This window comes from Larus michahellis, chromosome 4, assembly GCF_964199755.1.
Source record: "Larus michahellis chromosome 4, bLarMic1.1, whole genome shotgun sequence".
Taxonomy (NCBI): Eukaryota; Metazoa; Chordata; class Aves; order Charadriiformes; family Laridae; genus Larus; species Larus michahellis.
The window spans coordinates 23,922,093-23,992,000 of record NC_133899.1 but is presented as its reverse complement, the minus strand read 5'-3'; the positions used below and the strand labels follow the sequence as shown (position 1 = coordinate 23,992,000).

At 43.2% G+C, this 69,908-nt stretch overlaps 4 protein-coding genes across 10 annotated transcripts; 2 read left to right on the top strand and 2 right to left on the bottom strand.

The window, feature by feature from the left end:
* The first annotated feature begins 6,756 nt into the window (after nt 1-6,756).
* Nucleotides 6,757-15,566, top strand: CDKN3 (cyclin dependent kinase inhibitor 3). 4 transcript variants are annotated; one of them, XM_074586909.1, is made up of 8 exons: nt 6,757-6,781; nt 6,949-7,031; nt 7,564-7,619; nt 9,648-9,692; nt 10,770-10,905; nt 11,804-11,835; nt 12,697-12,800; nt 14,088-15,566. In XM_074586909.1, exons 1-8 carry the CDS (start codon nt 6,770-6,772, stop codon nt 14,172-14,174), a joined length of 555 nt encoding a protein of 184 aa, XP_074443010.1. In that variant the 5' UTR covers nt 6,757-6,769; the 3' UTR covers nt 14,175-15,566. The 4 variants fall into 4 exon arrangements, with proteins under 4 accessions (XP_074443010.1, XP_074443009.1, XP_074443008.1 ...); XM_074586908.1 differs by having other exon boundaries at nt 10,683-10,905; nt 14,091-15,566; XM_074586907.1 differs by having other exon boundaries at nt 10,683-10,905.
* Nucleotides 15,567-18,411: 2,845 nt separating this feature from the next.
* CNIH1 (cornichon family member 1) lies at nt 18,412-26,634 on the bottom strand. 2 transcript variants are annotated; one of them, XM_074583521.1, is made up of 6 exons: nt 26,471-26,634; nt 24,464-24,532; nt 24,126-24,173; nt 21,123-21,235; nt 20,108-20,251; nt 18,412-19,320 (listed from the first exon to the last, which is right to left on the bottom strand). In XM_074583521.1, the coding sequence occupies exons 1-6, from the start codon at nt 26,549-26,551 to the stop codon at nt 19,293-19,295; spliced, it is 483 nt and encodes a 160-aa protein (XP_074439622.1). In that variant the 5' UTR covers nt 26,552-26,634; the 3' UTR covers nt 18,412-19,292. The 2 variants fall into 2 exon arrangements, with proteins under 2 accessions (XP_074439622.1, XP_074439623.1); XM_074583522.1 differs by lacking the exon at nt 24,126-24,173 and having other exon boundaries at nt 26,471-26,631.
* Nucleotides 26,635-28,827: 2,193 nt separating this feature from the next.
* On the bottom strand, nt 28,828-47,345 carry GMFB (glia maturation factor beta). 3 transcript variants are annotated; one of them, XM_074583518.1, is made up of 7 exons: nt 47,223-47,345; nt 44,963-45,059; nt 44,358-44,407; nt 43,342-43,391; nt 42,196-42,278; nt 39,966-40,039; nt 28,828-29,152 (listed from the first exon to the last, which is right to left on the bottom strand). In XM_074583518.1, the coding sequence occupies exons 1-7, from the start codon at nt 47,223-47,225 to the stop codon at nt 29,120-29,122; spliced, it is 390 nt and encodes a 129-aa protein (XP_074439619.1). In that variant the 5' UTR covers nt 47,226-47,345; the 3' UTR covers nt 28,828-29,119. The 3 variants fall into 3 exon arrangements, with proteins under 3 accessions (XP_074439619.1, XP_074439621.1, XP_074439618.1); XM_074583520.1 differs by lacking the exon at nt 28,828-29,152 and adding an exon at nt 32,038-32,125; XM_074583517.1 differs by lacking the exon at nt 28,828-29,152 and adding an exon at nt 33,508-37,414.
* A 1,849-nt stretch (nt 47,346-49,194) lies between these two features.
* CGRRF1 (cell growth regulator with ring finger domain 1) lies at nt 49,195-67,206 on the top strand. Its single transcript, XM_074583516.1, has 8 exons — nt 49,195-49,716; nt 54,527-54,666; nt 55,945-56,122; nt 56,315-56,462; nt 59,197-59,304; nt 60,661-62,325; nt 62,637-62,838; nt 66,298-67,206. Exons 1-6 carry the CDS (start codon nt 49,481-49,483, stop codon nt 61,009-61,011), a joined length of 1,161 nt encoding a protein of 386 aa, XP_074439617.1. The 5' UTR covers nt 49,195-49,480; the 3' UTR covers nt 61,012-62,325; nt 62,637-62,838; nt 66,298-67,206.
* The last annotated feature ends 2,702 nt before the right edge of the window (nt 67,207-69,908 follow it).

Below are 69,908 nucleotides of genomic sequence, written 5' to 3'. Positions count from 1 at the left end.
TTCCTTTACCTTCATTACAGTTTATGAAATTATTTCACAGGCACTCACTCAAAACTTCACCTCCTGCTGTTTTCACAATGACTGAAATAATAATTCAGCTGTCTGTTTGGGACTTTATATCATCTCTACTGCAAAAACTTGTGCTGTCATAGACCAAATATTTAACATAATTGAAAAGACAATGTTGGGAAGAGCAAGCCAGAAACACACAAAAGCCCTAGCCTCACTGTAGCCTTCTTATGAGCAACTTGGTAAGTGCAATTTCATCTTTGTTATCATAAAGGAGGTATACATTTTAAAAGTCCAATTTTATATCAGCTGGACCAATATTAAATAGGAACAAGTTATCTACAAAGTTGATAAAAGAAAACAGAAATAATACTTCCTAGGGAAACACGATCTCCAGTTAGTGTAAACCAGGAGAGCCACCAAATGCAGTGACCTTATCAGTTGAAGACTTAGCCTTCAAAGCTCTTTTTGCCCTTTCACACTTCCCTTCTTTCCTGCTGTCACTGCCATGTCCTGTTTTGATCATTGCTTTGAAACTTCACGTTCATCAAAAAACCACAAATACAGAAAAGAAAATTGATAAGAATCCAAATCACTTTGTTTGCAAACAGCATCCCCACCCTCCAAAAGCTTTACAATAATTATTGTTAGGTATTAAGGGATATTGCAGAGATGATAAAAAACAAGTAGGACCCACGATGAAAAGAACAAGATCCACAAGGCCCCATATAACTTGGAATAAAAAAATACTCGTATCATATGTCAAGCCAATGACCAACATTTGACGCTCAGCTCCACAGGCAAAATCGTATTTGCTGCAAATAGGACTTTATACCTTGCATGTGCAGTTACTTGATTTACAAGTATAAGACACAATTATCTCATCTGCTGTATTGTTGCCATTAACTGTGATTATTATTCCTATTCTGGTAGGGCTCAAGTTATAATCAAACCACACTGTGCTAAAAAATAAGTTAAAAATATTTTTAGTTTTTACACCATTTAACAGGCAATTTCAGTCTGAAATACGAAAGAAATCGTACAGTAGGGAAAAATTTTGCTTTTAAATAATCATTTCCAATAAAATAGATTCTTTGAGGTCATGAACATACCACTGTAGAAAGAATAAGTCATTGAAATAAAATAAAACGTACCATTCTAGAGGCTTTCTTTACCGTATTACGTACAACTTCTGTGTATTTAACATAAAAAGGAAAAAAAAATAAAAATATATAAATAAATGACAGAACTGTGACAAAAGAAGGGCAGACAAGATGCATGCACCATCTCATGTCAGCTGCACAGGATGGCACAATTCTCAACTCCAAATAGCACTAGACTTTCTTTGTAGCTAAAAAAGGCTTCACATTTTAATCCAGAATAAACAGGGATTTGTGGAAGACTGCAAGTCAAAATATCCTGATCCCAGTGACACTTATGTCATTAGGCTCAATAAAAGCAGGGCTGCACCCTCCCTAGAAATGTAGAAGTTCCCCTCCACTACCAATTGCCAGTAACCATTACAAAACTGCATGGAATACTATTTTATCTACCTGTGTCCTCAGCAGTTACTCTACAACGCTGTTTTTCATCACCACTTTTAAGGCCAAATCTCAGTTCTGGTTTTAATTCAATAGACAAGGAGGATTTATAGAGCTAGACAGAGCTTAAGCCCCTCTGTCTGTCTTTCAACTCTTAACTCCATGGTACTGTCCTGGAAAAACAATCCATAAATCCAGTTCTACAGCGGCAGCAGCAGCAGCATATAACACCATACTCACAGGTTAAGTCACCCCGCGAGCCAACAGCTGATCTCAGCAGGCAGGGTGGATTTGTTCCGAGCTACAGAGAAATTACAGTTTTGAAGCTTTATTGACACAAAAGACAGCCAATCCACGAGCCTTATGTTTCCAGCCAGCTGTCTGCCACAAATGTATTTGGGTTGTGATGGAAAGCAATCAAACACATGAAGAAAACCAAAATTCCCTCAAAAAATTTGGAGTAGGAGGGCAGTTGCTTGTTATTCCGAAACAACATATCTTGCAAATAAAGTGCCTTCAGCAAACACTTTGGCTTGAAGCAGACAACCACCATTCACAAATACTTCTGTCTGTGTTTTATTGGTACAGTTTTAGAATAAAACCCTAACAAAACATACTCAAGCATAGATGAAGAAATAAGTAATGATGTGGAAAACATACAGAATCTCCCCAAATTGTGCCTGCAATTCTAGAATTTTTCTTTTGTGTCTCAAGTTAGAACCATTTCTCCAAATATTACACCATTTTATCTCATGTAACAAGATTTTTTCCATTCATATCTTCATATCAATTGTGAAGTGCAATGTAAAAATTATAACATAGTTGTTCAAGTAAGGCGGGGGGGAGGCTCAGGGAGAGAAGATGCTTGAAAATTTTGAAACTCTGTTCTCTGTTCCACCTATTATTTTTCCCTCCAAAACCAACCATCTGAAAAACTGAAATGATGCCCCGTGGGATCTTCTGGTGATATCACCAGTGAAGTGCTCCCAAAGACGCTACAGTGCATCTCTTGGAACAGTACGTTTATTATTTAGTCTTACTAAAACACAACTTCCAGAAACTAAGATATGAAGTTAGAGGTGACTAGCATGTCTTTGGCATTACATATGGTTGTTTGGAATAATTGGTTATCAATGATCTTAATTATTTTGAAGGTTTGGACATTTGAGATCTCATTTTGGCTCCGTGCAGGAAAAAAACATAGCTTGTTTGTTAAAGGTTTATCTTTGAAGATGATACGTACTAAGACTACATACCATCAAGTTTGTTCACTCCTTGTCTCACACTAGTCCCTGGCTGTCTCCGCTGCACACACACTAGTTCACTCCCAGGCTTTGACCTGAAGTAAATCAATTATTTATTCTGTCTGGGAAACCTGAGAGCAGAATAGCAGATAGAAGATATTACATATATGAGCACCCACCATCCCCAGGGATGAGGGCTCTTCCCCTGACCCAAGGACAGTAAAACCAGGTTAGGCCTAACTGTATTTGTCTGGCATTCGGGATTTTAACACTTCACCGGTATGACAGCCTATGAACTCAGGATATAAAGATCTTCACTTTGCCTTCGGTTTGGTGCACACAGACATGAGAGCCAGGTTATAATCAGAGTAACACTTGAAAGCCAGCTGGCTCCCAGCAGTTTGACTGCATGCTGAGAAGAGACAAATAAAAAAATACCTGAAATCCAGATAGGTTTGAATAAGATTGTTTTCACAGAAGTCACAATTAGGTCCATGAGAAAATTCTTAGCTAACCCATCAGACCTGTCTAGATTTTCATACACCATTTTCTTACATTACACATTTTGTATACAGATTTTGCTGCCAGACCACAAACGCATTCTACGTACATGTATTTAAAGTCTGGGACGTAGGGCTCCTTGGAAAAATCTTGCTGTTTGAGCCACTTCACTGTAAATTATTTTTAATACCTCTAGGAGGGTATTTATTATTGCATTAGAGGCATAAGTGTCTTATGTCATGTAACATAAGTGGGATTATCTCTCTCTCAAAAAAAAAAAAAAGCCAACCAAAAATCTATAACCCCAAATAGCCACCATGTAAGCACAAACTTATCACTCGAATTCTTATTAATTCTTACACTCACAGTAAGCAATTATTTTCTTACACGGAGTAGGGATTTCTCATATTCTGACTTTTGTCCACTGTCTCTTCTCTTTCTGCTACACACCTCTAAGAAGAGTCTGGATCCATCTTTTTTAGACCCTCCCGTTAGGTATTTGTAGACAACAGTTCCTGGCCCAACCATTTATCTAAAAGCCCAATTAAAATTCTGGTTAAATCATACCTTCCTTATCACCTTCTCTCACCAGTGAGATAAATCTTCCAAACTGTATTTCAGCCCATGCCCATTACTATTTTTCTTCACTTTGCACAGGTCTCCAATCTATAAACTGACAAAAATTTCTGGAATTGAAAGCCTTGTTGATGTGTTTCTTTTTATATGCCAAAAGGACACTTTCTTGCAGCCCAGCTCCTGTTATTCTTTTCTATAAAATACACCACAAACAAGCTCATCTAGATACTTTAGCACATTACAATTTGGTGTGTTGTGCAACAGCTCAATTTAAGAAATAAACAGACAACCCAAATAGGAAGTCAGCTAATAAACACAATATTTGTCATTTAATGCTGCAAGATGCCTAGGGTAATAAAGAATCTTGCAGGACCTCCTCAGGTTTGTGAGTTGTTGTTTTGGGGTTTGGTTTTTTTTCCAACCTTTTTCCTACATTTATTTCAGATTTCTCACTTGCATACTACACCTATTTGTTTCTGCCACAACAGATCCCAAGCCCTATCCTCACATTTTGCAGATTCTTTGGCATTACCAGCTGTTATTACCATTTTAGATTCCATGCAATAATACCATACTGATTTCTACCATATGAAGGCACCCAAACTCCAGAGAATTCCTTTAATCTTCTCAAAGAACAAGCAGGAGCATTATCATCGTTGCTATTTTTTAATATTTATCAGTCTCGTGTCGCTGCTTTCATAACGGTATAATCCTCAGAGTTAAAGCCTGCAATAAATACCTTTCACATGAATAGGCAAAATAAATCAGGGGAAAAAAAACAATGGCAAATTTCACATCTATATCAAACAGTATGAGCATTGCAGATAATCTCTAAGGGAACACGAACTAAAAAGACACTGAACACAAGCAAACAACATACCTGTTCCTTCATGCAGTGGCTGCAGAAGTTATTAAAAAGATGTTTGCAGCTACAGTGGCTGGCTGTCCATCCACATGTTGCCTCAACTCTCAGGACGTGCTTCTTCCCATTTCTCATCTTAGTCAGCAACATCCGTATTGTTTTCATTCTCCATTATGCTCAGTAATGTAATTTTTGTACATCTGCTATCATATTCTGGGTTTTAATAAACTGGTCTTCTCCTTAATCCTCTTATCATCTGTTTCTTCATTCCCTGAACATACCCTAAATCCTGCAATACCAAGCAATCTGCTTCTACAATCCTTCTCAGGCAGGTTTCACTAAAACCTCCAGCTGTGGAACTAATGCTACAAATGTAGAACTACAATCCAAAATCTCCACACCTGGAGGTCTTGCACTGGCCCTACTGGGAATCCGACCAAACTCAAACCACTTACGGAATTTGTACACAGCCATTCTTTTGACTTCAAACAGCATCTTTGAAAGTCTCCATGGCCATACATCATCCTCTAGATCGATGGCGAAAAAATCACTGTTCATGCCAGGCTCCTTCACAACATAGTTGTACACATGTCTAGGTACGGAGTGTAGAAGTGCCTTACTACAGTTTTTAAAAACAAAATTTCACAGTATCCATTTATATATTTCTTCCTATTAATTAATGGCCAGAGTTACGGGCACAATAAACCAGAAATGCTGCAAAAAGAGGTCTACTAAAATGCATGAGCAGCAGCCTAGCTCTTAAAAATCAGGCAGCCAGAATACGTTTTATTTTCCCCTGGAGCCATCTTTCTTGTTATTTTGGCTAAGATAAAGCCTCCATGCAATAACCCTGAAACCTATTTGCACAGAACATTAGAAAACAGGGCCATGACAAGAGCAGGAAGCGGACACATCTAATTGCTGTAAGTCTGAATTTTCCATGAGACCTCCAATAGCTTTACACTGCAGTCACCTTCAGCTTTCCTTGTGCATGGAGTTGTGAGTCAGTTACTTAAGCAGCAATGCTAAGGGCACATCTGTGAGGTCTGGACAGTCCCAAGAGCTCGATGTCCTGCTGCTGCCAGGATACTTGACATTAAGTTCGTGGTTTAAAAGAGCAAGCATCACTCATTTGCTGCTTTTAAGAAGTCCTATTTTCTCCGCACCCAGAATGGACCACCCAGCACCTCTGCAAGGCACCTAGGAGACCCTTGAGAACTCCCCTGCCTCCGTGAAAGCCACAGCCACACATAAAAACCCCACTAGTGCCAAAAAGGGCCACCACACTGCACTCCAACCCAGTAAACTCAAGCACACGCCTGCTCTCACATGCGCTGTGAGTGAAGGCTCATGCCTGCCACCACATCTGCCTCACAGCCTGCATGGATGTGGACTCTGGACCCCACAGATCCACTTTTCAGGAAGGGTCCATCCCTTCAACTTTTCCCTTCCACCCCATCTGCACTGCACACACCACAACAGATATAAGACCACCAGAAACAAATGGAAATAAAAGGCCAGAGCCAAAGGACCCTGGGGAGCACCCCATGCTTGCTGGGTGCTTTCCAACACCACATTTATCCCAGGAATAGCATCCCAGATGAAAAGGGCTGGGATAACTCAAATGCAATTCACGGTAGAGTCCATGAAAGCCAACTTCCAGCCCTCTTTGCAGTCAGAAAGGCGAAGCGGCGCCAAAAAGCCACCAAAGCGAGTGGGAGCCGCGCAGGGGCCGGGCCGGGCCCCTCACAGAGCCCCTCCCATAACGTCCACCTGCGGCTCGAGACACTGCCCCTTCCCGCCACACCGCCTCAACCAATCAGCGCAAAAATCACCGCCACCGCTTGCGGTGGTACTTTTTTAAAGCCCGCCTCTCCTTCGCTTCCCACCAATCAGAATGCTCCACTCCGGAAAGCCGTCGGAGGCTTTCCACTCGCGGCAGCTTCCCATTGGACGCAGGGAGGGAAGGGCTCGTCCAATGAGGTGGCCCGGTGGGTGGGGATAGTTCAAACCGGCGGCGGCCGGGGAGCAGCGCCATGGCGAGGCTGGTGTGGGCCGGGATCGGGATCGGGATCGGGATCGGGATCGGGATCGGGATCGGGATTGGGATTGGGATCGGGATCGGGATCCCCGGGGTCGCCTCAGCGCCGGCTCAAGCCAGGGGGAGGGCGGCCCCCGGCCCCCGGGTGAGTTCCGCGCTCTCCTCCCGCCGCAGCCCTGCGCCGTGCCAGTGGGCGGCTTCGACTCCTCTGACGAAGAGGCCCCTGAGGAGGACCCGAGGCCGCTCCCCATCTCCTGGTGAGACGCGCCCCGCGGTCTTTTCCCTCAGAAACCACGTTAAATCCCTCTCCTGTGAAACGGGAACCTTTTCCTGAAGGAAGCCCTGGCCGGGCTGCCGTGAGGTGCCAGAGCAACGGCTGGGGTTGTGCCTGGCCTGACAGTGCCCCCAAAAAGGGGTTAAGTTGGTGCTTGTCAGGGCATGTGGGGCCGGGTCCACTTTTGGAAGCGTTCACTAGTCACTGTCGATCATGCAAGCCCAAATGTCTCAGTGCTAAGGCAGGGATTTGTCAAAAATCCTCTCCTCCTCTTGGACAGGGGTATGTGATGAAGTACAGTACCAAATGTGTGAGTCCCTTCTCTGATGTTTTGGAAATAACACCAGAATACTTCCATTTTATTCTTAAAGTTTAATTAGAGCTATGTAGCTCTTCTCTTTGTCCCAGAGGAAATGAATGTCTGGTAGTGAGTTCTCTCTTGATAACTCCAGTTATCTCTAGTCAAACAATTGAAAAGTTCTGGTTTTATTTATGTATTTTTTATTTCCCAAAAGGCTGTCTTTGTCTCCTGTCTACTCTTCTAAATTCCTGGGACTGTGTTCCCTTCCAGGTAAGAAGCAGTCACTGAAATTTGCAGGCGGGTTTGAAGCTGAAGAGCAGTAAAACCTTGTACCCCAACATTCTGTGTTGCATTTACTTGGTGGGGTGACTTCGTTTGTAATCTACCACTGGAATAATTGTTTTGGAAATACCAAATCTAGAGTTATAATATAGAGTTAGTCTAGAGAATATCTTAATGCAAGATTATACAGTAAGAGAATAGTGGCCGTCTTCTATTGTCAGTTATAATATTTGGCTTTTTAGCCTGGCTTACTATTTATAACATAGAATCATAGAATCATAGAATTGTTGAGGTTGGAAGGGACCTTTAAGATCATCGAGTCCAACCTTTAGCCTACCCTGACAAGAGCCACTTCTAAACCATGTCCCTCAGTGCCCCATCTACCCTTTTTTTAAACACCTCCAGAGATGGTGAATCCACCACCTCCCTGGGCAGCCTATTCCAATGTTTAATAACCCTTTCAGTGAAAAAATGTCTCCTAATATCTAATCTAAACCTCCCCTGACGTAACTTGAACCCGTTTCCCCTCGTCCTATCACTTGTCACCAGGGAGAAGAGGTCAGCCCCCATCTCTCCACAACCTCCTTTCAGGTAGTTGTAGAGGGTGATAAGGTCTCCCCTCAGCCTCCTCTTCTCCAGGCTAAACAACCCCAGCTCCCTCAGTCGTTCCTCATAAGGTTTGTCCTCCAGGCCCCTCACCAGCTTTGTAGCCCTTCTCTGGACACGCTCCAACACCTCAATGTCCCTCTTGTAGCGAGGGGCCCAAAACTGAACGCAGTACTCGAGGTGGGGCCTCACCAGTGCCGAGTACAGGGGGATGATCACTTCCCTAGTCCGGCTCACCACACTATTCCTGATACAGGCCAGGATGCTGTTGGCCTTCTTGGCCACCTGGGCACACTGCTGGCTCATATTCAGCCGGCTGTCAACCAACACTCCCAAGTCCTTTTCTGTCGAGCTGCTTTCAAGCCATTCTGCCCCAATCCTGTAGCACTGCATGGGGTTGTTGTGACCCAAGTGCAGGACCCGGCACTTGGCCTTGTTGAACCTCATACCATTGGTCACAGCCCATCGGTCCAGCCTGTCCAGATCCCTCTGCAGAGCCAACCTACCCTCAAGCAGATCAACACGCCCGCCCAGCTTAGTGTCATCTGCGAACTTACTGAGGGTGCATTCAATCCCCTCATCACATGCAACAACAGTCAAACAAGAACCTGAGCCGTTCGTGTAATAGCTGTTTAATCCCAATATGCCAACCTCCAGTTGTAGCCCTGCTGATACAGCTCTTGCTCTTCAGGATTCTGCTGTCATGCAAGATATGAACAATTCTGACTGTTGTCAGGGTAGGCATAAAGATTGTGTGCCTATGGGGCTGTAAGTGAAGGAGGGGAGACAGAGGGAGGACACAGTGCAAATATTTTGAGCCGTTACATCTCACAAACCAAACAATAACTGTGAATGTCACAGTGAGATATTCTATATGCCTTGCAAAAATGCCTTGGTAGCATGATCTGAGGAAAAAAATGGAAGTGGCAATACGCTGAAGATTTAATAGTAAGGAGGATTTTTAATGTGATTTGTGCTGAGTATTACAGAACAGGGAACTTACTTTCCTACCAGTCAACCAGACAACTCTTAAGTGATCTGTCCAGCCCTTTTATTTCTTGGCGTCTTTTGGTTTGTGTTTTGTGGGGGTTTGTGTTTTTTTTTTTTTAAGCTGTACCCTGATTTATAATATCCAAAACTTTTCATCTGGAAAATGCATAGCAGCTCAAAACCTTGGGCAGGTTTTTTTTTAATCCTATTACATTACAGCATTAAGCGGATAATGGCATTTAAAATGTCTTCTGAGCTAGTGATCTATTTGCAAAACTAAGAACTGTGTTTTATTTGGGATTTGGCTTTGTCACTTGCTTTGGTTTTGGGAGGAGTTTGTCTGTGCTCTATTCCTCAGCCGTAGCAGCCATTTCACAAATGTCACCTGGAGTGGTAATTGTTGTTCATAATTTGTTTTAGGTTGCAGGTTTAAGGATGTTAGAAGAAATCTTCAGAAAGATATAGGTGAGTCTTCTGGCCAGTGTATAAGTGCCTCTCATTTCCATGTAATGGGCAAGAACAACATGCAGGTAAACTGAAAGTGTAAGTTACTGAGAAGCTAGAGATTTGCTTTGTCTTAGTCTGGAGACTGCTGGAGTTGTTTATCTAATCTGGTCATAAGGATCCAGACACCACGTATCTAAAACATGGTTTGACTTTGAGAAGTGGTGGTGTTTTATTCGTGCTCGTATAACATGCCATGATGTTAGAATGCAGGGCAGGCATTTCTTCACAGAGTCTTCTGGGGGTACATCTGACAGCAATGTCTATCTGAGTTTTGGTAACACTGTGCTTGGAGATGCAGCAAACATCTTACTGCAGTCACCGTTACGATATCACTTCCAAGTGTGCAGTGCCACTTTGTCTGTGGCTTCTCAACCAAATATTGGATAAGTAGTCAGGGTATTTCCAGGCTGGAGCTATAGAGGCATCTGTGTATCTTTCACGGTAACCATGAGGTCTAAGTCATGTGCAGGTGGGGGCATCTTCAAAAAAGCTATGACCACAATGAATTACAAACTTGTAATCTCCTCTTCCCAGAGAAAACTGAGATGGGGATAGAAGAGATGAAATCGTGTAACGATTTGTACAAGTAGTTATCTGTAAACACTGGAAGAGCAGAGACTAATAGCAAAAACCCACAGTGTTTGGATGTAGTCACAGCTGGAGATGGGACAGAATCATGCTTAAGCTGGTGCTTAACGTGCTGACGTGATTTCTAGTGAGGCTTGTCTCAAGGCTCACTCTGAGCTGAGAAAACTCCTCTCATGGGTTACCTGAAAGCAAATGTGGGAGAGGCTCATTAGAAGTAAACGCTGCTCAAAGCAAAATTGCTAACTCCTATTGTCTTAACCTCAAGGATTAAACAAAAGAATCAGTACCAAGTAGCTTATCTGTTTATCCTTAAGCTTTATAGGCTTTTGTTTACTTGCAAATGTCTTGATCTGTTGGCAGAAGAACTAAAGAACTATGGGACCCAGGATATATTTGTGCTTTGTACCAGAGGGGAGCTCTTAAAATACCGAGTACCAAACCTTATAGATACCTACCAACAGCACGGGATCTGTGTGCACCACTATCCTATTCCTGACGGGGATGCTCCTGACATTGCCAAGTGCTGCAAAATTCTGGAAGAGCTCAGAAGCTGCCTGGAAAGTAACCGGAAAACAATTGTACAGTAGGTTCTGGTCGCCTCCCTTTCACCCCACATTCCTGTAAAAGATACCAGCTTCTCTCTAGGTGCATGACCAGCTGAAACAGAATCCTGTTAAACGACAATTGCATTCTTTAGGGTTAGTTCAAGCTGTGAAAAGCTGCTTGTTTCTCCTCATGCACACTTTTGGAGCTAACTTGTCCTTTGCAAGATTTGAATCTCACATTTCCCCTTGCTCAGTCCAGCAAGCGCTTCAAAGTGTATATTGAATGGCACCATATGGCTTCTTGCTGCTAGCCTAGTTGGATATCAGGTATACAATATAAGCTGTAAGCTAAAGCAGCTGTTGTCAGAGGGTAACACACCCCTGGGCTGTTTATCAGGGACTCAGCGGGTTCCAGCAGTGCAAAATTCACTCTTAAATTGCATGAAATGGGTTTAAAGTAATTTCTTTAGACACTTGTAAGTGAGCTCAGGGTGGAGGGGGAAGAGCTTTCCAAGTTCTGTGTTCCCTGAATGATCCTGCTGACAGCTCCCTGCGCAGACATCCACCGAGTCCTTGGGCTCCCTGCTGATGCAGAGCCCTGCTGCTATCGTTATCTCACAACTATCATCAAAGCCTTAATGTGGAGTAGGATTTAAAGAAAATTGAGATTGTCCATCTTCATGCCATTTGCTGTCCTCCTATGCCTCTGGGACTATTACCACAAATGAAAAGTGCAGTTTCTCTAAAAAGGCACTGCTTAAGGAAGGTCTGAAGAATAAATGGGAGATAGCCTTGTAGGTATATTCTGTCTTGTATCACTGCTCCTCTTGATTATATTAAGGCAAGAACTGTATCTCTATATTTACATATTGAGGGGGCTCTGGGTGTTGCAGCATCCTACAGCTTGTTAAAACCACAGGTTTTCTTCTCTTTCAGCTGTTATGGTGGCCTCGGACGCTCGTGTCTTGGTAAGCAGTTGTCTTCCCCCTCCCGGTGCCTGACTTGTTCTCCTGAGACAGTACTGTCTAAAGGAGCCAAACTCTGCTTGAAGCTTAACTATGGTTGCAATGCAAACTGCCGCTACGGGTAGCAGGCGAGTTCATATGTTTGGGCTCACTTCTTGGGAAAGGTGTTGCCAAATGGTAGGAACAGCAGCTGCCTGTGTAGAAACTGTGATGACTGACGTAAGTATGTCATGGTATAAACCTGAGCATACAGCTGAGAGGATGGAGAGTCAGGCGGGGTCAGTCTTTCAGTGAGGCTGATAGACAGTTTCCTCTTACTTTCTGACTCTTTCTCCATTTCCACTGCAAATTTTAGTCTCATCTGACTGATGGGATTGCGCTTTCCTCTCTTCCCTGAACATCTCAAGAAAGGGAGATGAAGCTATTCCTCTGCATCTTTCTTCAGCCCAATGTTCCCCTTAAGCTTTCAGGGCATTAGTTATTGTGCGTGCCCCAGAAGGAAGGGGTGCTGATATTGCCAAAAAAGCAAATGTGGTCAGAAGACACAAAGGGAAATTAACTGGGTGTGCTGGCACTTGTTCTTGAAAAGCCTAGAATTTGCCTCCCAAATGCTGCTGGAAAGGCAGTGGGGAAACAGTAGGAGAGTCTTCACCTGTTCCCAAAGCCTGCAAGCTTGGGCAGGAGCAGGAGGCAGATGGGGCCAGCGCCAAGAAATAATATTCAGCAAAAGATCCAATAGATCTGTGACCCCGCTATGACGAGGCTGAGTTTTGCTAGAGTGGTTTTTGTGGAACAAAGTCATGCTGCGTACAGCAAGAGGTGCTCAGTAGCACATATACACACATATATACCTTTCCCTTACAGTAGCTGCGTGTCTCCTGCTTCAGCTTTCGGACATGCTGGCACCTCAGCAAGCGATAGACAGCCTCAGGAATTTGAGAGGATCTGGGGCGATACAGACCATCAAGGTAATGAGGCTACAGCAGGTAACACATGCGTGGAAACAAGAGCGGAGAGCTCGCACCGTCCTCTCCTCCACCACACAAAGGAATCTCTCTGGCTCTGAGGTGCTCCACAGCTGGTGCTGCTGCTGCTCCCTTGGGTTTGAGCTGCTTCTCGCTTTCTGCTTTCATGCTGCTTCTTGTCCTTCTACTGATTTCAACAGCTGTTCTCCCTCTCTGCTCCTCACCACCATAAATAACGTTGCTTTCTCCTCCTTATCCCTGCCCATCACTCACTGAACTATTGTCCCTTTGACTGTTGCTCACACTCTCCTCACAACTTGGCCATCTGCTTGATTTTTCTGCCTTGCTTTTGTTCCATCTTCCTAACCCAGCTGGCCGTGGTCATCTCCTGTAGCTATCCATCAATACCCTGGCAGGTGGCTTTTAAGAAGCATCCCTGGCACTAGTGTTAAAACTAACTTGGTGAACATAACAGCTTTTTCTTGTTTTGGTGGGATTTTTAGCTACTCCGTGTACGTATTTCTGTTGACACAAGTCCTAGATGTTGTGCTCTTAAAACAGTTCTGTGTAGAGGAAAGAGGAGCTGACAGTTGTTGAAGAGTTGCCTAAATATTGTCTTTTTGCTAGCTCTAAGCCTCTGGAAGGCAAATTTTGTTTACACGACTTGTTGAAAATTAGTTTTCTCCAAAGCAAGAGGGCAGGTGAGGAGCAGCTTGCATCCCTGGTTGAAGAGACGGGGAAGGACATGAACAAACGTTCTAATTAGAGGCCCTCATGGCCACTTGGGGTGGGTGATCTGTTCTTTAGCCTCTGCTGACCGACATTGTTATCTCATTTTGAACACGGGCGTATTAATACTCCACAAGATGTATGAGTTGACCTAAGAACTCTTACTATAAACTGTCATACGTCATCATAGATCATCATACTGGCTAAAGGCTGTGTTCTGTATCGTGGATGCATTATGGAGAGAGTAAGGCCCTTGGTGACCCCAATAAAGCAGCTTTGAATTCCACCACAAAGTGCCCACCTACTGAGGACCATGGTTTGCGCTACCTTGAGCTCAGGTGTGCCCTTTAGGAGGAACCACCAGAGCCAAGCCAGGATCCACTTCATCTGTGTCTGATGGTGGAGAAATTCCAGAGGATTGGGAGTAAGCACAAAAAAGAACAAATAAACAGACTAGAGGGTGCAGTTTTCATCCTGGGGTATCAAACAGCTTTTTAAGATGGGAAGTGCCTTTTCCAAAAGTATAAAGCCCTCATTACAAATCTGGTTGTGCTTTTTCAGCAGTACAATTACCTCCATGACTTTCGAGAGAACCTAGCTGCACACCTGGCAACAAAGGAGATGGTACTAAGATCAGTATCGCGCTAACTCATACTGGCGCGGTGTAGCTTTGTGTCCCCGTGGCTGCGGCAGACAGCGGGACAAGACGCCTCACTCCTGACCTCCACAGTGTCTCGTGCCTGCTGCCTCCGTGACACAGCTGCCTGCTTTCACACTCTGCCTTTAATACTGCCTTAAAAATATATGGAAGTGTATTCGTGTTCGTTACTCTTCTGCTAGTGGCCTGCATGCCTAACGAGCTTGTTTTTAATACAATAATGACCTACCTCACATAGAACATCACTTGGTACCGAGAGCATATGCGTCCGCTGACATAAGCGGCGTGCTGACATCCTGCGCCCTGCTTCAGTGAAGGTACCCAGGGGAAGGGAGACCCCGCTGTCAAAAGCAGCGACTGAATTTCATTTTGACTTCACCTCTGCTCTACGTAGCGTGAGAGCTGGGCCAAGCAACTGCACGTGAAGGCAGGACATGGGAGGAAAGAGAATAGTCCATAACTCCTCACAGCTGCACGCAGACTTCCACTACCCATAGCTGGCTTCTGCCCCAGTGCGTAGAGGAAGACACGAAAGTTAATTCCTTCTCTGCTACCTTTGTAAGAGAGTCATGCTGGGATAACATAGTGAGGTAAAAAATTACAAAACTTGAGCACTTTCAAAAAAACCCTCAGCTTTAGCTTTAAACCAAAGGAAAGTGAAGCATGTGAACCTTCCTGCTGGAGTGCCTACCCCTTATGAACTAGTAAGAACTCAGTCTAAAACGTCACAGTTCCGCATAGTGCGGTCAGTGATATTAAGGAACAAGACCCCTCATCCTGATAGAAGGAGGTTTTGCGCTGAAGGGCTGTGACAAACCAAGCAGGTGGGTTTTTAGATGAATGCGGTAGGAAGAGACGCTGCTGTAGCTGCGTGGGTGAGTTTCTGGCACAGCGCTCCTGCGTGCTAACGCTAGAGAAAGTAAATAAACAGTCAGCTGCAGGCTGGAGAGAATCTCACAGCAACACATTGGTAACAGTGCACGTCCTTCCTGTTTATCTACTCGTAAAGACCAGAGAAGATTAACAGACTCCTCAAGAAAACATTTAAACTAGTTCTGTCCTGTTCTGAGGAAGTGATGATGATCCGCCCCAGTGCCCAGGTCTCCTCTGACGCCCTGTGAGATAAGTTTTGGCTCTGGGAAGAGGGCCCGTCTCACCCAGGCCGGGCCTTGCCCTCTTAGACAAACAGCTCTGGGCTGCAGTCACTGAGTGTCCGCATCCTGACTGTCCTCCTGCCCTGTCACCATCTCCTCTTCCCTTGTAGGTAAATCTCTTAAGTGCTTTTTTCCTCCCCAAGTGTCCAGTACCAGCACCACCAAGAGCTGCCATCCTGCTCCCAGGGTCACCCTCCTGCACTCCCCACAGCTGCAGCCTACACTTCCCTATCACCTGCAGCGACACTGATGTTTATGGTGCACTTCAATAAAGTTTCTGTAACTTTTCAAGTCACTTGTGCCATGAGACTCTACCACAGCAACAGTGGGTTCGAGTTGAAGCAGAACTCACTGCTTTGCTCACTTTAAATTTATAACCTTTTCTTAACATCTTGTTTGAACCCAGACACTGTAACAGCGCACATTTAAAGGTTATTTCTACTGATTAGCTTTTAACACCATTCCTGTCTCCACCCCTAAGGCAGACAACAGGAACTCTCCCAGTTTTCACAGCACGGAATCAGAGAATACTTAGTTCAAAATGTGTGTTGTCCCTTCCCTGACACTGCTCCCCAGCACTCAGAAAACCAAAAAGGTCCGTCCCTTCTACCATGCTGAATCCTCACAACTGATGGTTTTCAGACACAAAGTATGTATGAGATGGCTTTTTAAAATGGTTTAGCAGGAAACTTACTGACAGGGAGAGACAAATGCTTTATTTTCTCCATAATCTTTTGCCTTCTGGAACCCAAAAATCAATTAATACCAAGTTTGAACATGAAATGACCGGTTCTGTAGCTAAGTGTCACACGTGCAACTCCACACTCGGGTAAAGCTGGGAGGTGAGGCTCACACCGCTGGTACACCCAGCAACGGTCACACCACCCAGCAGCTGGGTGGGTGCTGGGAGACACTAACCTGCTGTAAAAGTAAGTGCTGAAAACAGTTTCTGAATAGCATCCTCTGAGGGATGCTGCTGGGTGGCCATCACACGTCCACACAGTGGGTTCTCGTAGGACATTGTAACTTCTAACTTGCACTTCTGACCCCGCTCTGCAGTGTTTTGACATTATTTAAAGACCTTTGAAATGAGAATACTTAAATTCTTTGGTTCTCATGTATTTAACCACAGCAGGCAGGACAGACTCCAAAGAAGCATTTTGCTCCTGGGGTTAGTGGTAAGTTCAGGTTCACCGGCAGAACTGGGCTGGTTTCACCTCTGAATTCCTCTGTCCAGGAACATTCACCTGGATTTTTACGTGAAGCATGTAAAGCCTGTGATGGACAGGATACTGCAAATGTTGCAAACATTCTGCTCTTCTTGCTTAATGCCATTCCACAGCGGGAGGGGGTTTCAGAAGCAGGTATCAGTTGGACTCGGTCAGTCCTGCACGGGTTATTCTGGTGTGTAATGGCTTAAATGAGCCCAAGCACCGAGGGAATGAGAGGTTCGTTTAGAAGGCTGAGGAGAGATCAGGCCAGTAAGTCTCATTTCCATATGGATTAATAAATATACAAACATAAGAAAGGGTTAATTAGTTTTGCTTACGCAGGCTGAGGTCATATCTTCCAGCAGGAAAATAAAAGTGATCCAACAGGAACGATATTCCTGAGTTTCCAAAAAGCCTTTCAAAATTTCTCCTGTTAAAAGCTCAAAATTATGATTTGCGTAAGGAAGAGAATCCTCTTGTCAACTACCAACTGCTGGGAAGGGATTACAGAATCGGAGTAAGGAGTTTTGGGGTGAGGAGGGGGCTCCTCGCCAAGCTCCAGAGGGGTCGGGATGGAACCCACGCCTCCACACAGAAAATGAGATAAGGCCTGAAACTGCTACAAATATTTCAGGACAGTCAGGAAAATAAAAATCGTGTGGTGCTGAACACTTGAGCGATAATGGCAGAGGAAACTGTCAACAAATGCAAAGAAAACACATGTTGGGAAAAAAAAAATTTATGTACCTAGGAAGAAGGTGTTGAGGATCTCTTATTACTTAGGAAGGAGAATTTGAAGTTCTCACAGCCTGAATTCTCATCCCCCCACCACATTATCAAAAGAGGGGAGGAATTCAGAAGCAGAACGCAAGCAACCGCCGCTCTAAAGTCCCCGGGGCACCCAAATCTCATGTGATGACAACAGTTCTGGTCTCCTCCGGCTTTGAAAAGGAACGTTTGGGGAGGAGAAGGGATAATCACAAAGCTACGGAAGGACTTTCAATCAAGAAGAGATTAAATGGACTTCTCCGCTTTGACAGATAGCATGATGAAGGTCTATTCAATCATGCCCAGCATAAATAAGGTGGAAAAGGGGAAATTTTCAATACATCTTAAAAAACAAGAGCTTAGAGGCACCAAATGCCTTTTTTTTTTTTTTTTTTTTTTTTTACTTTACTTTACATACTGAGTAATTCCACTCACTGTCTCACTGTATCTTCCAGCCCAGGCTACAAAAGTGCTCAAAAAGCAACTGAATTAATGGAAGAAAAGCTATTCAAGGGCTGTTGAAGAGGCCAAACCTCTTGTTCAGGCCATCTGTAACAGGCAGATTTCCAAATCCGTGCTTCCGCTCTTCAGGCAGAGATATTCCATACCTGCCCTGTTCATATTCTGTTCCCTCAATTGCAGCCGCCGCCCAGCACACCAGCACTGGAGGAGCTGGATTCCTGGTACCACCCGGCGCAGCCATGCGTACCGTTTTTATTGCATCTAATGCCCGAGACACCCAGAGTGAACAAATAAACAGTTTATACAAAAACATTTTACTAGAACTAAGAAACTATTCATTATTCTCCAGCACAGGTAAATGAAAAAAAGATTCCTAATTATTACTCCTAAATTAAGCAGCAGTAACAATTTACAATGCGGTATTATCTGTTCAGCTAAAACACCTTCCCCTGCCCCATCTACTATTTATCTGCAGACCCATGAGAAAAAGCAGGAAATCAGAGCTTCCCTTTTCCAGACAGAACGCGATTCAGTGTTCTATTTTTAAAAGGCAATGCAATTATCCATCACAAACAGATGAATACAGCAAGTATCTCTTCAATTGAAAAACAAAACAAGGCACCAGGTAAAAATAAGTGTTTCTGAATCTGAGATTTTTTTTTTTTATTATGTATTGCACTAAGGAACAGCAGGGCAGTTTCACAATCTCACTTTCTGCTTTGCAAAGGTCTGTGTTATTACTCTTAAACTCAAGAGTGTTTCCATCATTGGACTTGACAAACGTTGTAAGGTTTGACCGTTTCTTAATAACACAGCACAGACATTAAAAAAAAAAATAACCACCATTTAAATTAATTCCTTCGTGGACAATTCGACTTCTCCTATCACAATAACATCTGCTTGAGATTAAAGCAAGGCTAATGTTTGGTGAAAATACAAAGTCTGAATCATGCATATACAGGGAAAGATGAACCAGATAGATAGAAAATAAATACAGTAAACCGAAATAGAACTCCTATTTTTGCAACTGCGTCCATGAGTTCATCTCTTAAGACCAACGTCACCTACAGGTAAAACACACAGCACCGCCAGTCCTCCCCGAGCACTCGGCAGCTACAGGTGATTAACAGAGTGGGAAACGCAAGTCCAAATGAGCCACTACGAAGCCCAGCCTAAAGAAAATACCTACGGCTAGTCAGTAACCGATACCTACTTGAAGATTATGGCTGTTCCTTATGGAGTGCAAAGTCAAAACGTTTCGAAACCTGGTAATCTTTGTATTAATTTACATGTAATTCTTTGATTTCAGTGTCCCAGTAAAATATAAGAAAACAGTCCTTCCACAAGTATAAAATGTGGAAATATTTTAAAAATCGGGGAGTCATTGTTTTCTAATGCAAACGCGATCATCAGATTCCGTATTTAATCTTGGTAAGAGGTTCTCGTTGTAAAGAATCCATGTTTTGTGGCTTTTGCATGCACTTAACTGGAACAAAGCTTGCAGAATGTCTTCTTAAGAGCTCACCAGAACGTAAATCATGCTGGAAAATAAAATAAGAATATTAAGATGCTGTATTTTGATTAGCATTATACGTTTAATTATACAGTTATATATTCTAAGGAACAAATGTGTGTGAGGTAGGTGGATTGTGACTGAAGACTTTACACAAAGTCACAAGCACATGCGAGGGGCATTATAAAGCACAACACGAACTGATGCAGCAGCCAGTTGTCACTAGCCCCAGTGCCACTGTAACAGGGAGCCCTGTATGAACACGATGCTACGTTTAAAGAGCCTGAATTACCCCCGCTGTGCTGTAAGAGTTGCAGAGAGGGAGGAGGACAGCACACCCCTTCCCCTCTCACATGCCCAGGGCAGACGCAAACACCATGCAGCGAGTCGGTTTTTGGCCTGAAGGAAGAACTGGGAGCAGGAACCAGGCGGTGGCACTGGCTTTTGTGCCCTTTTCACTCTTGGAACGACTCCTCTACCTTTGACTTCCACAAAAATCACATTTTCATCAAAATACCTACTTTAAAAATATTACTGTTCCAGCTTTTTAATGAAAATACTGGGAGGGGCATTATTATATTATGCTTAAAAGAAGAAATGCTTGGAGCTTTCAAGTCTCCGGTCATGGTAGAGAGACTCAAATTAGTAATTTTGATCAAATTAAGACTTGTGTTTTAGAACAGAATAAATGGTGATTGTGGATTCTTTTTCACGAAAGCTGTCGCTATATATATCCCTAGGTACAAAATTTCTCTTGTGCATGGAGCCAAAATTTCAGACTGAAGATTAGATGGGAAAGAGAGGAAAAAACTTACCCATATAGGTAGTAAAAAAATGATAGAAGGTAGAATGCTAATTTGCACCATCCTTCTTTCTGGCAATAGGCTAAAATATCTGCATTCATGATGGTTGTAGGATCATACAGACCAGGGCCACTCATCACAGGTCTACTCATGTACCTGAAAGTGACGCACAGTTAGTTTTGTGGTGACAGCGATGGGAAACATTCATTCCTGTCCCCCACCCACCAAGTAACACCAGAACCGAGACAAGGAATCGCACCCCTTAGAACAAAGTCCATCAGCTCCATGTAGGAGATGGCGAACTGCAAGAGCAACACGGAGCTCCAAAGTAGACATGCCTATGGAAGGGCTTTCCCAGAAGGTGCTGTGACAGCTTACCTCAGCCTTAAACCATGCTGAACTCTGGTACGCCAAAAGGAAATGGCACAAGTTTATAAATAAATGAAAAATGGGATTTCTTGTGAAAGGGTTGGAAAAGCCGGAGAAGAGATCAACATATAACCCTACGTAACCTACAGCCTCTTCTCACGAATACAACGCACACCAGCTCCCATGCTGAAGGACTACTCATACGGGTCAACACAAAACAATCCTGAAATTGTAGTTTAACGCAGGCAACTAGTAAAATTACTACCACTTCCTGCATTTCCTCCCTGCACAGGACTCATGCCAGCAGAAGGAGAGGTGGTGCCCATGTCTCAGCAGCAGGAGGAAAGTGGGATTGTCACTGCTCCTGGCAATTCGCACTGTGCACCTGCAGTATCAGGACTGCTTTGACACATCAGCTACCTTCGACACACACAGCACAACTCGACTCTTGCACAGCGCAAGAGAATAACAAATAAAAGTGACAGAGAAAGCAAAGTGATGGTTCCTATTTTATAGCGATGACATAAACTTTTTCAGTATCATATCAGAAAGCATCTTTATTCGCCAAAGACACAGAACATGTAACAGGAAACACTGCAACGGGAGAATGAGTGACAATTAAACATGAGTACAGAGATACCGGACTCATCAATATTACCTCCAAATATGATAAGCCAACAAAGGCATATTGAGACCCAGTGTAAGCCACTCTGCTGCACAGAGAAACATAACACAGAAGAATGCATGGATGAGGTACTCTGGAAGTACAAGCTGGAAAAGAAAAATACGAGTTAGAAATTTTGATTATCCAAAGCAAAACGTGTGGTGTTTAATCTATTTTGGAGGTAAGCTATTGTTTAAAAAATATTATTAAAAAAACAACACTAACAAGAACAGGACTGCAGAAAGTGAAAACAGCAACCAGTGGTATGTGCCTTGCTGTTTTCACATGATATTCACGAACCATGAAGAAAAATTTATAAAATTAAATGCTGAGATCAAGTTTTTTATTGCTTCTATTATGTGCACTGTTAACAGACTCCACGCTTTATATATGACCTTTGTAACAGAAGAGATCGAGATATTTCTGCTCATGCAACAGAGAAATATCAGTAGGAAACATGCTCCATGTAACAGTTTATAGGCAAAAAGATGGTTTGTGTTTTCCTATTTGACAGCTTGGTTTTGGAATTCATCCCTCCATAATTTTTCAAATTCCAACTATTGGCAAAACGTAACATCCTCGGCAGAGGCTTTATCAAACCAAATCAGCAGTGACGTTGGCAGGCGCACGGGTCTGCAGCGGCGACGCTGTGCTGCCTGCGGCGCAGGAGGCCACCACGGCAGCTACGCACGTACGGCTCAGGGCCGACGAGCCAGCTTCGTTTTCCTTCGCAAGTACCTAACATGCATGCTTTAGAGCATCATGCTTGCCAGCGGAAGCCCACAGAGCTAATTATCAGTTTACTATGAAATCACACAAAGCGTGAAATGCCAGGTAGCATTAGTGTTATTAATAGGAATACTATGGAGAGATACATAGATTAAATGCATGCAAAGAGCCAGCAAAACCTCACACCCTGCCACAGGAGTAAAATTTTCTAAAACAAGTCACCCCAAGGTGACATCATTTATTCCTTTATCACGGAATTCAGAAAGAAACAAATCTGTCATATTTCAACTTCTCAACTCAGGACCACTAAAACATCTCTTCATGAAAAATACTCCATTTCTACCCAAAGATTTAAGTGTGTGCACACCCCACACACACACTCTGCCCTGCTTTTTGCGTGAAATCACAAACGTTGCATGGGATGACTGCACAGAACCTTCAATGTTTTATAATTTTTTTCGTTCTCTCTAAGCAGACATTTCTTTTGAACCCCAAGAATATCTTCCTAGAAATCTAAAAACTACCAACAAACAGCCATTTTCACCACCTACTTTGCTACAACATTCTGCTTCTCTAAATGAAGAATATCAAACAAAGCAAACTTGCATCAACATCAACAAAAATAAGCTGTCATACATGAAATGTTTCAAGTAAATATTTTTGTCCAGATCCTTCTTTGTATACTTACCATTTACAACTTGGCAATTATTTATAGTAGAACAACAACAACAGACCTATCCAAAAACACAATGCATTTGGCAGCCTGCTGAGACAGATTTACCAGGTCAGAAAATCTGTAGTTTATTTAACTACGCATCTCAAAACACATTTTTCTTTCTCTTGTTTATTACACCTTCCTGCCACACCAGAACACCTGACTCTTTCAAACCTACTACACTTGATGCTCCCTGGCTGTCCTAAAGGAAAATGAGCTACATCATATTCTGCCATTATATTTAACAGGGAAGCGAGGGAGGAAGAAATCTTGCTGCTGAGAAGAGATACTACTATAATAGGAGCAGGGAAGAGAAGAGAAGGCATCAACAGTGTACTAAGCAGTTGCTATTTTGGGATAATCTTTCTACTGAGGTATCTCAATTCCTACCAGGATTTTTGATTCTTTATACAGGAACAATGCTTCAGTGTGTTTGTCCAGCACCATTTACCAGATCCCCTCAAGATCGTAACTTCACTGTTAGTGGCTAATCTACTTTTACAACAACAGCAAATATTAAGTTATTTAATATTTTCAATTCGCAAAGCTATCATATAAATAAACACTACATGCATGTGGGTTAACAGAAGGTTAATTTTTGCATTAAACATGCGCATTACAACACTTCAAAGGTTGCGATAAGATCATAATGCATCCATGTAATGACAATTTGCCTTCCCCCGTACCGTAGCAGAAATGACCGTAGAACGGACCAAGCAAGGGAAACTGTTAGATGCACAGCTATCTGAGCAGCAAACCTCATCCTCTGGGATGGAATCCTCTGCCTATCCCCTCTCCTCCTCCTCCCCACCATTCTCACGTTGTAATATTCGCTGTCAATTGACATGACCTATGTCTAACACGCATTTTCCCCCCAGCTACTGTAAACTCGTTTTTAACTTGCAAAATTTACTTCAAAATACAATAAAGTTACAGTCCAGGCCACACTGCTGCGCTGCCCCTGCTTTCTACCTCAGCCTGGGCACAGTAAAAACCATGAGAAACGCACAAAAACCCTGCTGTATCAAACCATATGCTCTTTAACTAGCATCCCTTTTATTATTGGCCTGTTACAGATGCAAGCAAATAGTTTGTCTCAAAGTCTTTTCACAAACCAAGGAGTGTCAGAGTTGCATCCGAGAGGACACCAAGATACACCCCTGATCCTGGAACATAAAACAAAGAAGTGAAGAGAATGCCTATTACATTATGCCCACCCAAATCCTCCCAGTCGATACTTAAAAAACAACTAGTCTCCTATAATCTCAGAGTTCAATACATCTTGCTTGAAAAGTACTATTTATTTCTACCTGAATTTACTCCAGCTAAGGACATATATAACAGGCATGTAACAGTTTTCCCCACTTCATTGGGTAAGCAAGCAAAGTTGTTTTGCACAAAATATGGAAATCCATGAAGTTGCTATAAACCCCAACAAACAAATAACGAGCAGATGAACAGGCAGACTAAACAAAACAGCTTAATAATATTACAAATGTTCCTAACAAAATGAAAGTGGCATTAAAAACATTAAACTGAAAAGCAGTACACACCTTTAATGCAATTTTGACTCTTTTAATCTTTTTGACCTTTTCAACTGTCTTTGTGCCGAAAATGTAAAAGCAGATTGAAAGAATGTTAGTACGACAGCTGACAAGATCACCAGCAGATTAATAACAGTCAGAATAGTCAACATGAAAGCAAAGAATCAGACACAGAAATTTCCCTAGAACTTGTATCGAACAGCTAGGTTTTGTCCACCCAGATGCAATTCTACTGCAAAGTTTGAATAGATCAAGATAACATCAAAACCACTCAACTTTACATACATTTATTAAAAAAAAAAAACAAAAAAAACCCCACAAACCAGAACGTTTAGCATGCAACTTACAGGATTGAGTGTATTACATTGGTCTATGGGGTTCTTGTAGTCGGTCTTCAGTTCATCAAATGCTATAATCTAGAAAAAAAATTGAAACAGCTGTGATTCTTCAGTCCAGGAGCAACAATGTATTTTATCCATGAAAAGCAACATTTTGGTATAGAGCCATAATGTTCCAGTGCTGCCACCATACTGAGGAATATAATTTCTAGTTCTAGTGTCATAAACCCACAGGTAAAACACATTGGATACAGGTTGTACAAACAAGAAAGCAGAAGATACTTCAGGCATTCTCAGCCCTCTGCCCACACTCTGCCTTTTTACTCCTCACCAGCAACCAATTTCCAACGTCCCTTCAGCAGTTTTTAACCCTGCTCGCAGTGCATCAACCTCCCCCTGCTGCACCGACCCCAAATGCTGCACGTGACTCTCTTGGTTGCCAGCAGGAACCTGACACAGGGGTCATTAATGAAGAAAAAACAACAGCAATCTTAAAAGCAGCCAGATGCTTTCTCTCGTTATTCTCACAGTAAATCCTGGCCCCCTGTGTATGTCCAAAAGGTGCATCCATAAAAAAAACCCTCTGTACTGGACCTTTTCATGCCATAAAAATCAGACAAACATACGGCATGAAATAAAAAAAAAAGCCACTTCTAAAGAACAAATGTCATACCAAACTTTAAAAAAAAACAATCTTAAGACAGAACAAGTTATTATAGGTATGAGATTCATCTATATTCAATATAAGCCCCAATATGCTTACAGGTACTGATTTTACAATGGAACAGTTTCTGTTTTCTGCCAAAAACAACATCCTCCTGCGTCCTCTCCTAGAGCTGTATTGCGCAGTGGACCCATGGCAGGTTCCTGGCTCTCTCTGTGCCAGGTTCAAGTCAGAAAACTCTCAAAATAATAATTTTTTTAAAAATCTCTAAAATTAAGTCTCACTATAAAACATGAAAAGAACGCAACACTTCACTCCTTATTTCTGTTAAATCAGCAGCCAACCTGACACCAGGCCAAAACATTTTCAACCCCTATTTTAAAAAAAGATGCACTCATTTAAAATACCCTTTAATGAAATGGATGTGTCTTATGTCAGCACTCGAAAATTCACTTCGTCCGCCGACAAGCGCTGCCTGATTTCCACCTCTCCAAGGTAAGGATGGCGGCGGGGCCTAGATGCGGCTGCTGGGCTCCCACCACCGCCGCCGGCCCCCGGGCAGAGAGAAGACCCCCAGGGGCCTCCAGTCCCCACGCTGCGGCTCGGGGGGCGGACGGAAACCCCTGGGAGTGGGGGTTCTCACGGGAGACGGTGGACAGACAGATGGACACGGCCCCGACCGGGGCAGGCGGCCCGGCCCCCGCGTCCTGCGCGGGAGAGCGCCCAGGGCCTCCAGCCGGGCACCGGCTCCAGGGAAAGGGCCGCACCGCCAGCACCGGCTCTAGGCCCGGCCGCTCAGGGCGGCGGGGCGACCGCCCCCCCACCTCAAGGCCGCAGGGGCGACCGGCCCGCCCCGACCCCTTCAGGGCTGCGGGGGCGACCGGAAACATTCCCCCACCCCGTCAGGGCCGCGGGGCGACCGCCCTCCCCCTCAGAGCCGCGGGGGCAACGGGACAGCCCCCCCACCCCTCGGGGGCGACCGGACCCCCCCCACCCCTTCAGGGCCGCGGGGCCGACCAGACCCCCCCCGCCCCGCCTCGTCAGGGCCGTGGGGCGACAGGACACACACACACACTCAGGGCCACGGGGCGACCGGCCGTCACCCCACACTCAAGGCCGTGGGGCGACAACAACCCCCCGGCCTCCCATGGCCGCGAGGGTGACCGGACCCCCCTCAACTCCTTCAGCGCCCCGGAGCGACCGGGCCCCCCTGTTCCCCCCTCAAGGCCGCCGTCCCCTCAGGCCCGCGGGGCGACCATCCCCTCAGGGCCGCCGTCCCACCACTCAGGGCGGCGGGGCGACCATCGCCGCGGGGCGACCGTGCCCTCATCCCGCCCGCCGCCCGCACTCACATGCCAGATGGCGAAGAAGATGAGGGCGGCGGTGAGCAGCAGCGCCAGCATGTAGCAGAAGGCGGCGAAGGTGAAGGCCATGGCGGCAGGGCCGGGCGAGCCGCGGCAGGGCGGCGGCGGCGCGGGGGATGCCGGGAAGGATCATTCACCGCCGGGGCCACGCCCCGCCTCGCCGCGGGCGCCCCCTGTCGGAGCCCGCCGGCACCGCCATTCCCGCGAAGGGAGCGGAGGCAGGGAATTTCCCGTAGGATGGAATAACGGGAAAGGAGGGGCCGGGGGAGGAGGTTCTGCAGTCGCATAGCGGAACCGTTCGGGGCTTGCGCAAAAGAAACGGCAAGAAAAGAAATAGTTTGAGGAGAACATCCCGTATTTTCCTTCCCCAGGGTCCCAGAAAAGTCGTTTCAGTTTTAAGCAAGGATACCCTGCAATAAAGGCAACTCGGGATAGGATTTCTGCCACCGTTTCCTCCAGACGAGCAGCGTGAGTAACGATTTCCATAAAAATAACAGCTGCCAAATACTCAACAGTTTTTTCCAGTGATATCTGCCGGAAAGCTTTACGCACAATTAATTGAGTGTCAATGAGATGAGCAGAAGCTTGATTTCCTTCACCAAAATAAGAGGGAAAACCGTGGCAAAGGAGCCATCTTTAGGAAATCAGTTGTTGTGAACACGAAGTTGATCTTTTGGTATAAAATCCCTCGTCTCGTTCCCATACTACTCCTATAAATCCCCTGCAGTGTCATTATGACCAGTCAAACTTCAATGTGAAATCCAGAAAACAGATTTAAAAATTAACCTGTGTGAATATTAATTGGAAAGTAAGAACATAAGACACCCTTAGACCTTGGGACTGGGAAATGCTGGTTTTCGACCGCAATGTGGAAACCAGCAGTTTGACCCATTTGAGGTAGATTTCCTTCAAAAGGCACCCAGATACAGCGACATCCTGGTTTGAGCACCACAGGATTAATTCCTCTTTCAGTGATTTTACTTTTCAATAAGGTCTCTTAAAATGCTTGGGAAAACTGTATTTTTAGAAGACTCTAGTGGCTGAATTTATGAAAATATTTACTTTATAGCCAGCTCTGGTGGGGGGGTTTCAAGGTCTCAGTGTTTTCGAGCTCACCAGGTGCAGGGACGAGGAGGAGCGAGACCCAGGCACTTGCCCCAAGCTGCCAACAGGATTATTTCATACCATGAATGTCACATTCAGTACAAATTACAAACTTTGCTGAGGAGTTCTCTCTCTCTCTCCCTTGATAGCGGTGGTCCAGAGAACTCCTCTCCCCGGTGCCGGAGCCCTGAGCCCTTCCCTTCCCCCTGAAGCCGCAGCGCTCGCAGTGTCCCACATTGGCTGTCCCTGCTGGGAGTGCAGCTCCCTGCTGGTGGAATGGGCTGGTACGGTCCTGTATTCTGTGTTGGTATCGGGATCAATATGGGTTCTTTAGTATTATTAACTATTTAGTCTTACCATATTGAATCTGTTTGTATTTCAGCCCTTGGGTTTCCTTGTTTTTTTCCCAATTCCCCTTCTTGTGTGGGGAGGGGTCATCAGGTGAGAGATAATTGTCTAAACGACAATAAATTGTTGTGGGTTCCTCGATCCATAACAAGTGACCATCACTGCTTCAACTGTTACGCCTAGAGCCTCCCTGGCGAGGCAAAGCCCTGCAGAATTACAGATGCTTTGGCACCAAATCTACTAATATTGTTGATGAAGGAGATCTGGCTCCTTGCAAGACCCACTCCGAGCCCCCAGGCTCACCCGGAACATGGGGATTTGTGCTTCAAGACACATAAATGTGCACTGAGGACTCTACACAGGATTATGCGAAGTGTCTGTTGGCCACCGCAGTGCTGTCAGCAGCACCACAGGCCACTGCAGCAGGAAGAGTTCCTTCCCGGCACATCCCAGCACGGATGCTGATGGGTTTGGATTGGCATGCGTGATCCGTATTAGCTGAAACACTAAGAAAGAACAGGGAAACAAATGGTCTGTCCTACACCCACGTAAGCAACGGTGTTGCTATGTTGCTAATTATATTCTGTGCTCCTGTACAACAGAACATTGTGCAACAGGACATGTCATACCAGAAATAAAAAGGTGTGTCAGCCACATACTTGCATTTGCAATTAATACTGGTTCTGCCTCAAGGAATACGTTTTATTACCTCTGATGCTTGCATGTCATTCAGCTGCAATTATCTTGCCAGGAAAAGCGGAAGGCAGCTGTAATCTTGCACAACAAAGATTTGCTCGTTCAAGGATTTCTTGTATTACAGATTGTCTTTTTAAGATAACACAAAAGGAAATTAGGGTAGAAATTTAGAAATGTAGAAAAGGGTCTAATCAATTCTCATTTCATTCATTTATTTGGGATCTGAAATCAAACAACTGAGGACCTTCTCAGAACCTCCCCTGATTAAACACTGTAAACAATGCAAGGAGGACACAGCGGCGATCTGGAGATGGCCTACAGCTTTTAATGCACTTTCCTTTTAGCCTGGACTCATCCAGCTTAATCCTGATTGGAATCCCAAGGGAAAATGGCAGTGTCTGTTCACTTCATCTTAAATCCTTCTCAAGTATTTGTTCTTATCGGAAAACAGTCGTATAATCAGTCATAATTCAGCGTACTGCAGTCTGTTCATAAGGAAGATTTAGCTGAAGAAAGGAGACTCTGGAAGATCATGACAACAGTGCTTTGTCAGAGAGCTGGGAGGGAAGATTACAGAGCGATTTCTCTGAATTATCATGGTAGAAATGCACGGGTTAACCACATTCTTCAACATTAAAAATAATATCCCTGGAAAAAGTCATTTCAGTTATAGATATCAAGGAAGAAATCGAATACTGTTGAATGCGGTAATAAAAATCCTGCTGACTGCAATAAAGACTTCGCTTACCGGGTTTTCAGGAGAGGAAAATGTGAATATTTCTCTGCAGTTTAGAAGAGACTCTCCAATATCATTTAGCAGAGGTCACCTTTCTGTGCAGCTTTTAAATACACGTCAAAACCAGCAAAAGCACACAATCTCCCCCACCCACTTAGCTCATTTACGCGCTAACAGACATCAGGGTGGAGGATGTCGGTTCGCTGCTCAATCTTTGATCAGTGGGATGAAAAGATCCCTGGACTTGCGAGTGCACCAACTTCCTTTCCAAATCGGCAAACATCCTTTCCTGTTGCGCTAATTAGCTCATCTTTAGAATCCCTGTTTAGACTTTTACCATTACGTATGCGACCACGTAAACAAATTAATGTTATAAATTCCTTTGCACATGAAAGTAAGTCTCAAGAGAAACAAGAATCACATTTAAAACTCAATTGCAAAACACAGACGCTGCCAGACATCTCACCACATCTCATTATGGAATCCACTCGTGGCCTCAATCCCTCCAACATTTACCGTCAGATGGCAACAGTTTTCTTTTAATAGGCTAAATACTGAATACTCAACCTGTCCTTTTAATAACAAGGTTTGTTTTTCTCTTGCTGTGTAGAGCTCCTGTTAATGGCTCTCCATAGAATTCTGAGCCCATGGCATAATATCAGCGTGTAACAGGCAAAGGGACCAATAATTGTTTTTTCAAGAACTATTTTATGATGTGTTTCAGGATTCATCCGCTCATTAACAAAGGGAGAGGGGGATTTTCCAAAACACTCTGCATTAGCCTAACTGTAACGGTGATGACTCCGAAAACGTCACGCCTAGTCCTTAGCTCTTCAAAGAATAATTTTAAATTCTGATCCAAAGTGCAGCAATATCATCCTGAATAAACAGAAGCTGAAACCATAGTGTTAGCAATTTAAGATGGTGTTAACTCCGGTACTGAATGACAACACCTAAAAAAGTCTCCCTTGTTAATTATTTCACTGCTAATTGTTTTAGCAGAAACCTGGTCACTGCTGGATATGGTGGGAAGACTGCCTCAAGGCAGAGTCAGGGCAGCTACTCACAGGGACAAATTGAGGCATTCATTCTTCCACCAGCTGTAACATAATTATTGTTTTTGCCCAAAAGGAGGGGAGATACAGGCAACTTCTGCTTTTTATCAAAACAAATAAGCTATTCAGGGCCCAGTGTCTCATCAAAAGCCCGGTTATCACAACCTCATGCTTCCCCCAAGCAGCTCTTGCAGCCCCCAGCAGATCTACAGCACACTTGAAAATTTGGGAGGGAGAAAAAGAGTCAGCATAGGACATAGGAGAGACTTTGGTCTCCCTGTTCTCTCACAGACATCCCTTGCGGCCTTGAGTAGGGCATCTACAGGCCCAACGTGTATTTACACACTGAAATCTCACCAAGTAGGATTTCAAAAGGGTTCATCTACATCTAAATTCCATTACAAACCTTGCTTTTGATCTCTCCAGCTATAGCCGTATTATCAAATCAGCTCAAGGCTCAAGAACAACCGCCCTGGTTGTTCTTAAGATTGAAGTCCTGCCCCACACTGGCTCTAGATCAGCACTAGTTCTGCCATCAGCAACCTCAGGCACCAGGAAGGCTGGCTGCTCACTGCCCTCATCTGCCTCTCCAGACTACGTGGACAGGGTCATAGAGCCAGCAGCTCCAACATCTTAGGACTAAACTGCAGCAAGGAGAGCAATAGTAGCATCTACATAGGGAATAAAGATGCAGCAGCTCTCTGTAAAATGAGAAGAGCGCTGCTTCACCTCACAGAGAAAACGTTATGTTAGACTGCACTTACAGACCTTGGAACGGGGCCATCCAAGGAAAACAGGGCTACTGAGTGGAGGCCTCTATTTTTCTATTCTTCCAGTAATACAGCTATACAATTTTTTTTGTACTTCTGAACCAAACAATTGCACATTCACAGTTGGAGGTAGGGTATAAATATTATCTCTAGCTGATCCCTTGATCCAGTCGTCCTAGCTGAATTAATCACATTCGCAAATCAATCCAGGATTTGTTGCTGTCAGAGCAGATGGACAGGCAGACTGCATTTGTGAGCAAGGCGGGCACAATCTACTTCCAATTATCCCGCAGTATTTTCCAACAGCAGATATTTAAAATTAGACATTACTTTGAAGAAATACTAAATCTCTCGTTTCTTGTTCAGCTCAGTAAGGGCACTGACCCCTAACTTTCTGCTCTACTTCTGCCCTCTAAGGCCTTAGCGAAGATGTAGGATGGCTGGTGCCCCTTTCCCTTTCAACTGAATATTTTCTGCCCCATTTTCTTCTGCTGTCTTCCCATTTTGTGCAGAAAAGAGGTGACGACAACAGATGCTGTTTGGCATGGGGATTTCAAGGGTGCATCATATTAATTGTCAAGCTCAGTACTGCAGAGGAGGGAAGAGAAGCTGCGTTCATGCTACTAGCTGCCTGCCGTGGCACGTAACAGCAGGAACGGTTAACAGTGTGCCTTTCAAAAAGCCTTGATGGGACTTCCCCATTGCAGTAGTAAATTTGCTGTGAAAGACAGTCACGCTGTTTTCCCAGTGTTCACATCTGTTCTGCATTCAAAGTCTTTCTGGCTGATAATTGCTCTCTTCTCCCTTCTGCCTCCCACTGAGGAACTGCTGGAACTGTCAGGGGAGTTTCAGCCGAGCTCCATCGTGTTCTGTATGAGATGTCTCACTTATCACCAAAGGTGAATGAGGTTAAGCAACAGTATGTTTACGGTCCCTGAAAGAAAGAAACATGACAGAACACTCCAGAAGAGACAATCCCCCTGGGGTGTGACAAGACAGACCGCACTGATTAACTACATCTAAGTAAATGTATTAAAATAATCTCCTTCACTTTATGGGCGCATTAAAGAAAAGACACAGAGCCTAGTCAAGGTGAGGCCGTACAAGATCCTGCATATACACATTGCAGCGGACAGTCTGGTACCCCCGCAAGATCACATAATCTTAGTATCACCAAAAGGAACAGCAGATATGGAAGAATGCCTGCAAGAACTGGGAAGGCAACGATGGCCAAGTTTACACAGACAGAAATACAGTTTTACATGCCAGCAGTGTCCTAACTGCTATCAGAGAATATTCACTGTCTAGAATTTCACCATTTTCCTTCATTTTTCCACAAAATGAAAATTGAGTGCTAATAGAAAAATTGAGGTATGTGATTTCTCAGCCTCGTGTTTGACCTTTCAATATAGAGTCCTGGCAGATACAAATGTGTATTAATTGGAGAAATTAAAAGCTAATGCCAGGGCTCCTTGTGCTTCAGGATTCTTGTGTTTATTGAAACACAGCTAGAAACCAAAGCTCCCAACGCCTTGAACACGGCACAAATCAAGGCAGTCCAACACTTTACACAACAGCCCAGAGAGAGGTTGCCAATTCTCCAAGATTGACTGTTGACCCCCAGAGATACAGTTTGAGAACTACAAGTCCTTTTCCTTGCTAAGCTGCAGGAACCTACATGCCTGCATACCTGAATGTTCAGGACTGCTCTTGAGGAACACCAAGGGCTTCCTCTCACGTCCCAGAAAAATTCTCTCTTCTCCAGCAGTTACAAAAAGCCAACAACCACAAGAAGGAAAAGGTACAACTAAGTTCCTTTGACTCCTTCAAGCTTTGGGGTCTCCTTGACAACTACTCTAACACGGTTCAGTTGGCACCTGCACTCTATATTGTATTTCACAGCTCCAGGTTACACCAGGAGCTGTGACCTTGTGGGAGAGGTGCCACATGGAAGTCTAAGTGGCATTGCAGAATGAAAACGAGCGCCCACACTGTCTGGCAGCTCACACAACTCACACTGAGTTTTGTGACACAAAGGTGCAAAGCAGCGGAGGAGGATGGCAGTTATCCCACAGGACTCCACCAGCTGCTGTCCTCTCCTCTCCCTTGCTGACAGCCTTCACAGCAGATGGAAAGAGGAATTATTTTAGGTAGGAGAGCAAGTGAGGGAACACATTCGAGATTGAAGACCACACTACAAGTCCAAAGCAAACTCCACGAAGCTGAGAAAAGTCATACCTGGTATTAACAGCTTTTCCCCTGTCAGACACCCATGCTAGATGTGCTACTTTGCAATTAAAACAGGGCAACAGAACCTCTTAATTAAACATTTTATTTAAACCAATACAAGCACCATGCTTAGCAAAAAAAGATTTGGTTTAAAGTAAACATGCAATGTGAACGAGCAGAGACTAAACAGCATATGGAAGTTGTACTGGTTACTGATTTTTTTTCATGGAATTGCCAAATTCTCAAAACTGTCTGTGAACCTCTCGACCTTTTACCACCTGCAGCACTGGTGCCAACCCTGACCTGTCACAGTACATAAGTCACAGAGTCTGGATCACGTAACAAAAGCAGGGGTTGCACTGCGCTGCGCCCCTTCTCACATCCCATCACACCTCCATTTCACAGTTACCAGATGGATGTATCAAAAAAACATGTTGCATGACATTTCTTTGTTGAGCACACTAAAGCGAGGAAATGAACTCCCTTGCTTTTGCATGTTTGATTCAGACCCCTGTTACCAGTTTAACATTGTTTCTGGACTAGCTATTTTACAGTTAAAGATACAAAAATGTAATCCTGGTACAAATGCATAAAATACTCCTTTGGAGAAGTGAAGAGGTGTCAACACCCCGCATTATTGCCTCCCTTAATAGATCAAAACAGCATTCAGGATACTAGAAACACACTTAAACCATCAAATACCAGCGTTTAATTTTTTTTTGTTAAAAAATATTCAAATAGTACAAGTTCATTTTATGGGCTGACATGCAAACTCATGCTTTAATTCAGCTTATCATCAATTAATAGGATTACAAGAGCTGTATCCCAGCCATCTATTCAATATTTAAAGCAAACCAGATTAATTGTGGCAGAAGACTCCCTTTGAGAGACCTTTAAGTCCAGGCCAAGGATTTTATGGCCAACTTACTAACTCCTGAAAAATAGGAGCTTACAATGGAAAATGCTGACTCTCAGACCTTTAGCTACAAAGGCTCCCATAGGTGGCATTAGTTAATTTATGTTGTCCTTTAGTCTGAACCCTCTTTAGAGATCTGGAAATTCAAGACAAATGTATGATTACAGATGGGCAACTCACTAGTAAAGCACAGTCAGAACATACTGGCTTTCTGAACACGGACACATCTGCCTCCCACTGATCGTAAGGAGAAAGCAGTACGGAAAATAAAGTTCTAAAGATAAGGTGGGAAAAGTATGTTACAAAAACAAATATCTGTGCAGGAAAGATTCTGACATAATTAATGTCTTTGTTTAATCAAGTATTAGCACTACCTGTATCTCAAGAGCCTAGGACAGTAAGCAGCAGACACTTGTGTCAAAACACTGCATTAAAAAGGAAACCACAAACAAGCCCAGAACAGCAAACATCCTCTGCACACTTATTCTCCAAGTACCTGCACCTGCTTCCTCGCTTCCACAGCTCAGCAAGGGGAAGGAGGTACAGTTTCCCAGCAAGACTGTTTGAAGAATAATACTGGTGGGCTGAACAGCATCAACATCACCTTCCACAAGAAAGTGGGCTTTAATACTCTCATCAGGATTTGTTTGCTTTCTACAGGACTTGAGCGGCAGCACCCAAGGCAGAAAGTCCTTAAGTGGAAGCAGTAAGGACACCTGAAGTGAACCGAGAAGAACTCAGACTGAAGATAAAGTCATAAGTAGCATTATTTCCTCGGCAGAAGGTGGACTGATCCAGAGATGAAGAATCAAATTCAATCATTTGACTGCAGTAGCTCCTCCCTTCTCTTCCCGAGAGAGACAGGCCCCTTTTACAGTTATTGCTGTCAAGACCTGTGCAAGCAGCAGTTGGATGCTGGCAGCCCACCAGTGTACAAAGTACAATGACAAAGATTATTAATCCAGTTTTCCCGACTGCAAATCAAGATGAACATTACAAGTGGCAGCTTCCATCTCACACATGCTGTACTTTGACATGTCTTACCTTTAGCACAATGCCAACAAAACAAGATTCTTGCTGTTTCCAGACTGATGCTTAGAATTACAGTATTCTTTAAGCCAAAGTCTTATTTATACAATGTTTGTCACAAAAGACATTGTTTTTATTGATCTGTAGTACAGAACGGTCAAGCAACAGTTTCATAATCAATATTTTTTTGTCCAGGGAAATGAAATTGTTTTTCCAGTTCAATACACAGGAATTTAATTGTAATTACAAGCATTTCTTTCCTGCACTGAAAGATCAATTTAATTGGATCATTCTAACATGTATTTTTAAAAGCTCCTCTCAAGTCAGATTTATATACAAATAAATGCATAGTAACATCAAACTAAGATGAGATTTCCAACACTGAGGACCTCTGCAAATGAATTCCTTGTGATCTTAGAGGAATTAGTGTTTTAACACTAATACAACATATGTTTGCAAACGAAAAATAAACCTTCTTTTAGCAAAGGTTTCACAGCATGAAATACTGGCCTCCAAATTTAACACTGCATTCCTTCTCACCGAACAGATTTGTTAGGGCAGCTGTATTTTAAGGTACATTATCAACAGGAAGCTGCTCTTACGCAGATACTTGTTCAGCAGCACAACAAACACTCATGAGCAAGATAGTGAGATACTGTCACATGAGTACTCCTTTTGCCACTGCACAGGCTGAACATGTCCCATATCAGACAACTACTCTATTCAATATAAAACAGACCTGTAAAAAGACTGGTCATTTATAAAAGTTAAATACTATTTTCACATTAGAATATTTGCTGTTTCAAAGAGATGAACCGTAAGTAAATCAAAATCAAATTATCACTTATGCAAAAGCTTTATCTGGAATGTAATTTTGACCAACAAGCCGTTAAGAAAGTTAGAGACTGTAATTAAAGTACTCAAAAGCTATATGTGGCCAACTTTTGTAACAAAAGAGATATAAATCATTCATTATTATGAAAAGCTTTAACCTCCTGACTCCTACAAATGGAGTAGATGACTGGAATTTCAAAGAAAATGAGGTTCGCTTTTTTTTTTAAATAGATGTCAACTGCAACACTAGGCACTAGGAAAAAATGTTACTTGGATTCTTTACCAAAGTTTTTACCAAATTTGTAAGTGGCAGTGTAAAATTCTCAAGTCATTTTAAAGCTAACAAATTAAAGGCACACAGTATTAACAGGTGTCCATATAACAGGAAATGAGCAAAGTGGTAAACTTCATAACAGTGTAATAAGTTATAAATGCAAGACATCTGGTACAAGAGTAACCAGAGTTGTAATTCAGCCCTTAGTTATCACCTAGTTCCTGTAAGACTACGTTAGCATGAGAACTGGACAGTCAAAGCTTTGCCCTGAAATTTAGTAAGATTGACTCAGTCAACTGAGGAATTATTGGAATGATAAAAATTAGTTCCAAGAATTTGAGAAAGTTCACGTGGACTTGATGGAAAGTTAAATGGATGGATTTGCTGTACGAGGATTTTGTCTTTTTAATACTAAATGCTTCCAGGGAGTAGTTTTCAAAATTGAGAAGACATTAAGTCAAAAAGTCTGAAACATTAAGTGACAGTACACAATTTCTGCATATAAATGGCTAGTATATGTCATAAGGATGCATTTGTAGCTCAGAAAAAGTTAGCATCAGCTTCCAAATTACGTTTGTAGGTAATTATAAATCCAGAACTGAACTATTTTAGTTATAGAAATATTAGTCACAAGAGTGCAAAAGGAGTCCCTGCAGAGGAGTATTCCCTTTTAACAGGTACAAATAAGGAAACACCTGCAAAGATTGGTTACTTCAAGGAGACAGACCTGCTATTCTTTGCACAAACTTTGCACAAGAGATATACTGCAGGAGACAGATGTAAATACAGTGCATTTTTTAGATGTAAGTATTCATGTCTGGTTCCAGTATTATCAGGATGGTACATAAATACTTATTACAGAGGTTTTCTTAATGGAAGAAGCCCAGTTTCTCACGCAGCCATTCTTCAGTTAAGTCTTCTGTATTTCTTATTTCAAATACCTAAACAAAATTGCATTGTACAAATTCTTGAGGTGGTGATACTTGAAAGGAGTAAGCATACAATGCAATCAATACCTTTCTACACAAGTTGAGCCATAATAAATCAGTGACCAACCTAGACTTTTCATATGCTTTCTTGAAAGGATCGCTTAATATTCTAAAGTAATATCAGTGGAAAATACTCAAGACTAAGTGGCAAGGAATACTACTAACTTGAATAAGAATTCCTTAACTCTTATTTCTAGACTTCATTCTTCTCCTTTAAGAATACGCGAGAACAGCACATGTACTACATTTTAAAGTTACTCTGAAATGGCACCATCTCACATGCAGTATCTCAGCAACAAGATTGTCTATTTGAAGGATACAAATGAATTTAACCTCTGGGCTGAATTAAGCCTAAAGTTCAGGAAGTTTGCTCAGCCCAAGACAGTTATTCCTTCTTTGAACTGAAATAAATCTATAGTATCCAGTACCACAATGTTTTCCCTGTAAGAAACAAGCCCGGGACACCTCCGAATAGAAAACTTCCAAAACAACCCCAGAAACCACCAACCCAAAGCTTTATGGAAGTCGTAAAGCTTTAACAGCCTTGAAGGAGAAAACAAGACCAAAGACACCAATATACTCTTTATATTATATATGGGCAAGTAACTGGGGTAGGAGGGGGGGCTGCCCTTTTTTTTTTTTTTTTAATACCCTTGAGGAGAGGCTAAGTTAAATCTGTATTGCTAACTAGAGCCTTTGAGATGCCCACAAATGGTTCATCTCTTCAGAAGAATCAGGTAAATAAATTTTACAAATCCACACGCCTTCAAAGCCTCCTTCTAGGCAATGAAAACAAGAAAAATATTTTAACTGGAGACTGCTGTTACTATTCTGACAACACTAAAAATAAAGCCATGTTAGCATTAAATCAGTTATCTGCCCTTCAAATGGTATGGATTACATGGACACAAAAAGCATGCTCAAGCCAACAGAATGGAGGAGATTTTGTAAGACTCAAAACAAGCTTCTCAGTGAAACTGCTGTTTGGAATGATCTTCCTATTTAGTCCTGTCCTCAGCCATTTTACCATTTTAATCTTCTTCAGGAAACAATTCAAGTTTTCTGTCTTTCCTTCCTCATTTCTCATCTCTGCTGGAGTGGGGCCTGGACACTGCTTCTTGTACTCAGACAGTGATCCACTAGTATCAGCTAATATTGGTGTGGTGTTTTTTTTTTTTTTAGGTAAAAAATAAGGGGAAAACCCAAAATTCAGTTAGAAGAACAGAATAGCTTAACAGAAGGCAAGCTAACATTCAAAGGACTGAAAAAATAAGAGGATTCGGTTGAGTCACATGCAGAAATTACACCAGGAGGAAGTCACAGCATGAGCTAAAATGAAACATGGCTCAGTGAGTAGCAAGAATAAAGCACGTTTGAAGGGCAAGTAAGCAACCTGAACTGGACACAGGCTATCTTCTCCACCGTCAGAAGGAAAATGATCGTGGCCCTCTATATTCACTCCTCGGCTTTCATTCAAAAGCCTTTCAGACTGAATTTCTCCCACTTGACAGGTAAGACTAACTCCAATACAGCTAGTCCCCAGGTTTTCACCTCCTCCTCCTCAAGCCTTCCTTCTCACTCACTGAAAACAGCCTTCCTCCTGATGGAATTCTTTTCTATCAAAGATGCTAAAGTTCTCAGGCCTCTAAGATGCAGTTTCAACAAACAGAAGATTTCTTGGGGCTGTACTGATTGCTTCCACCATCTTATCTTCTGCTTCCTTCCTATTTACTCCTGTCAACTTGATGCCTAATTTAAAACAGAGAGGTCTTTCTTACAAGGTACAGCTAGAAGAGGTAGAAGTTCACAGTTCTCTTATTGCCCCAATATACATTTTTAATGGAATGTTAAAGTACTCAGTCAGGATAAGGAAGACCAAAAGGGAATGGTGAGGTCATTTCACATTGTATGAAAAACCTGAAGTGAACACTAACTCTAAAACTTTAGTAACTCTAGATGCCAATTAAGCAGAGATTTCAAAGATCTCCAAAATGACAATTTGGTAGCAATTTTTTTTTTTTAAATATATATACACACCTAGGCCTACTGAATGCAGTGATTTCTTCTGGTCTCAGTAGTGGAGGAGGCCAACAGAGGAAGATTTAGAATTGTTCAGCACTTTGGCACATGTTATTTATTCTGAAGGCTATGTTCTGCAAACATACAACCCCATGCAGCAAAACCAGTCAGCACCACACTGTACTAAGACTTCAGTCTATTCTTCCCATCAATAAATCCATTTCCCAAAGTAAAGACATCCATCTGGATAGATGGTCTACCGATGGACATCTCTAGTTTTAGAGAACACTGTTCTTCCTGTACCCTAAAACTCTACATAGCCCTGCATATACTCCTCTGTTTAGTCTTCCTAAAACAGAATCTGTTCACTGTAATTACAAAGTCTCATAACACCCTTCTTGCGATAGGTTCAAGCAAGACACAAAACAGCTTTTGCAATCCGCATTTAAGGGGGGAGACAGTTATTTCAACTAGTCAATTATACCTTAGTGAGTTCAGCTGTCTGTACAAGCTTATTCTTGCTTCCAGCATACATCATCTGCTGTTCAGGCTTACATCCTGTAGTTGTGTGGAAAAAAGAGAGGTTGTTTAGTTATTTTGACTGCAACACTTTAAAAATAAGATTTTTTTTTTAAAGAAACCAAACTGAAAGCTAAAGTCTCCATTCCGAAAAGTGACCTATTTCTTTATATACATTATCATCCTTGCTCTTACTTTCGTATCTAGTACTTGAAAAACATTTCCAGAAGTAATACAGGCTGAATTGGTGGTCTCAAGATGTACCTGCATTTCTGCTTAGAGCTAACATCAAGCATTGCAGCAGTCAAACTTGAATCACAGCAGCCAACAAAGCAGTAGTACCTCCCGCCACTACAGCAGTGTGCTGATTACACTACATCCAATTCTTTGCCCTCTTGCTATTTCTGGAAGATTCCCATGTCTTTCCTAGTTACATTTACACAGATCTTTATAGCATATGCCTTTGAGCCCCAGTCAAACTGAGAACAAATCAAGTCAGTTTGAATTTATTGTTTTTTCTCTGAATCTCTCCCCAAATCCCCCAATTGGTAGCTCAAAACGACTCCCTCCCCTCCCCCCCGTCCCAAGAACTTCAGTTACAGTTGAAGTTAACTGCTGTTTAGAGGCCCAACTAATGGTTCATTGTTTCTGACTCCAGTGTAAGTCTAACCACTAACTTCAGGTTGCAGAAAAATTTTTCAAACAGAAAACCTCAAGGGAAAGAAAAAAGGCTTTTCTTTAGAAGTTAAGCAACTTAAGTTCAGAATTTTCTAGATGAGTGTACTTTTAAATCTTACCACCCATAAACAACATTGCCTAAGCTCCCTTTCCCTATGAAGTCTGCCTGCTTTGCCATTTCAAGGTCTCCCAGGCAGATTTTAACTGCTGTTCTAACTCACAAAACATCTATCCTTCAGAAGAAAAGTAACACCCATAACATTCATACAAAGATTCTTGCTAGTTGCTAAACTCTTTTACCTACCTAGTTATTCCACTTCTGAGTAATGAAGGGTAAAACAATGCAATCAGTTTATCTTCTAGAGGATAATCCAGTAATACCAGCAAGCTACCCTACTACAATTCAGAACACAGTGGAATCCACAGCAGCAATTCACCTCTGTAAGTCGAAATCAAACCGCAGTTTATTTGGCTTCTATTAAAATTACACAGTTCCCTGCGCAGGTGTTTATGTTGAGGGTTGCTGTGACACAAGCAGAGGAAGCTATTGCTCTATATAAACTTGGCAGGACCCAAGATTAGAGTCTCTTTCTCCTTGAACATAGTCTGTTCACCCAGCACTTTCACCTGCCCAGATCTGGGTCATGGAACCCTCTTTTCCTCTTTTTCACCCATAGTTGTGACAGCTCTTTCACATCATAGCACTGTTTGGAGACATCCTCTGTTGCTGCCAATTGTACATAGGCCCCCTGGAAAACCCTCCTCTCTAATCCCATCCTAACCCTTTTACAGAGTCCTGTTCCTTTCATGGGTAGGTAGATAGGTGTTCCCACGCCCTTCTGAGAAGGAGAGGAGTTTCTTCCCACCCAGTCACTAACATCCAAATAGCAAAATGGACAGAACTGAACAGAAACCCTTAGGAACAGAGGTGGCATCTTCCAGCCCTCTCCTCACCCATTTCCTGGGCCTTGTCTGGTCATATTTTGAGGCTTCCCTAAGATTTGAGGAGAGAGTGACAGGAAACAGGTTAAACCTACATGAATAGACGCAGAGCACTCCAGAGTCCTTTCCTTTACAGAAGGGTGTTGCTACACACACCACCATAGGGGGCAGGCTCATTTAGAAAGACACCTTTTGGTGAGCTATGCAGGAAACTAACATTTCTGCTCAGTCTTCAGAAATGGAAAAGAGAATCTCTTCTACCATACTTCCTAAGTGCCCTAAACGTAAACCCCAGAGGCAGTGGAAACCTTTAGCAACTAGGGAGATCTGGGCAGATTAACGCATCTACACTTGTAATGAGCTGATGGTGAAGATGGAGCTAATGCACTAACGATTTCCATCTGCCAGTCTCCAGATAACGCCATAGCTTTACAGTGCCGTGCTTCCAGCAGTGGCATAACCAAATCCAGCCTTAAGCATCTGAACCTCTATTCAAGCATTAAGCACTCATTTTATCTTCCACAGCAAAGAACATTTACAACACACAGTAGCTACCATTCACAGTGTTCACTCACCAACTGGACTGGAGAAGATAAAGCACAATGGATAAGAAACTCTTCCATCATCATGCTGATACTTGTAACTATACACAATAAATGTTTTTTCTGAGGTTAAAGAAACTAAGAAATCAATGATTTTGTTAGGATATAGGCCTCAGTTATCAGAGGCTGACACAGGCACATATAAGTCTTGCATTCTAGATGATGCTTTACATTTGATAAGTAGTCTCGCTGTTCTCCTGTTTTCACTTCCATATTTGACTTTCAGAACTGACCCCGCCTGTCTTTACCAACCTCTGCCACAGCTGTGTGCGAGGGCTGTCTCAGAGACATAAAAATCACCCTTTCATCACAAATATTCCTCTTCCAGCTTTGTAAAAAGACTTCCCACACCCACCAATGTGTTTCTGGCTTAATGAAAGCCAAAGTCTTTCTTTGCAGACTAAGCACTTCATTGTTTCAGGTGTTTTGCTGAATTTCAGCTCAAGTTTTAGCTAGGACTTGTGATTCATAACGTCCTACTGCACTATGGTCATGAAAGGAAAGATTCAGCATGGCACGTGGAATAGTGCCAGCCAGCTTTTGAGAATAATGAAGGCAGATATTTTCTCCGCTTATAACTTAAGTAGTCCTCTTATTTCACCTAGGTGAAGAATAATTTACTTGTCCCTCTTTTTTTTTTCCTTTTTTTTTTTTTTAAATACAAGGATTCTTCCCTAGATCACATACCTACAGCACTCCTACAATCAGTAACTGGGGCAAAATACCAAGGGCCACATGCTGAGAAAGTACCAAACCAAATCCTAAGTTACACAGGCACTTTTCTATATTTAGAATTAGCCACATACAAAGCTGGTACATTTTACTCACTACTTCACATTAACAGCAGCATGGCTTTGCTTTACTTCCACAAAAATTATATAGTCTAAAAGGAAATAAAAATCTCAGGAAAGGCTTAAATGTGTCAGTCATTGTTTCAACAAGTGGGACAACCATTCAGTGCATCATCAGAACTGATCCCCAGGTTATCTCACAAATAAAATATCAGCAAAGTCACACTACAGGCAAGTCTTGGCCTAAAAAGGTGAAGTCCGACTCTGAACATTTTGAACAGCTTCCAGGAGTGAGTAAGACCAAATGCCAGCAGCACAAGAAGGATATCGAGGTTGTCTCTCAGGCAGCTCATCTTTTAGTTCGTCAGGAGAAATACCCTGGTAACATTAAACACAAGCAATATTTGAAGAAATGATCTTGCACCTGAAGGTATACTATGAAGACTAAAGCAGAATAATGGAACAGTGAAACAGCTGCAAGTTAGATGTACATCTACAGTTGAACTGATAACAATCTCTCACACAAATTACTAGAGCAGTTTAGGAAGATTTGTGTACTAATAGGTTCCTATGACTAAACACAGAATTAATGTTAGCATGAATAATCATCCCTATTTTAGGCATAATGAGTTTAGAAAACATTTTGGTCTCTAGTTGGATATGCTGGCAGCTACCATGCTTTTCTAACTCTAGTGCTAAACAGAAGTAAGCAAGCACAGACCAACAAGTATTTGTTAAAATCAGCTACATAAATGGTGCTTTTGAAAAAGTCACTCCTTCCTCCTTGAGCGAGCAAAAAAAAAAAAAAGTCCTCATTCTATGCAGATATTACATTAACTTCTACATTCTAGGAAATAAGAGCTACGGTTAATGCTCAAATCCCTGGGAAGGATTTAATTTTGCCCTATGTATCATTAAGAAACACTACATGCTGGGCTGACCTTATTATGCCACCTATCAAATTTAGAGTCTGCAGAGGATTAGCAATCCTAGCTCCTAATTGATGGCAGATCAGCTCAGAGGCAAATATGCAGATCTACGTGGAAACACAGCAGAAATCTCTTCAAAAAGCCAGCAGGTGACAAAGATGCTTTTTACATAGTTGTATCATAACAGCTTTAGAATAACTTTTTTTGCACAATTAATTAGTCAACTCAATTGCTTCTGCATAGCTCCACTATTAATAGTGCTGTGCTTTACATGCAGAGTGACCATGCATTTAAATAAGCTCATGACCCAAATTAGATTAAGAGTTTGATAACAATTTGAAACTAAGGCAGTACCTTAGAGACAACAATACATTGCAGGCTGAAGATACTCTTATTTACAATTCATTTAACAAACCTCATGCTCCTCATCCAGTACCACCAACTGCTTATCCTTGTCGATTTTCACTATAAATCAAAATAAAACGTAGATCAATGTTTTTTCAATGCATTTATACATTGCGTGCACAAAGCTTTTTAACATTCCCCCACAAGTATATTCCCTGAGCTTCCATTCTGCTTCTTCAGTCCAACTCATGACTTCACAAAATCACTGAAGTCACGAGAAGTGCATAGTCTAAGGACTGTTCATTGCAACACACTCTTCTCAAATTTCAAAGACAAAATGTCAAACTTCCCTACCCAAAGGGTACAAAATTTACAAAGTCAAAATGACTGTGCCTTGACAACATTTTTTACTATTATTGTACAAGCAGTGGTCGAATCAGACACAATTTTGTACAAATACTCTACTAAGAGTAGATGAAGTTTTGTATCGTAAGAACAGTGTTGCTTTATGGTTAAAATTACAGGCAGAATTGGAAGCACTGAAGTTCATACAAGAAACAGCCTCTTGGCTCACATTTTACCTGTTACAGTAGCAACTTTACATGGGAAGGAAAAAGAGGAGACAGGATTTTCTGCAAGACCTTGTGATTTTTGTCAGACATGTTTTTAACTTACTTATAATGGCAGCATTGTTGGTTTCTTTACGAAACCGGAATTTTCTCAGTTTCTCCACCAGGTCTTCAGCAACATCACAAACCACCAGAGATTCACTCTACAGAAAGGAAATGGCAGAGGGGAGGGAAAGATAAATCTTTCTAGTAAACCAGAAAAAATTCCCATGGCATGCATATGCACGCATAAACCCTACTAGAGTAGAACTGCATGCAACTTGTCTAGTTTTCATAAACTAGAAAAACCATGGATGAAAGCAGTTTTTAAAACAAATGAAAGAACACTTATCAGTCTTAATATCCCTCCTCGGTGTTAACTGTGTGAAGCCACATAGTTAACCAGAAATGTTTTATTAGCTATTCCTGAAATGGGATCATTCTCATAGGTCCTAGAAGTAAACAAATCTAACAGTTCATTTGCCAAGACAAGTCCCGAAATAAGGAAGCCCCTTCGAGTGGCAGTAAAGTGGCTATAGTAATTTAAGCATTTAAAATAATAGGAGCTACTATGAGCATTTCAGGAGAACACAGACAGTAATCAAGGGTCACTGCCTATTTTTATCCACAAAAACATTAACTGAACTGTTGAGATATACACACGTAGACATCTTAATCAAAAAGCATGCATACTTTTCCCCCATGTGCTTGTATGTCACTAACTCCAAGTTTTCAGAAGAAATGTCCAGATAACATATTAGTCACCACACTGAAGATGGGGAAGGAAATGATTATTTCACAAGCAACTGTGCAGGTTATCTTCCCTTACACATGCAATTTTTAAACTGTACCAAGCCAACCACTGCCATTTCCTGAGCAACATTTTATACACACAACCTCTATTTCCACAGTTAAGAGATGTATGGCAGCTAGACAAAGAAGAGTTATTTAACATCTCCAGCTTATTCACATTATTGTATTTTTAAATTCCTAAGGTGTCAAGGCTTTTGTGCCAAAACTGTATTTCAAGACTTCTTTTAAAAAAATGTGCAAATAAAAAATATCTGCAAGATTACCTACCACAAACTCTACTAAAGAGCTGTTTAATTGAGACAAATCACTGCTTACTATTTAAACTCTGAGTTCTGCTTCCTCCTGTTCAACACTGGCTTGTTTGTGAGATTTTCCTCAAAAAGCAGAGCAATGTCTCTCCTTCCCCACTTCCTTGGAAATACCCTATGTTTGTTGTTACTCCTAAAAAGAATTCTACCTTGACGGAATTCTGGCACAGTGTCTTGTGCCTCTGCTTCCTTTTAACAGCTGGAGAGGAAATCAGGCTCTGCTGCGACAGGACAGGTCAAGCACTGTGTGTGCAGTCCTCACTATATTGCTTGTTTCATATGACTCTATGATTCATTATTTTGCTTGTTTCCCCCTGAACTTTACAGATTGTTCTTGGCTCCCTCTGATCCACAAATATCATTAAAAGCCACTCTCACTATTTCAGGAGGTCTCTACTTAAAAAAACCACACACAACAGAAATCAAGGATGCATTTTAAAGTTGAAGTTATATGCTGTATCAAATGCTCTGTTCTGAAGGAAGCATTTCTCCCAGTCTTCGGGACTCAGCAGTTTCCTAACACCTTCCAGCAGACACTGCAGGGTAAGCAGTTCATACCTGTGCAGCCACACAAATATAAATCCTTAAAAGAAGCCAAAGGCTGTGCCTGCAAAGCACATGGTGACATCAGATTCAGAGCAGCTACTGGGGCTAAGCTCGGCTGAATAAAAACTAAAGAAAGTCAAGCCAAGAGAGAGGAGGACTGCACGGATAGCAGGCGCACCCGCCAAACAGCGCAGTGGGGGGTGTTGCTGCCGGTTAACCTCAGCCACCGTTGATAACAACGTTATACGTCCAAGATTTTCAGAAGCCGATGCAGCCCCCTGCCCAACGGGTCATGATTTCCCTTTTGAAAAGCTGTTTCTTCGCTCCCACCCCGCAGGCTGCCAGCGCCCAGCACAAAACAACCGAGAAGGTGCTTTTCCCGGCGGGCCAACAGGTGGGACGGGCCGGGCCAGCGGAGCTCCTCACGGCGGCACCTCCACCCCCATCCCGAAGGGCACCGGCCGGCCCTGAGGAGAGCCCTGCCCGCCCCCGCCGCTCCGAAGGCACCTGCTCTCCCCTCGCAACTTCCTCCCCGGCCCGCCGAGCCCGGCCGCCCCTCCCGCCTCAGCGGGGGACACCCTGCCCCCCGAGCCCGTGGAGGACGGTCAGGCTCCCCAGTGCCCTGTCCCGGTCCCCTCAGGCAGCGCGTGCTCCTCTCACCATCTTGCGCGCGCGCAACCGCGCAACCGCCCAACCGCCACCGCTCGCGCGCCAACAACGGAAACCAGCGCCCGCCGCCGCCTCCTCCTCCTCCTGACTGGGCTGCGCACCCCACTGCACCTGCGCGGCCCAAACCCCGCCTCCCGCCTCTCTTCTAGCCAATCAGCATCACTGCCCCAGCCGGGCCGGCAGCACCTCCCCCCTCCCTCCCCGCCTACGGGTAGCGGGAAGGTTCAAGGGTCCGCCTAGAGTGGCGCACGTGCCGCCGCGCCTCAGGGGAGGGAGGGGGTTAAGGGGCGCGTGCCGCCGCGCCACGTGACGCCCCGGCCTCGCACCCAGCTGCGCCCCGCCCCGTTGCCATGGCGCCGAGGTCCCGCCCCCTCCTCCCCGCGGAGTCATGGCAACGGGGCGGGGCCGCGTGCGAGCGGCAGGCGCGCGTCCCCTCAGGGCCGGCCTCTGAGCGGCGGGAGAAATGGGTTCAGGATGGGGGAATTCGGCTTCTCAGCGGCTCAGGTGCCACCAGGGTGACAAGGGCTGACTGTTTAAACCCTCATCCACACGCCGGGCCGGGATATCAGCCCGCGAGCGGGGTCAGGAGCAGGTTCAGGGCGGGTAACTGTATTAAGACGAGGCCATTGAGGCCTACTGGGAACTTCACATCCTTTACAAAAACACCAGAGAATACACACAGAAAAATGACGGTTAAAAAAGCCTCAGCTGGGATGCCTGTCTCAATAAAGATGAAAAAAATTCAAGCATGAGGTAGAAAGGAGACTTGGCAAGCTCTGCTGCTCTTGGTACTTCTTGTAGTCCTGGTTTGAGTGACACAAGATTAATTTATCTTTCAGTAATTTTACTTTTCAGGAAAGTATCTTCTAATGCTTGGGAAAACTGCATTTTTAGAAGACTCTAGTGGCTGAATTGGTGAAAATGTTTACTTTATAGCCAGCTCTGGTGTGGGCGTTTCAAGGTCTCAGTGTTTTCGAGCTCACCAGGTGCAGGGACGAGGAGGAGCGAGACCCAGGCACTTGCCCCAAGCTGCCAACAGGATTATTTCATACCATGAATGTCACATTCAATACAAATTACAAACTTTGCTGAGGAGTTCTCTCTCACTCTCCCTTGATAGTGGTGGTCCAGAGAACTCTCCCTGGTGACGGAGCCCTGAGCCCTTCCCTTCCTCCTGAAGCCGCAGCGCTCGCAGTGTCCCACATTGGCTGTCCCTGCTGGGAGTGCAGCTTCCTGCTGGTGGAATGGGCTGGGTATAGTCCTTGTCTGGTTTATATTGGTATCAGGATCAATACTGGTTGTTTGGTATTAGTAATGGTAGCTATTCAGTCTTGTCCTATTAAATCTGTTTGCATTTCAACACTCAGCATTCCTTGTTTTTTTCCCAGTTCCCCTTCCTGGTAGGGAGGGGTCATTGGGTGAGAGAATAATTATCTAAATGACAATAAATTGTTGTGGATTCCTCAAATCATAACACTTGTTTATACAAGTTGAGCACAGTTCTGGAAGTAAACCAGGATTTGGAGCTCACAAATCACAAATATGAGCAGCGAGCGCAAGGCAGATGCTTCCTTTCCATAATAGGCTGTCGGTGGAGGTGCTGGAGGAAAGATCTGGCCTTTTTTGTGCTGTGACTGAGAAGAAAATGCCGTCTTGGCGATCCTGTAACAGTGAGAATGAAAAATATCATTGCTTTGCTTGCTCAAAGAGAATGAAAGTATAGATGAAGGCTTCACATCTCAGATACGACCTCTTGTGAATTATATTAAAGACTTAAATGCTGGATCTATAAGATAAAATTGCAGGTTTTCAACAGGAGCTTCAGTAAACACCATGAAGCACAGGACTGTTGAGCAGCTGTTGAAGCATCACTTAATCTCTCCGTGCTCTTAAATACAGCTCTTTCCTCTTGTGGTATTGTGTAGGCAGGGTGGTTATTCACGTCATGATGCAAAACATATTTGTGTAGTGCTATTTAATACTATTTAGCAGCATGCAGTGCTAATGCTGTTCAGAATTAAAGATCACGGGAGGAATTTGGCAGCATCCCCTCTTTCCTCGAGGTCAGTTTTCCAAGCGCCAGAGTTGCCACAGTTGAGGCACGGAGGTGTTTGAAGGCGGGTTGTGCCGGATGGGCACGTTCGCATTTGTTTTTGTTGTTTTGGTTTTTTTTTAATTATTTAAATGCTTTGTGCAAATCCAGGCGGTGCCGCCCCCGGCCCCGCCCATCTCCGGGCAAGCTGAGGGCAATGGCTTCACTCGGCGGCGGCGCACGCGCCCCGCGGCTGGACCTGGTGCTGGGGCGGCTGGACCTGGTGCTGGGGCGGCTGGACCTGGTGCTGGGGCGGCCTGGCTCTCCCCCGCCGTGGGGGCTCGGCCCCATGGCCGCCGTGTTCCTCGTCACGCTCTACGAGTACTCGCCGCTTTTCTACATCACCGTGGTGTTCGTCTGCTTCCTCGTCACCAGCGGCCTGGTGCTGGGCTGGTGAGTGCGGCGGAGGGGCCGGCTGTGGGGGCGGCCGGCACCGTCCCTGCCCGTGGAGGCCGGTCTGGGGCGATAGGCCTTGGCTGCGGAGGTCTGGCGGTGTAATGAGGTGGTGTGGTGTGGGAGGGGGCTAATGGGAGCTGGCACCCCGTGGGGAATAGCTCTGGGGGTGCGGGGTGGGTGGGGCCTGGCAGTGGTCAGGGAAGGGGGGTTGTGTTGAAGAAAGGAGCGTGGGGAGGGCTAGCACTGACCGTAGGGGAAGAGGGGATGCTTCAGCAGGAGAAGAGGATGAAAGCTGTGCAGAAAATAGGGTGGCTGGGAGAGGACCTGACCTGATGTGAGGGTGTGGGGGTGAGGGAGGGCTGCTTCAAAGAAAGAATTTGTCACTGGTGGAGATGGACATCTCAAATCTTGGTGGTAGATAAAATGAGCAGGTATTGAGTAAGGTGCCTGGTGTTATACTGGTTCTCAGCTAAATCTGCCAGGCTTTAAGGCAGGGTTGTTACTAATGTGTGAGAGGACACAGAGCCGCTGCTGGGGCACCAGTCTGTTTCACTGCTGAAGCTCAGAGGAGGAGAGGGTGTTTCAGGTGAACCAAACAAGGTGCTGGGACTGGGATGGGGAGGAGCCTTAAACAACTGATCTGCCGAGGAGTCTAGAGGGGTGATGAGTGTAAGCCCCTCTCCTGGTTGTATTCGAGAGCGTTCAGCAAAACACGTCCCTGAATGTGCATCCATAGCACAGTTCTGTCTGTTTTCCTGCCGCTTTGGGAGTGTCTGTAAATGTAAATACAGATACTTGCCAAGTGGAGAGCATTGATTAGCAATCAAAATATTTTATGTAGGTATTACGGATACACCACACTTGTGTGGCTTCTGGAGAGAATAAGACTGAGTTATTGCATTTCCTCCTGTTGGTTTAACATTAATACCTGTAGTGCTGTGGTTCAGTGTTTTCCTTCATTTGTCTCTTTTTGAATTACAGATGTTTTAGCTGTAGCTGTTTGTCCTCTTGGCAGCTTATGAATACGCTGCTTAACTCTTCCTTTAGTGCAGAGTTTTCCCCTTGTTTACATCACTTTGTTAGCTGCCACTGGCTCGCCATCTATTGCTTTCGGTGTGAATGAGGCATATCTTTTGATCTTTCCGATAAGCTTTGTGGAAACTTTTTGTTCTTGTTTTGCATTGCCTCCCCTAGTGCTGGGTAGGTGGTAGTGAAGGCAAGACTGGTCTTTTTGTTGTCTTTTTGCTAGATGAAGCTCCACCTCATTATTTACTTGGAGAGCTGTGGTAGAAATTACTTTCATAATTCTCTCTGTCCCACTGCACACGACGGTATTATATTGCCATGTACTTCTCTCCACTTTTCCTTTTTCATTTCATCAGTTCTTTAAAAGTATTACCTTTACAAAAAAATGATACTGAATCATGATTCAAATAAACCTCCTGCATGTATATCCCAAACCAGTGTTCCTTTATCAATTTAATCATTATTTATCTGCTTATAATAAATGCTTTGCAATCCCCTGCTGTAAAATGCCTGCAATGGTTGTGCCAGAAGATCCCTACATTTGCACACATGTCTATTGATGCTTTTTGGGCTACAGGGTGTGCAGAGGACCATCCAGATGCATTTTTTTTCAGGATCAGGGATTCTAGGTGCATCTGCACTAGATATTATTGCAGTTTATGTAAATATATGCAAGCTGTCTTCCAACTAGTTTGTAAAGGAACCGTTAGTCAAGTAGAAGCAGTAGCCAGGAGCTCAGCACATACAAGTATATGAGTGTGTGACTAGTTACTCAGAGATACTTCCTGCTGCCTTTGAACTCTGCCGTACCGTGGCTGGATGACCAAGAGCCTCCAAGCAACTTCAGTGTGTCTGCAGCTGCAGTTACAGTTTAAGTGCTCTTGAACTTACTCACGAAAACAACTTGATCCTTTATTTGCTACACAGACTACTATAAATGCATATGGTGTCATATGAGCACATAACACTTGATATACTGCTGTAATGACATTTTGTTTCCCCCGTCGTTTTCAGCATCAATTGTCAGTTTGTTTTATGGCTGTGTTCATGATGGTGTCAGTCAGCCTGAAAAACACCAACTGCTTAGGAATGTTAATGTTTTCATTTGCAAAATCATGCACTGATTTGCTGAGCGTCTGTTTTTATGGCCAGCCCTGGATACCTGTGGTTCTGCTCAGAGTCTAAGTAGGTTACTGCTCAAGTAGCTTTCTAGAGCCAGCCCAGTAGATGCTCTGGGCATGGGAATGAGGTGGAATTTAGATTAGCTGAATATGGCCCTGGGTGTTGTCTTTTTAGCTGGAGATGAACGCTCGTATTAGGAGGAGCTATGGGCTCAGCACTTGTTTGAGGTCTGGATTGCTCTTTGGAGAAATTAAGTCACGAACAAAACCATTGGAAACTCCTGCCTCTTCTAAACTAGCATTGTTCTGAATAAATTAATTTTCCCTTATACCAGCTAATGATCTAGGCTGATAGACTATTAGATCATAAAATAAAAACTGTATCTTTATTGATCCTCCATACACTGAATACTACCTTAACATTTACAGAAGCACTGTACCTTATTGTTGAACAGAAAGGCCTTTCTGCCTTCAGCTGCTGCTAAAACTGTAGCAGAGGTTTTTTTCTATGTCCGCTTTTCATGGTGATTATCCTGTTGCTTTCGACCAGCAAAGAAAGTTTCCAAAGAACAGGGTTTTTACTTCAGAATCATCCAGATGGTATAAAACAGGAGGCATCTTTATGTGCGACTGGAGAGATTAGCTCCATTGAGTTTTGGATATTGAATAAGTGAAACAGCTGCTGCACCTGGTTTCTTTGTAAGATGTTTTAATGGTGTACTTCATTACAGCCCCAATGAAGTCAGCGTGGTTACGTTTACTTGCACTGGACAGAGATTTGACCCTCCATGCGCACAAACTAGGTATGGCTGAATGCCCTAGATTATATCGTCAAAGAAATGCAAATGTTTCCATCAAAGTCTAGCAAACCAAAGGAATTTATCAAAGATGGAGTAATGAATACTGAGTATTTTCTGCCAGCTCAGTCTCTTTCCTCTTTACTGTATCTGTGACACTCAGGCACGCAAGACGTAAATGTTAAAGGCAAATATTTGTTAGACTGCCAGGAACAGGTCATTGCTATTGAGAATGGCTCTGAGAATTTTTTTTCTGAAGTAGTTTCCTCAACTCAAAAATCACTTTTGACTGATGTTTTTCCCTGTTAGTCTTACAAAGAGCACCCCTCCAACATGAATCAATAGAAAGGAGCCCAATGTCAGTAAAAGCTCTGCTTTCTGGTCTTCGTTTGACACTCAGGGGTTGGAAAAGATTTTAAACCTAGGAAAAAGTAGCAGTTAAGCCACAAAATTGTCTGTTTGGCTCAGAGCTGTATTGTACATGAAATTACTTTAGCAATTTTCAAACTGATGACATTGAAGTTGGTAGTGCCCTTTTCAGATTGAGTTATTGATATGAGACCCATCTTACTGTAACAGCTGCTATTTCAGTGTATGAAATGGAAACAATTGATGCAGGGAAGAGCTGATGCTTCATGCCATTCAGAGTTTTCCAGCACCCAGTATGCTGATGACTGCATAAACCAAAATTCAAAGCCATTAAACAGGCCATCACTTCAACAGTACAGGTGGCAGCGACAAAAGCACAAATTCAGGAAAGCACAGCCTGAGCTAATTAATAACTGTTTTCTAAAATGCATTAACAAAAGACTCCCACAGCCTCTCCCTGTTGCCTTACTAATGAGACAGGACTGGATTAATGCAGTTAAGGAGATCTCTTCAGTCTCTGAAGTAGTCTTCTGATTGCATATCTGGGACAGTTTCTCTAATCAGCTTTTGGTTATTGAAAGTTATTGCTATTGCTTATTAAAGAGTGAAATATTTTTAGCCAAGTGTAAAAGGAAGTCTGTTGTGGAGCTTGTTTTGTAGATCCCGATTTCTGTAGTTGTTCTTTTAAAAGCCCTAGGCAATATGAAAATCTTGGGGTTTTTAATTGATGTCAGATCTCAAAATATTCTTCCTTGCTTTCTTTGATTTTGATTCATAGAGTGTTTAAAATTTTAAACACCTTTGCTTTGTTATCCTCTTAAAGTCAGAATATCACGTTTTCTAGCGTGCTAGTTTCAGCTTTGAAGGGGTCTTAGAGTCTCGGCTTTGATTCAGAGTCTTGAATATTTTGCACTTAGGCTCTGCTTTGAGCCAGAAACTTTACAGTCCCTGATTTAATATCAGCATATTATTGTAATTGAGGTTTACATGGGAAATTGGGATCTTAGTCTCCCATAAAAACATCTCGCTGGCTGTAGTTACAGCTAGAAATACCTTAAGGCTGAATGATTTACTCTGAGGTGTTCCTTTCAAGCACCCAGTCCATTAAGGCTGTTCCATCTTTGCAAGCAGTGATTTTTTTTTTTTGTCCTGTGAAGGGATGTGCAGAATGTCGATTGGGAGAAAGCTCTGGCCAACCATTTACCACTAGAGGGCATTGACCATTCTCGTTAACTTTATTCTCTTTCTGGAAAGGTTGCAGGAGTAAAGTATTCCCCCTTTATAGGCTTTCTGTATCATTGCGAAGACTTTTACGTTCTGCCACAAAAAGCTGGAGTTGGATTCTCAGGCTATATTATGCATGCATCCTAGCAGAGATTCTGCGAACCCAAGTTAGCTCTATTTGTTGTGCTGCTTGCTATTTAGAGCTGAAGAAAAATTCGAATGTGTCAACACTAACACTTAACCCACTTGTTCTTTTTTCATGTCTCATAGGTTTGGGTTGGGTGTTCCTGTTATTCTGAGAAACTCAGAAGAAGCAGAATCCAGCACAAGAGTTTTGAAAAAGCGGATGAGACAAGTGAAGAATCCTTTTGGGTTAGAAATCCCTCATCCTGCTACAGCTTCAGTAACAAGTCAGCGGATTTCTGATGTGCTTGATTTTTGTCAGTTTGGGTTCCTAAACTTAGTACTATGTTTTCTTCCTCTCCTTTTCCTTTATCAAAATTACTCAGAACCATGTTTCCTCCCACCATTACAATAGAAATAATTTTTACACAGCTTATAAATATGGTGCTTTTAAAAGGGAAATGTTTGGGTGTTTAAGTACAGTTTAGTTCTTATTAATAAAACAGTTCATGCTGTAACAAATTTTTTTAAGTAACAAAAACATTTGCAGATTACCAGCTACTGTAGGCGTTCTTGTAAACTTTGCAGAATTGTAGAATTCTATAGAATTCATTATAGAACATATTGCTGCCCACTTAAATCTAAGTCCAAAACTCCAGTGATGTTAGGAAGTGCACTACTTGTAATGAATAAATATTTTTCCCTCTCTATCTGTGCTTCAACTGAAACTGAATTTAAATATTTGGATCAGAGTTCAAGTAGTTCCTAACATACTTGAAATCACCCACATGAGAAGTGAAATTCATGCCCTCCTGCATCACTGGGGAGTAGTAAGCGAGGCTGAGCATCTTCTGCCAACACAGATGTGGAGCCGTCCTATGAATGAGAAAAGGGCTGCAGCAGTTTTATCCCTCCTGCACTGTGTTTAAAAAAAAAAAAAAAAAAAAAAAAAAACCAAACCACCACAAAACACCAACAACTTAGTCTTCAGATAAATTGGATTTTTCAGGAGGTTTGAGCACTTGAATTTGGTGGGACTTTTTAAGAGTTCTGCTCCTGTTTGTGCAGTAAGTGTTTAGAAGTTAATGGGTTGGATATTTGATTTTTAGGAAAGACATGGAGTGCATAGATCCTCTTTTTGTCCTCCTTCTGCATGATCAAAAGTGCCTTATTCTTTGAGACCAGAGAGGGTGTGGTAGGCCAGTGATCCGATTAATACCATTATCTAAAGAGGGAATGGACTTTGGGCTAAGGATTATGCTCTTGGATCTGCCAGTGAGTGTGTAAAATGTTACCAGAAGTTAAAATTTACCCTTTGTAAAATGCACGGGCTACTTTTGTTAGCTTAATCAGCCATTTTATCTCCTCACATCCACTTCCTCATCTCCATGGACTTCCATAAGCACTAAACCTAGTCTGAATTCTTAGAAGATTAGATTATAGTGCTAAAAATCTGGGACGTTGTAGTTGTTTTCTGCCTGTTACCCTTTAAGAACCTACACTTAGCAGTTCTGGAATTCCTGCACATTGATGAGTTAATGAAACTCTTATCTTCTTTCTACAAGAGGGTATAACACTGACACCTGATTGTCTGGAAGACTGTATTCTTACATGCTACTGGGGCTGCAGTGTTCAAAAACTCCACGAAGCATTGCAGAAACACGTCTACTGCTTCAGAATAAAGACTCCTCAGGCATTAGAGGATGCTCTATACAGCGAATACCTCTATCGACAACAGTACTTGTATCCTTTTTTAAATTGTTTTGACAAAATATGCTAATTTTTTGGCACAGGGAGTGTTGAGACTTGTGAACACTCGGCAGTTCTTGGCACAATGTATTTATGAACAAATATGATGAAAAATATTCTTTATGCAAACGTCACATTTGTCTACAATTGCAGCAACACTGATTGTTTTCCTTGACACATACAAAGCATTAAAAAAAATGACAAGGAAGAAAAATATTGTCAGTTACCAGAAGATGCTCAAGTTGTCGATTTTGGCCCAGTGCCTAGATCTCGCTATCCGTTGATAGCATTGTTGACGTTAGCTGATGAAGAAGACAGAGAAATATATGATATTGTAAGTACTATAAGAATACATTTTAGGGTCACTGCATTTAAGGTCTGAATGTTTCAGGAGACAGGCTTGAATAAAACAGCTTCCTTTCCCTGCCCCCTAGAATTCAGTCCCTAATTTTGTCACTGATGACTCCAGGGGAGTATGACAGAAGAGCAAGGATACTTGTTATATGAAAATTATGTATGCCATTCAAAAGATGCTTATGATTTTCATGAAGCTCATATCTGCAAAAGTCTCTGTGGTATGTCCTGTGGTCAGATGAACTAGGGTTGTGGTAGGTTAGTAAGCCATTACTGCGATTTTTCTGATCACGTAAACCTCTGGTGGAGGTTTTTTGGTCTTTCAGACTGCAGTTGGCAAGGCAGGAGGATTTTTTTTTTTTTTCTTTTTTTTCCTGGTGTCTGGCACAGATATTTGAGCTGATTGCTGAGTTGACTGTTAGGAACGTAGAAATTACCTTTCTGCAACAGGCCCAAGTCTATGTGATGAAGTACAGTGCGTTTCACAGTAGCCAGCTCCAGGTCATTTACAGGAAGGTGTGAACGTCTTGCAGTAGACTGATATGAAATACTCAGCTCCCGAAAAAGGTCTCCTGCTCTCTTACAGTTAAAGCAGCTTCAGTCACATGCAGTTCAGTATCCCTTCTAAACTCTAAATTGACTGATTCTTTTTGTAATAATTTGGGACACGCTTTTATTTCCCATCTTTTCATTTGGTTGGTAATCTGATAGCACTAGCTGCTTGAACAATAATACAAAGGAGCTCGGAAGCAGACTGCCTAAATCCACTGAACGCTTTTCCATGTGTTCATTTGGAAATTGTTTGTGGTCACACCAGTGCCTAAGAAATCTGTTCCCTTCCCAAGTGATGCATGTCCTTGGCTGCTTATCACTTCACCTTCCTCCCTCCTGTCCCCACTTGAGCTATCTCCCAGATTGGTACATCTATGTATGTTTAGAGCTCAGATTAATTTAATGTAAAGAGACTGTAAATTTCATATTTGAATGTGTTTGACACTAGCATGGAGGTGAATTTGTAACACCACTCTTTTGTTCCTTAGCATAGAAGAAAGGGATGAAAGGAGAGCGGGGGAGGTATTTTTCCCCTGGTTTTGGAGAAAAGTAACACAACTAGAATCTCTTAATTATATGGTCAAAGGAGTAACTCTGCCTGAACTCCTTGCCAGACAAATTGTATCTGTTGATCAGTCAATTGCATCTGTTGTTCAATCAAACAGCATCGCATTTCTAGCAGAATATATTTCTGTATATATTTCTGTACTACAGGGCAGCGTAACAGAGAATATAATAGCTTGAAAGTAGAGGTGCTTGTGTTAGGAACTGGTCCCACTCACAGTTAAAAAGTTGCCTAAGTGTCTGAACAAACTATGAATTGAGGACATGCGTCGTTGTTGAGAAAGCACTTATGGTGGGATGACATAATACAAATACACTGAGAACCATTAACTTTGAAACTCTCGTTATCAAAACACAAAATCTTACCATTTTAATGGAGATTTAATAGCTTCCAGATTCCAAACCAAAGCTAATAGTGGTGTGGGGGTGTTTGGGGCATTTTCTGGGGGCATTGTGATTTAGAAAAAAAGGCTTTATTGCCAAAGAATAGTAAATTCAGTTAGTATAAATGCATATGTATAGGTACATATGTATTAAACTCTGCATGTCATTAGCCATATAGTAGAAGTGCAAGTCTAATTTGCCTTTAAATTTTTTTTAAACAAAACAGCTTTCTTCTATATTTCATTTCTCTTTTGACAGCTTCTGGGAACTACAATAATATTGAATTTCACTTTCTTTTTTTCCTGCTTTGTAGAGGCTATTACATAATTTGGGCAGGATGAGGAGCATTAGGCACAGCATGCAAGCTCAGAATGCTTTTGTTTTCAGAAAATTCACTCTAAAGTCAGCCCATGGGGTCCTTTCAGAATCCTTTCCAGTGAAATTTGTCTTTTGCATACTTGGTTTACAAGCCAATCAGCAGCACTTCTAAATGCTTTTCGGAGTCTAAAAACTGTGGTTCGTGTCTTTGGGCGAGAAATGAGAGAAAGTAGAGAAGACTGTGCCTTTTAGGTGTTCCCCTGTTCTGCACTTAGACTTCAGCTGGCAGTGTCATTTCTTGTGTTGAAGACAGCCCAGGATGCGACTGGAGATGTTGTACGGGACTTAAGTACATGCGCCCGCTTGGGGTTCAGATGCTGGAGGAAACTCCTTGCAGTTTGTCAGCTTCTCTCCCGTCTGTGAGGAGTTCATCATGAGTTAGCGGAGTGGACAGAGGAGTGTTGGAGCTGCTACTTCTGGTTGAAATCATTGTGCAGATGACACTGTAAGCAAGCCCTACCTCAGCTGCATAAGTGCTTACCTTCAGGAGGACTGCGCATCCTTAAGTGCATTTTCGGCTTGAGGCCTAATTCCGTTAGGTGAGAGCAGTCAGAGCGGGTCTCCACAGTAAACTGGCCACAGAAGGGCTCCATGGAGAGCCAGGGCAGAAAGCTAAGGTGCTATCTTCTGCCATGTCCTGTTTTTAACTTGCCCAGTGTATTTTTTGATCTCTGCTTGAAGTCAACATTATTGAAGTCCTGATTGTCTAAGGAAATAAGCAGGTCAGAGGTTATAACAAAGTATGCAATCTTTCAAGCAAACAGTTCTATATTAATCGTGTAACAAAAAGGAATGTTATTAAACATAGCTCTTTTTTTTTTTTTTTTTTTTGGTAGATTTCAATGGTGGCTGTAATTCACATTCCTGATGAGAGCTACAGACTTTCCTGCAGAATATTATATCAGTATCTACTTCTAGCTCAAGGTCAATACCATGATCTGAAGGTAAGACACTCACTGAGTCTTGTTTCATTTGGGCGACAGTGTTTAGTTTGTATAGGCTTTCAGGAGCCAAAATTAGTATAAGGCTTTTATTGTCATGCAAAGAACTGGATAATAGTTAAAATTAATTTTATCAGTTAAGTAGTTCCAGCCGAAGTTATTGTACAGAAATATTTTATATGAAAATGTTCAAGATTTCCTGGAGAAATTACTTGATTCTAGTCTAGGAGGCCTAGGTCGTGTCCGCTTATTAGAGCAGTGGTGAGAAGTTTACCAGCTAGGCCAAACGCTTCCTCTTTACAGAACATTTGTTACCTCCTTGCTAGTCTCTCAAATCAGCACTTTCTCCTATACTGCCTTCAAATGGGAAAGCCTCAGAAGAAACTTTTTTTTTTTAATTTTCATTTTACACCAATACATGTACAAGGGTTAGGAATCTGCCTAGCACATATCATTAGAAGTTAAACTATTTTAATTATTCCATTCCAGTTTCCCTTATCTATGCGTGTTGTGGAACCATCTTTTTCCTGCGTCTGTCAGGCCATTAATGATGTGATTTTATGCGATTCACTTTTCTATTACTGTGATAATAAAAATAAATGGTATTGATAAGGTAGAAATTGGGCCAAATTAGTTCTATTGACTCGATTGGCATTCGTTCAGAAATAGATTTGTCCAAAGAAATGTTTGTCCTGGCCATGTTTTGCTGACATAGTTGATCCAGGTAAACTTCCTTGTTGATCCCCTTAAGCTTTCTTTTCGTGTGTGGTTACCATTGTAAAAACACTGCTTAAACTGAATGGAAATATCTGTGCAGCTGCATATTGTATAGTTGCGTAGTGTGCTCTCTGTGGGCATCTTTGGCTGCATGGTAGCTTACTGGCTTTACTCAGAGAGCACGCGCAGAAGAATTTGCTCTTCAGGGGATTTTAATACAAGCAAGAGCAGAATGGGTTGAGTGAAGTAGATTTGACAGCTTGGCGGATGTATTTTTTGGTAGGAATGGATAGAAGTATCCCTCTAGGCAGAGAGAACGATATACCAGAAACAGAAACCTGAGCTGTTCAAAACCCGTGCAGTTCTGTTAAAGTTCATGCATGTACTTTGATTTGATTCAGCTAAGATTTGATGACTTATCCTGAATATTTTCCCAGTGTTTTATGTGATTTTATGCTTCTGAAATACCTTTAACTGAAGGCCAGGCAACTGTCAGGACTCAGGCAAAAAGTGAGCCTGGCACTATTTGTCCCAGTGGAAACCAGTAAATCTGACCCAGTGGAGCTTGCATTGCATGCGTGTGTTCAGGTATCAGGGGAGAGTCTGTTGACTTCTAAATGTTTGTGTATATGTGTATTCTAGCAACTCTTCATGTCTGCAAATAGTACTGCGCCGTCTCCAAGCGATGAGTCCCCTGGTGAGAGAAGCACTGACAGAAGCTTGCTAGAAAAGGCTGGACTGGCTGAAGATGAACCAGAATTGCATGAAGAAAACAGCAAAGACTGTGTTGTTTGCCAGAATGGCACAGTGAACTGGGTACTCCTGCCCTGCAGGCATGCCTGCTTGTGTGATGGTTGCATTAAGTATTTTCAGCAGTGTCCAATGTGTAGGCAGTTTGTTCAAGAATCTTTTCCACTTTGCAGTAAAAAGGAGCAAGATGAAGATGACTCGACCCGTATCTTGCAAGATGTTCTTCCTGGAAGAGTTTTTTAATGTGAGGCAACAAAAATAAAAGAACTGGGTTGTGTGCACCACGATTAAATGTAGAAAACAGACTGTTTATGGGAGGATATGTAGCATTAAGTTGTCTGGTTTTGCTTTTTATTGTTAGGTAATTTTCAGCTTCCTTATTTGTCTTTACTCCATATGCTCACAGGAACACTACATTTATCCGTGCAATGTGGACAGAAGAAGTGCGTAGGATATCTTTGAAGGATGCGATTTTATTTATAACTTACTAGTTTTTCATGGAGTACTATTGGAGGCTATTTTGATTACTAAATTTAGTATATCTACTAAAAAAAGAATAAAACTTGCAAGTGAAGTTGCACACAGCTCATTCTATATTTATTGTATTTAAAATACTAGAGCGGAATATCGTTTTAACTCAGTATAATTTAGAAACGTAGCACTTTACAGACTGTATCAAATTATTCTTCATTGTTAAGCCCGTATATATTTATTTTGTAGATGAAGGCTGGACTGTGGCAGGAGCTGGGAGTTGAAGGCGTGATTCAGGATACTGTTTCTGGCTGTTTTGAGAGATTGTGTGTGTGCATGCATGCGTGCGTGTGTGAGGGACCTTAGCCAAAGCCCGTTGGAACGAGTGGAAGGATTTTTGTTGATTGCTGTTGGCTTGAGCGAAATGTTGCTGACACTTTCAAGCCTGAGCCTCTGCTGCGTCATCTTGAGACACAGACTTTCAGTCTTGTTAGCACTGGCTGTAAGAACTTGCTCTCCATGCACATGTTCGTTAATTACTCGATAGAGTAGTTACTTGGGCAGTTTTGTGGTGCTATTCTTACATGAGAGTAGGCTGCTTTGGGGAATTTCCAACTCTTTTTACTTGCATTGTCAGCTTGGCTACAGAGTTAACCATTTACCTTTTATCAGTTGTCCCAGGGAATTTACTTACTCTAATAGAAGCTAAAGAATAGCAGAAAATGATTTCTTTTTCCCTCCAATGGTGTATTGTCAAAAGCAATAAAAATGGCTGTTGAGAAGAGAAATTGTTGGTTTGCTTCTTGAGAGAGAGATAAGTCTTATAAAGAGAGATGGGCTGGGTTTCACATCTGCTTATGTAAGACAAAAATACAAACGCTCATTAGAACCTGTAGAAAATGGGGAGTAGCTGCTTTCTGTCCTCCCTCTTGTTCCCTTGCAGCTTTGCCCCACATCCAATTCCAGGACAGCTGCTCCATCTCAGGGAGAGAAAGCCGTGCTCCAAGCTATTCAGCTGCACTCCCCAGCTCCTGTAATGATGCTGCACACCTCCAAACCACGGAAGGAAGCTTCCCCTACTCAAAGGTATTCCATCTTCATCTTTCCATCGTTCTTTTTTTTTTTTTTGGTTTATTTTGCCATGACCTTGCTTCCAAACTTCTGGTGATTGCCTCGGAGGAAAAGATTTAGGTGGTGGTGGTGGAAAGAGCAATGCTTACTTATAAAGGCAGAGGTTGGGAATTGATGGATGTAGCCACAGATTTCCAGCCAGTGACCAGTAGGCTGTTTGTAATACAACTTATTTAGTCTACGTAAAGTGACCTTCCTTGCCAGGGACAACTTTGGAATAAACTGCTGGCCAAATCAGCCTTTTGTTTGCACTGTATATCAAACAGGAATTAAATACCTGGGTGTCTCCAGGGACTGATCAGTGCTTGCAAGAGAACTTTGGAAGACAGATGTTTCGGTGTGGAAATCATTATGGCAAAGAGTGGTGTATGTGCTGCAATTCAGGAGGCTGAGAACAGCAAGTGGAGAGTAGAGAAGAATGTAATAGCAGAAGGAATAAGTGATGGTGGCAGCAAGGCCATACCTCAGGTAAGAACACAACGCAGATGTGGAGCAACAACAGTGGGATGCAACTCAAGCATACCCAGAGCTGCCTCTATTAAGAGAGAGTATAAAGGCTGTAAATATCATATGGTGTCTTCACCACCCAGGGTGAATCACAGAGGCATGATGAGGACTTGTCCTCTGTGTCACTACAGGCAATCCTCACTGGACCACCTAGACACATGTGTCTTGGTGTTAGTGAGAACGTGAATATGCAAGAATAAGCATGAAAGAATAAGTGGGTGAAATCACTCTTAAAAATGTGGTCTCGCACTGAGTTTTGCTGGCTTGGTTGTGATGTACCTGATGGAGGCAATTGCTGAGGTTAGCCTCCCTGTCTGTGTCACTAGCCTTCTTCTGACATTAAAGAGGAGCAGCTAACGTGGTGATGGTGGAACTAATTACTCCTTGCGTTTCTCTTAGTATCCATGCGTCACTGTTGTGAAATGGAGAGGTGGTGTAAATTGTTCTAAGCCTCCGTGGGCTCTCAGAAAGGTTAATATAAAACCCAAAGAGCCTGAGCCATGACAATAGCTGTTTCCATACAAACAGCTTATGCTACCAGCATGTGGGATATAGTGGCTGTACAGCTTGTTACTCCAGAGGAGCCAGGTTAACGCTGCACTGGTTCTAACCCAGAGTTGGGCACTGCTTGATAGTTAGTGGGGACTTGGTTTGTCCACGTAGATGATCAAAGAGGTGGTTGTTTACTGCTTGACCACAGTAGTCCCTGACATTAAATCAATTAATTAAAATTTCCCAACAAGACAGTGCGATCCAAGTTTGTGGTCTTGTTTAATCTCAAAGTGAAATCGTATTCAAGTAAACCCCACAGAGAATTGCCTGGTCTGTCTCATCCTTCAACCAATCGATGCCAGTATTAAATAATAATGGCAAACAGGATGTAGCCGTGCTGCACTGCCAGGCCATGTATTTACCATTAAGTCTGTCCCAGCTTTTCATTTGTTTCATGTTCTTTTAACAGCGTTTTCCAGAGATGCTTAGTTGCTTTATCAGATCTAACAAGCTTCCTTGCTGGCCCAAATCAAAGACCTGACTGAGAGTTATAAAAAGTACAGAAGCTGGCTTATTACGTTTGCCCTTCTTCTAAGAAGCCATCTCAAAATATAGATCAGGTGAGAAGTAAAAGGAGCAGCTCTAAAGCTGCCTCGTGTGTCTCCTGGTTGTCTTAAAACGAGGATTCAAGGCTCCAAGAGAGAAATAAAATCTTCTTGTGACCCACAAAACCACAGTATATTGACAGAGGCTGTTCTGCTCTGTCGCCCTGTTGTAATAGAGGTAATATAACATTCCACTTCCACTCATTATAGATGATGTTTATGGATTTGGTGACATCAAGGAACCTATGCAGACTTCTGATAACAAGACTTGCTTCTTTTCAGCGGTGTTGGGGTATTACAGATTTGCAATGAGTTTTGCTGCAGGAGAGAGGTGGGAGGTACCTCGCTGCTCGGTTTGGTTCATCAACTGTAATCAGAGCTGAGGCTTTAAAATGAGTTGATCAAATTAAGTGATGTTACGCAGGGATGTCCCAAGGTGCCTTTCCGAATGCCAGTGGACATCTTCCTTCTGTAGAGAAAGTTGCCCTGTTAGGACCTTCCTCCCTCCCTCCCTCCCTATCTGCCTCCTCCAAGTAGATAGATGGCAAATGGTAGGAGAGAGACAATTTGGGTCAGTTCATCTTAAAATGGTCTCCCCATTCCCATGGGGAGTTCAGAATTCCTGTAAGGTGCTTTGAGAACTGGCTGATACCCTGACCCCTACTCCTCGTGGGCTAAAATGATGCTGTGTTCCACTACAGACCTTATAAGGTCTCAGCAGCACCATTGAGGATGACCATTGACCACCAAAGGGATGAGGCTGTTTGCTGAAATATCAGTAGCCAACCCTGCCAACCTGGCACCATGCTGTTCCCCATCAGGGAATTAAGGGAAGGAGGAGTTCAGCATCTCATGTTTTGGTAGGTCTGAGCAGATGAGAACTCACGTACATGTTTTTGCTCAGCTTTTAGATGAGTTTGTGAGGGAATCTGATTAAAAACTCCTCCTCTGAACCAAGCCATTAGAAAGGTTTGGTATGGTCTTGCTGGAGTATGCTGCGCAGGAATGGCAAAGAGGAAACCAGGATTTGGGTTATATTTCTGGATAATTTGGTATTACTACCGTTTTAACGTTGCTTTGATGGCATTTAGTGGCCTTGTAATGCAAATACATACCTGAGTGCAGGTCTCAGGCCACGGCTGAGCATTGGAGAGTCCCGTGCTTTGCAGGGTCCCCCAAAACCGGCCAGTCCCTGTTCCCTGCCTTGCCACTGCTCTCCGAAGCAGTGCTAGCCACGATCCCCTGGGATGTTTGCCCAACTGGTGACCACAGAGGGGCTCAGAAAGTCTCTGCTGAACAGAGTGGAGTCGCTCAGGCGGGTCTGTGCATTGTTTCTGTATTGCTTTTACTCCCTTGTGTCCGTGAGCAATGTGGGTAGAGAGGGATACGAGCTTGTAGTGCAGTGATGGTTATACCTGTGAAAAGGGGCTTCTACTGGTTTGGTTCCATAAATTTTTAGGAATGTGCAACACCTACATAAAGGCACTTTTGTCTGGATGCTTCTGCATGTGAGCTGGGAGAGTTCCTGCTTTAATTACGCCATCTTATAACAGGAATTACTTAAAACAGTAAAAATACTATATGTAAACATCATCTTAAGACTAAATGAAGTCTTCAACGGAGTCTGGTGTCCAAAGTGAGGAGTCTCTCTGTTTCTCCGACAGCATTTTGAAAAGCAATGATGGATTATAAATTCACGCTGAGGTTACTAAGCCTGCATCAGCGTCCAGAGAAACCCAAAGAACTCCTTTTACTCCTCCTCCCTACAGCTATGGAAAGGACAATACTGTGACAGTTGCCATAGTCGTGACACGAAGCATTTCCATTCTTCAGAAAATACCTGTACTACCTCTGCAGTGTCCAGGTGCTCCTGAGGGTCGAGTGAATCCCAGAATTACTTCTGCGGGACCAGCAATAAATTATCTGGACAAGTAGTTGCTACCTGTGTTTTATATCCTTGGTCTGTGCCGTCCTTGTATCACAGAAGATTTGTACCTAGAAAGCTTTTCTAGGTTTTAGATGTCTCCTCCAGCTTTTTGTCTTCATCAAATGAGGGGTTTTGGCGGTTCCTAATATTTTTTTACTCTCCCATAGCACAGCCACTTCACATCTAATATTTCTTGGCAGATTTTTCAATAGTAGCTGTAGTCAGGGGACCGGTGAGAAGTCTAATGCATCACTTATCTCTCTCATAGTGCTATTTATTTCAGTGTCTATCAGCTTCTTGTGAGCAATATTTTAAAAAACAGGCTAGAGGGAGGATTGCTAACTTGTGAATTATTTTGATAGTTGTTCCTCTTCTTTTTTTCTTTTAACTCTGCAGACACTCTTGAGTTTGGAGGCAGTGAGACCCCAGAGATCTACTGGGGTCACAATGCATCAGTCTTCTGCCACCGGAATTGACTGTGAGATACAGATGTTCTGTGGCTTCTTAGCTGGTCAGTGCAGCACAGACACCACGCTCGAAGGTATTTGATTTTTGTCTCCAGTTCCTGAGGCTTCTCGATTTCGAGGATTTGCCCTGGAGGGAAGGAGCCTAGAGTGCAAGCTCAAAATGCACCAGCTTGCAGGAAGCCTGGGGTGGGATATTGCTGGCAGTGAGGCCGAGGATAATTACAGCAAGCGGGGAGCCCCGAGGGAGTCAAGGCACTGTGTTTTCTCATGCGGCTGAGCCGCTTGCCAAGGTTAGCAGACCCCTTTCTATGGTGGCACATTTCATTGATCAAAGTAAGAGCAGGGCAGCGATTTACAGCGTATGACAGCTTGAAAAGCAATGCTTTTCACCAGGCGGTGCCATACACAGAGACAAGATTGACAACCCAGCTGCTGCCTTTCTTTTGAAAGCCGGCTTCTTCCTAGGTGGTCAGTACCAGACTCTGGCTGGAGCGTCTGCAGCATCATCCAAACCCTCCTCCGCTGGGACAGCTTGAATGACACAAGAAGTTACCTTTATCTTTCGCTATAGGGCCAAAAGAAGGATGTTTGCCAAGAGCCGGTGGATTCACATTTAAGAATGGCTATAGCTTTTCCAGTCTCTCAATCTTTAAGTATCTTCCCAGAGACATGAAAATGTGTAAATAAGTCTGCCAGCTCCAAAACCCTTTTAGCGCCAACTTTTGAACAAAAATGCCTCCATCCAGTCAAACAGCATTTAATGCTCTATCATTAATAAACCATTTGCTTTTCTCCTGTCCTGAAAAAGGTATTTGATAATATAAAGAACTCTTGACACTATGACATGTTTTCATGGGGTCATTTATATCCTTCATTTTAGCAACCTCTGCCTTGTTGTTCCCACTGTCTAACTGTTGGATCTACTTGTGGTAACCCATTAGACACTTATTTCACAGCACCTCATGGACGCAGAAATGTCCAGGCTTTGCGGAGTTGTATCCTTAGTCACTCCTTTTGTTGGGCTTTATTTTGCCAGGTGATTCCCATAAAAAAACATGTCTTCCAGCACAGCGAGTGTTTCCCTTGTCCCACGCGGTCTGAAATCTACTGAGGTGATGGGGACAGAGAGGTGGCTGGATGCTGGTGAAGTTGAGGACAATCACAGAAGACATGGTAGCGTGTCAGGCTTTTCCCTGGAGCCGACACCAGTTTTAACCACAGCCATCTATGCTGGAACATAATGCATGATCTCGTATTTTAACTATGTGGTAGTCTCTGAGGCGGGGAGCGGGAAAAACCCATACAAGGGCAAGGCAAACCCAAAGATGTAACCACTGGTTTTTGATCAAGAGCCTTGTTTGTCCAAAGGAGCTTCTTAAAGCACAGGAGTAGGAATGATTTTCAGTCTTCTGCATGTCTCTTATTTGGAGGAACATAATCCTTTGTAGCAGGATTTGGAGATGGACCTTGGTCTGGCTGAGTGACCCTACCCGCACAAATCTGATCTAATAAGGTGATTTTAATCCCCTTTTTGCATCTCCTCATTTCCATGAGAATCTTCTTCTTTTCCCACCTCTTGCTGAGAAACTTTTTGATACCCATGAAGACAGGATTGGCAGTTTTGGGGCATTTTGGCAGATGGCACCAAGCGTGTTGGGTGGCCCATGGGCAGAGTTGCCAGGTTTCTCTGCTCCCCATCCCAGGTTCCTTAGGGAAGCGGTGACCTCCACTGTGTTCTGCTGGGTGGTGGCTGGAGATGAGCTGGGGTAGCTGAGTTTGGTATATATGAAGCAATATTTACGTTTTTACATATTTATTTATTCCCTGTTTTTCAAGGAAACATGTAAATACATCTGAGCAGCAATTTAAGCATCTGGTGGAGCATCGTATGACCAGTCTGGTTCATCAGGGAGTTGGGGTTGGTATTACCCAGTTTGCTGTTAGCCCTTTGTAGACGTGCCAGCCCTTATTTATGGAGCTCTCCTGAGGACCCTTGAGAAGCAACCTCTGTACCAGGGTGAGCAGTGTCCTGGGCAAGTGAGTGGCTTTCCCTCTTTCCACAGCTTTCCCCCTTCTTGTTGCTTCTTGTAATGTGTTCAGAGGACTCAGGCAAAATGCAGAATATACCTCAGAGGTCTCAGTGGATCATCTCTACATCTGTTCTAGCTGTGCGCACACCCTTGTTTATGTCTCTGAAGCCCTAGATGTTCCTTACGTAGGTTTTGCAGAAAGCTGCATGTTTGGACCCAGGAGCAGGAGGGTCAATGCAAGATGTTTCCCCCCATGTTTGCCTTCCATGCTTGAATCTCCCGGCACTTCATCAGGTGAGAGCATGAAGGTTTTCCTCCATCCCAGCATCCTGGCTACATCTAAAACCTCACCCAGCCTGGCAACTCTTCCACTGTCCTTTAAGGAAATTCTCCTTAAATTGCCATAATTTTGTCAGCATTGGGCGCGCTTTGTTATTAATAATTAAGTAGGAAATCTGTTTTCGTATCAGTGCTGCTGACACGTGTCTTGAGTTGGAACCAGGCTTCCAAAGAGAATTGCTTGAAAGGGGTAGTTAGGGAAGCAATTTCCTCGATGGTGCGTGCTAATGCACATCTCCAAGCCTGCCGTGGAGCTGCTGGAGCCGGGGAGCCGAGCAGCTCTGTTGAATGGTGCCTCCTTGGGGATCAGTGTCTTGTTTCATCAGGGCCATCTGCTTGCAACACAGCCTCAGTCAGCTCCAAGTCCTACAACAAGCTGCTTTCATTGCTGGCTGGAAATGGTTGGAGAAGTCTGAGTGTTGTAGGTAAACATGACGTGAGGCTATGGGATATAGCCATCCAGGGAGCCATCCCGCCAGCAGGCATTTACGGGGTGTTAGCATGCTTGAAGAGGGGCCCAGAGCCCCTCAGGCATCTTGCTGCAGACCCATCTGAGGAGCTGTGCTCTGTGCTTGTGCCGACAGCTGGGGGTGGGATGGGACATCTCTCGTGTGCCGCACAAACCAGCATGCCCAGTAGCAGGCTGCCCTGCGGGGCTTGAGTCAGGCTTTGCCCTCCACACACGCGGAGGTCTCAGTTTTGCAGAAATTCTGCAAATAATCACTTGCTGTTGATGGGACGATAAGATTTAGCAACGCAAACGCTTGCATTTATATTCAAGAGGCTATTTGAAACTTACTGCCTGCCTGGTTAAATGAATCCTTCGCATCCCCTTCTTCCTCAGCTCCTCTTTGTCGCCGACTCTGTGCGTCACTGGGCAGACAAGCAGCCTGTGATGTATTTGCAAGGGGGGCTTTTCTGAGGTTTGTTAGTTAAGCTGATTTATTTTGTTGCCTCTGAGTCCCTGGGGTGCCTGTGAGCCAACTCATCCGCGGCACTGGGCAGAGCTGACGTGGCTAGGGAGGCAGATGCCGGTGCCCTCAGCCCACAACAGGACAGTGTTTTCAGAGAGGGAACAGTCTTCTCAAAGCAACTCCTTGCCCGTGGCTAAACAAATGTAACGTGAGCCGCGCTTCCCATGCTACACAGTATTTCCTGGGTAGGTCGATGT

What these genes read in the sequence shown, in the direction of transcription:
- CNIH1 (XM_074583521.1), bottom strand. Translation starts at nt 26,551, where the DNA reads ATGGCCTTCACCTTCGCCGCCTTCTGCTACATGCTGGCGCTGCTGCTC. An exon ending in TCTTCTTCGCCATCTGGCAT is followed by an intron (nt 24,533 to 26,470) that starts GTGAGTGCGGGC and finishes TTTTTTTTCTAG; the next exon opens with ATTATAGCATTTGATGAACT. An exon ending in AATGTAATACACTCAATCCT is followed by an intron (nt 24,174 to 24,463) that starts GTAAGTTGCATG and finishes TTCGGCACAAAG; the next exon opens with ACAGTTGAAAAGGTCAAAAA.
- CDKN3 (XM_074586906.1), top strand. An exon ending in AAATCTTCAGAAAGATATAG is followed by an intron (nt 9,693 to 10,682) that starts GTGAGTCTTCTG and finishes ATCTGTTGGCAG; the next exon opens with AAGAACTAAAGAACTATGGG. An exon ending in CCTCGGACGCTCGTGTCTTG is followed by an intron (nt 11,836 to 12,696) that starts GTAAGCAGTTGT and finishes TTTCCCTTACAG; the next exon opens with TAGCTGCGTGTCTCCTGCTT.
- GMFB (XM_074583517.1), bottom strand. An exon ending in CTGCCTGAGAGACAACCTCG is followed by an intron (nt 42,279 to 43,341) that starts ATATCCTTCTTG and finishes CTCAGAAAAAAC; the next exon opens with ATTTATTGTGTATAGTTACA. An exon ending in AGACAGCTGAACTCACTAAG is followed by an intron (nt 37,415 to 39,965) that starts GTATAATTGACT and finishes AATTTTGTTTAG; the next exon opens with GTATTTGAAATAAGAAATAC.
- CGRRF1 (XM_074583516.1), top strand. Translation starts at nt 49,481, where the DNA reads ATGGCTTCACTCGGCGGCGGCGCACGCGCCCCGCGGCTGGACCTGGTG. An exon ending in ACAGAGAAATATATGATATT is followed by an intron (nt 56,463 to 59,196) that starts GTAAGTACTATA and finishes TTTTTTTGGTAG; the next exon opens with ATTTCAATGGTGGCTGTAAT. An exon ending in GTCAATACCATGATCTGAAG is followed by an intron (nt 59,305 to 60,660) that starts GTAAGACACTCA and finishes TGTGTATTCTAG; the next exon opens with CAACTCTTCATGTCTGCAAA.